At 39.0% G+C, this 72089-nt stretch overlaps 3 protein-coding genes and 1 pseudogene across 5 annotated transcripts; 2 read left to right on the forward strand and 2 right to left on the reverse strand.

Moving 5' to 3' along the window:
• Positions 1-17223: 17223 nt before the first annotated feature.
• On the reverse strand, positions 17224-18697 carry LOC103715457 (LOB domain-containing protein 16-like). The gene is made up of 2 exons (XM_008803074.6): positions 18283-18697; positions 17224-17669 (listed from the first exon to the last, which is right to left on the reverse strand). The coding sequence occupies exons 1-2, from the start codon at positions 18562-18564 to the stop codon at positions 17370-17372; spliced, it is 582 nt and encodes a 193-aa protein (XP_008801296.1). The 5' UTR covers positions 18565-18697; the 3' UTR covers positions 17224-17369.
• Positions 18698-22201: 3504 nt separating this feature from the next.
• LOC103715477 (poly [ADP-ribose] polymerase 1-like) lies at positions 22202-46680 on the reverse strand. 2 transcript variants are annotated; one of them, XM_039123609.3, is made up of 20 exons: positions 46296-46680; positions 43062-43111; positions 42713-42893; positions 39776-39962; positions 39348-39672; positions 38500-38695; positions 38263-38421; positions 37893-37953; positions 37706-37769; positions 37340-37597; positions 31651-31888; positions 31443-31555; positions 31285-31361; positions 30964-31127; positions 24219-24410; positions 24012-24120; positions 23623-23705; positions 23259-23396; positions 22715-22897; positions 22202-22533 (listed from the first exon to the last, which is right to left on the reverse strand). In XM_039123609.3, the coding sequence occupies exons 1-20, from the start codon at positions 46437-46439 to the stop codon at positions 22486-22488; spliced, it is 2970 nt and encodes a 989-aa protein (XP_038979537.3). In that variant the 5' UTR covers positions 46440-46680; the 3' UTR covers positions 22202-22485. The 2 variants fall into 2 exon arrangements, with proteins under 2 accessions (XP_038979537.3, XP_088574284.2); XM_088718158.2 differs by lacking the exons at positions 22202-22533; positions 22715-22897 and adding an exon at positions 22925-22948.
• Positions 46681-49449: 2769 nt separating this feature from the next.
• On the forward strand, positions 49450-52249 carry LOC103715478 (putative pentatricopeptide repeat-containing protein At3g08820 pseudogene; annotated as a pseudogene). The gene has a single exon (XR_015976281.2). The product of XR_015976281.2 is annotated as a putative pentatricopeptide repeat-containing protein At3g08820 pseudogene (transcript).
• A 9243-nt stretch (positions 52250-61492) lies between these two features.
• On the forward strand, positions 61493-63990 carry LOC103715458 (protein PSK SIMULATOR 1-like). Its single transcript, XM_008803075.6, has one exon. The coding sequence runs from the start codon at positions 62115-62117 to the stop codon at positions 63777-63779; it is 1665 nt and encodes a 554-aa protein (XP_008801297.4). The 5' UTR covers positions 61493-62114; the 3' UTR covers positions 63780-63990.
• The last annotated feature ends 8099 nt before the right edge of the window (positions 63991-72089 follow it).

Here is a 72089-nt window from a genome sequence, read left to right on the forward strand (position 1 = left end):
AATGGGTTCCTGTCTCATCCCAGACCAAACAATCTTCATTAGCAAAGACAAAACAGAGAAGAACAGAGAAGATCGGAGACAAAACGCATACCCTGTTGCGGCCTATTTTTTCACCTTTTTTTCCGTCTCAAAATCTTCCTCCAAAGCCATCTTCGGTAAACATCTTCCGTGGGATCACCAGGGGCATCCACGCTTAAGGGCTGCAAGTGGAATTTTAACTTGGGAGCATCTTCAGTAGACAAAAATAGAGTATCTTCCGGTTAGAAAACAGAACGCGGTACCTATTTTTTTCCCGCTTCCGGTACTATGGGGGTACTTACGAAACTTGGGGGCGCTTTGGGTACTATATTTTAAAGAAAACTGTAACTTAGGGACCGGAAATTAAAGATCCATGAAGCGGTGGACCGAAAGTTTTTTTTGGGTCAACCGGGACCTCCTGTTACAGTGGGGTCTTTAGAGGGATGGAAAAGTAATTTACCAAAAATTGGGGAACTTGCTTAGCGATCGAAAGTTAGACCCCTGTATAACGAATAGTCCCTGTTGACTGTGCTCTTAATAAGCGGTCCATTGACATATGAAATCTCATAAGGAGACCAAAATACCCCTGACCTTTTTCCTCTTCCGTCGTTCCTCGTATGCTATGTGTTCATTTGAACGAGCCCTATTCAAAGTTCACCAATTCCAGCCCTCGTTTGTCCCCAATCTTCGTATCCTAATCCTCTCTTACGACGGAAAGAATTCCATAAAAATCTTGTCCGATTCCGCTTGATTTTTACGCCCCGATTTCCAACCCTAGAACTTCAAACCACTTTCCAACGGTACTCGATCTTCCTCTTTACCCCTATTAAGCCGTTCCCCTTTTGGAAAAGTCGAACCCTTCCGACCCGATTTTGAGGAGCAAGGAGATATTTTCTGTCCCGCCTCGGAGTCGACCTACGAACCGACTTCGTCCTGTTCGTTTGTAGCGGAAGCTTAGGTGGACATTGGTCTCTCCAACCTTCCCTGAGTCATCTCTACATTCCTTCAGATTTGTCACCGCATACTTTCTCGAATAATGTATTGAACACGGACGTGATAGCTTCGCTACCATGACAACAAATGGCAATAAAAACAGAGCTAGCAGTGTCTTCCGAAGCCATGATAATGGAAAAAGAGGAGGCAATGAATAGATAATTCCAAATAGAAAACAGACTTTGGAATATAGTGGAGCATAGTCTCACTACACAGAGAAAGAGGGACTATCAGCGTTCTCTCAAACAGGGAACAGGTAAAGAGTATGAGGGAGCCTCAACGTTTTTAGGTCAAATAAATGCTCGGCATGCTCTCTTCCTATCCATCTAGCATCCATCCTAATAGGTGCCTGTCTCTTCGCAGACCAAACAATCTCCATTGGCAAAGACAAAACAGAGAAGAACGGAGACAAAACGCATACCCTGTTAAGGCCTATTTTTTCACCTTTTTTGCCGTCTCAAAATCTTCCTCCAAAGCCATCTTTGGTAAACATCTTCCGTGGGATCACCGGGGGCATCCACGCTTAAGGGCTGCAAGTGGGATTTTATCTTCGGAGCATCTTCGGTAGACAAAAACAGAGTGTCTTCCGGTTAGAAAACAGAACGCAGTACCTATTTTTTTCCCGCTTCCGGTAGCATGGGGGTACTTACGTAACTTGGGGGTGCTTTGGGTACTATATTTTAAAGGAAACAGTAACTTAGGGACCGGGAATTAAAGATCCATGATGCGGTGGACTGAAAGTTTTTTTTTGGGTCAACCGGGACCTCCTGTTACAGTGGGGTCTTTAGAGGAATGGAAAAGTAATTTACCGAAAATTGGAGAACTTGCTTAGCGATCCAAAGTTAGACCCCCGTATAACGAATAGTCCCTGTTGACTGTGCTCTTAATAAGCGGTCCATTGACATATGAAATCTCATAAGGAGACCAAAATACCCCTAACCTTTTTCCTCTTCCGTCGTTCCTCGTATGCTATGTGTTCATTTGAACGAGCCCTATTCAAAGTTCACCAATTCTAGCCCTCGTTCGTCCCCAATCTTCGTATCCTAATCCTCTCTTACGACGGAAAGAATTCCATAAAAATCTCGTCCGATTCCGCTTGATTTTTACGTCCCGGTTTCCAACCCTAGAACTTCAAACCACTTTCCAACGGTACTCGATCTTCCTCTTTTTTCCTGTTAAACCGTTCCCCTTTTGGAAAAGTCGAACCCTTCCGACCCGATTCTGAGGAGCGAGGAGATATTTTCTTTCCCGCCTCGGAGTCGACCTTCGAGCCGACTTCGTCCTGTTCGTTTGTAGCGGAAGCTTAGGTGGACATTGGTCTCTCCAACCTTCCTTGAGTCATCTCTACATTCCTTCAATAGGTTTTGTCACCGCATACTTTCTCGAATAATGTATTGAACACGGACGTGATAGCTTCGCTACCATAACAACAAATGGCCATAAAAATAGAGCTAGCAGTGTCTTCCGAAGCCATGACAATGAAAAAAAGAGGAGGCAATGAACAGATAATTCTGAATTGCAAACAGACTTAGGAATATAATAGAGCAGAGTCTCACTACACAGAGAAAGAGGGACTATCAGCGTTCTCTCAAACAGGAAACAGGTAAAGAGTAAGAGGGAGTCTCAACATTTTTAGGTCAACACAAAGGCTCGACATGCTCTCTCCCTATCCATCTAGCATCCATCCTAATGGGTTCCTGTCTCTTCCCAAACCAAACAATCTCCATTGGCAAAGACAAAACAGAGAAGAACAGAGAAGATCGGAGACAAAATGCATACCCTGTTGCGGCCTATTTTTTCACCTTTTTTTCCGTCTCAAAATCTTCCTCCAAAGCCATCTTCGGTAAGCATCTTCCGTGGGATCACCAGGGGCATCCACGCTTAAGGGCTGCAAGTGTTATTTTATCTTGTGAGCATCTTCAGTAGACAAAAACAGAGTGTCTTCCGGTTAGAAAACAGAACGCGGTACCTATTTTTTCCCCGCTTCCGGTAGCATGGGGGTACTTACGTAACTTGGGGGCGCTTTGGGTACTATATTTTAAAAGAAACAGTAACTTAGGGACCGGGAATTAAAGATCCATGAAGCGGTGGACCGAAAGTTTTTTTTGGGTCAACCAGGACCTCCTGTTACAGTGGGGTCTTTAGAGGGATGGAAAAGTAATTTATCGAAAATTGGGGAACTTGCTTAGCGATCCAAAGTTAGACCCCTGTATAACAAATAGTCCCTATTGACTGTGCTCTTAATAAGCGGTCCATTGACATATGAAATCTCATAAGGAGACCAAAATACCCCTGACCTTTTTTCTCTTCCGTCGATCCTCGTATGCTATGTGTTCATTTGAACGAGCCCTATTCAAAGTTCACCAATTCCAGCCCTCATTCGTCCCCAATCTTCGTATCCTAATCCTCTCTTAAGACGGAAAGAATTCCATAAAAATCTCGTCTGATTCTGCTTGATTTTTACGATCTGGTTTCCTACCCTAGAACTTCAAACCACTTTCCAACGGTACTCGATCTTCCTCTTTTCCCCTGTTAAGCCATTCCCCTTTTGGAAAAGTCGAACCCTTCCGACCCGATTCTAAGGAGCAAGGAGATATTTTCTGTCCCGCCTCGGAGTCGACCTTCGAACCGACTTCATCCTGTTCGTTTGTAGCGGAAGCTTAGGTGGACATTGGTCTCTCCAACCTTCACTGAGTCGTCTCTACATTCCTTCAACAGGTCTGTCACCGCATATTTTCTCGAATAATGTATTGAACACGGACGTGATAGCTTCGCTACCATAACAACAAATGGCAATAAAAACAGAGCTAGCAGTATCTTCCGAAGCCATGATAATGGAAAAAAGAGGAGGCAATGAATAGATAATTCCGAATTGCAAACAGACTTAGGAATATAGTGGAGCATAGTCTCACTACACAGAGAAAGAGGGACTATCGGCGTTCTCTCAAACAGGGAACAGGTAAAGAGTAAGAGGGAGTCTCAACGTCTTTAGGTCAACATAAATGCTAGACATGCTCTCTTCCTATCCATCTAGCATCCATCCTAATGGGTGCCTGTCTCTTCGCAGACCAAACAATCTCCTTTGGCAAAGACAAAACAGAGAAGAATAGAGAAGAACGGAGACAAAACGTATACCCTGTTGTGGCCTATTTTTTCACCTTTTTTTTCGTCTCAAAATCTTCCTCCAAAACCATCTTCGGTAAACATCTTCCGTGGGATCACCAGGGGCATCCACGCTTAAGGGCTGCAAGTGGGATTTTATCTTCGGAGCATCTTCGGTAGACAAAAACAAAGTGTCTTCCGGTTAGAAAACAGAACGCGGTACCTATTTTTTTCCGGCTTCCGGTAGCATGGGGGTACTTACGTAACTTGGGGGCGCTTTGGGTACTATATTTTAAAGGAAACAGTAACTTAGGGACCGGAAATTAAAGATCCATGAAGCGGTGGACCGAAAGTTTTTTTTTGGGTCAACCGGGACCTCCTGTTACAGGGGGGTCTTTAGAGGGATGGAAAAGTAATTTACCGAAAATTGAGGAACTTGCTTAGCGATCCAAAGTTAGACCCCGGTATAACGAATAGTCCCTGTTGACTGTGCTCTTAATAAGCGGTCCATTGACATATGAAATCTCATAAGGAGACCAAAATACCCCTGACCTTTTTCCTCTTCCGTCGTTCCTCGTATGCTATGTGTTCATTTGAACGAGCCCTATTCAAAGTTCACCAATTCTAGCCCTCGTTCTTCCCCAATCTTCGTATCCTAATCCTCTCTTACGACGGAAAGAATTCCATAAAAATCTCGTCCGATTCTGCTTGATTTTAACGCCCCAGTTTCCAACACTAGAACTTCAAACCACTTTCCAAAGGTACTCGATCTTCCTCTTTTCCCCTGTTAAGCCGTTCCCCTTTTGGAAAAGTCGAACCCTTCCGACCCGATTCTGAGGAGCAAGGAGATATTTTCTGTCCCGCCTCGAAGTCGACCTTCGAACCGACTTCGCCCTGTTCATTTGTAGCGGAAGCTTAGGTGGACATTGGTCTCTCCAACCTTCCCTGAGTCGTACCTACATTCCTTCAACAGGTTTGTCACCGCATACTTTCTCGAATAATGTATTGAACATGGACGTGATAGCTTCGCTACCATAACAACAAATGGCAATAAAAACAGAGCTAGCAGTGTCTTCCGAAGCCATGACAATGGAAAAAAGAGGAGGCAATGAATAGATAATTCTGAATTGCAAACAGACTTAGGAATATAGTAGAGCATAGTCTCACTACACAGAGAAAGAGGGACTATCGGCGTTCTCTCAAACACGAAATAGGTAAAGAGTAAGAGGGAGTCTCAACGTTTTTAGGCCAACATAAATCTCGACATGCTCTCTTCCTATCCATCTAGCATCCATCCTATTGGGTGCCTATCTCTTCGCTGACCAAACAATCTCCATTGGCAAAGACAAAACAGAGAAGAACAGAGAAGAACGGAGACAAAACGTATACCCTGTTGCGGCCTATTTTTTCACCTTTTTTCCCATCTCAAAATCTTCCTCCAAAGCCATCTTCGGTAAACATCTTCCATGGGATCACCAGGGGCGTCCAGGCTTAAGGGCTGCAAATGGAATTTTTACTTGGGAGCATCTTCGTTAGACAAAAATAGAGTGTCTTCCAGTTAGAAAACAGTACGTGGTACCTATTTTTTCCCCGCTTCCGGTAGCATGAGAGTACTTAAGTAACCTGGAGGCACTTTGGGTACTATATTTTAAAGAAAACAGTAACTTAAGGACCGAGAATTAAAGATCCATGAGGCGGTGGACCGGAAGTTTTTTTTTGGGTCAACCGGGACCTCTTGATACAGTGGGGTCTTTAGAAGGATGGAAAAGTAATTTACCAAAAATTGGGGAACTTGCTTAGCGGTCCAAAGTTAGACCCCTGCATAACGAATAGTCCCTGTTGACTGTGCTTTTAATAAGCGGTCCATTGACATATGAAATCTCATAAGGAGACCAAAATACCCCTGATCTTTTTCCTCTTCCGTCGTTCCTCGTATGCTATGTGTTCATTTGAACGAGCCCTATCCAAAGTTCACCAATTCCAGCCCTCGTTTGTCCCCAATCTTCGTATCCTAATCCTCTCTTACGACGGAAAGAATTTCATAAAAATCTCGTCCGATTCCGCTTGATTTTTACGCCCCGGTTTCCAACCCTAGAACTTCAAACCACTTTCCAACGGTACTCGATCTTCCTCTTTTCTCCTGTAATGTCGTTCCCCTTTTGGAAAAGTCGAACCCTTCCGACCCGATTCTGAGGAGCAAGGAGATATTTTCTGTCCCGCCTCGGAGTCGACCTTCGAACCGACTTCGTCCTGTTCGTTTGTAGCGGAAGCTTAGATGGACATTGGTCTCCCCAACCTTCCCTGAGTCGTCTCTATATTCCTTCAACAGGTTTGTAACCGCATACTTTTTCGAATAATATATTGAACACGGACGTGATAGCTTCGCTACCATAACAACAAATGGCCATAAAAGCAGAGCTAGCAGTGTCTTACGAAGCCATGACAATGGAAAAAAGAGGAGGAAATGAACAGATAATTTCGAATTGCGAACAGACTTAGTAATATAGTGGAGCAGAGTCTCACTACACAGAGAAAGAGGGACTATCAGCGTTCTCTCAAACAGAAAACAGGTAAAGAGTAAGAGGGAGTCTCAACATTTTTAGGTCAACACAAAGGCTCGACATGCTCTCTCCCTATCCATCTAGCATCCATCCTAATGGGTTCCTGTCTCTTCCTAGACCAAACAATCTCCATTGGCAAAGACAAAACAGAGAAGAATAAAGAAGAACGGAGACAAAACGCATACCCTCTTGCGGCCTATTTTTTCACCTTTTTTTCCGTCTCAAAATCTTCCTCCAAAGCCATCTTCGGTAAACATCTTCCGTGGGATCACCAGGGGCATCCACGCTTAAGGGCTGCAAGTGAAATTTTATCTTGGGAGCATCTTCAGTAGACAAAAACAGAGTGTCTTCCGGTTAGAAAACAGAACGCGGTACCTACCCGCTTCCGGTAGCATGGGGGTACTTACGTAACTTGGGGGCGCTTTGGGTACTATATTTTAAAGAAAACAGTAACTTAGGGACCGAAAATTAAAGATCCATGAAGCGGTGGACCGAAAGTTTTTTTTTGGGTCAACCGAGACCTCCTGTTACAGTGGGGTCTTTAGAGGGATGGAAAAGTAATTTACCGAAAATTGGGGAACTTGCTTAGCGATCCAAAGTTAGACCCCTGTATAACGAATAGTCCCTGTTGACTGTGCTCTTAATAAGCGGTCCATTGACATATAAAATCTCATAAGGAGACCAAAATACCCCTGACCTTTTTTCTCTTCCATCGTTCCTCGTATGCTATGTGTTCATTTGAACGTGCCCTATTCAAAGTTCACCAATTCCAGCCCTCGTTCGTCCCCAATCTTCGTATCCTAATCCTCTCTTACGACGGAAAGAATTCCATAAAAATCTCGTCTGATTCCGCTTGATTTTTATGCCCCGGTTTCCAACCCTAGAACTTCAAATCACTTTCTGACGATACTCGATCTTCCTCTTTTCCCCTGTTAAGCCGTTCCCCTTTTGGAAAAGTTAAACCCTTCCGACCCGATTCTGAGGAGCAGTGAGATATTTTCTGTCCCGCCTCGGAGTCGACCTTCGAACCGACTTCATCCTGTTCGTTTGTAGCGGAAGCTTAGGTGGGCATTGGTCTCTTCAACCTTTCCTGAGTCGTCTCTACATTCCTTCAACAGGTTTGCCACCGCATACTTTCTTGAATAATGTATTGAACACGGACGTGATAGCTTCGCTACCATAACAACAAATGGCAATAAAAATAGAGCTAGCAGTGTCTTCCGAAGCCATGACAATGGAAAAAAGAGGAGGCAATGAATAGATAATTCCGAATTGCAAACAGACTTAGGAATATAGTGGAGCATAGTCTCACTACACAGAGAAAGAGGGACTATCGGCGTTCTCTCAAACAGGGAACAGGTAAAGAGTAAGAGGAAGGCTCAACATTTTTAGGTCAACATAAATGCTTGACATGCTCTCTTCCTATCCATCTAGCATCCATCCTAATGGGTGCCTGTCTCTTCGCAGACCAAACAATCTCTATTGGCAAAGACAAAACAGTGAAGAACAGAGAAGAACAGAGACAAAACATATACCCCATTGCGGCCTATTTTTTCACCTTTTTTTCCGTCTCAAAATCTTCCTCCAAAGCCATCTTCGGTAAACATCTTCCGTGGGATAACCAAGGGCATCCACGCTTAAGGGCTGCAAGTGGGATTTTATCTTCGGAGCATCTTCGGTAGACAAAAACAGAGTGTCTTCCGGTTAGAAAACAGAACGCGGTACCTATTTTTTTCCCGCTTCCGGTAGCATGGGGGTACTTACGTAACTTGGAGGCGCTTTGGGTACTATATTTTAAAGGAAACAGTAACTTAGGGACCGGGAATTAAAGTTTCATGAAGCGGTGGACCGAAAGTTTTTTTTTGGGTCAACCGGGACCTCCTGTTACAGGGAGGGTCTTTAGAGGGATGGAAAAGTAATTTACCGAAAATTGGAGAACTTGCTTAGCGATCCAAAGTTAGACCCCTGTATAACGAATAGTCCCTGTTGACTGTGCTCTTAATAAGCGGTCCATTTACATATGAAATCTCATAAGGAGACCAAAATACCCCTGACCTTTTTCCTTTTCCGTCGTTCCTCGTATGCTATGTGTTCATTTGAACGAGCCCTATTCAAAGTTCACCACTTCCAGCCCTCGTTCGTCCCCAATCTTCGTATCCTAATCCTCTCTTACGATGGAAAGAATTCCGTAAAAATCTCGTCCGATTCCGCTTGATTTTTACGCCCCGATTTCCAACACTAGAACTTCAAACCACTTTCCAACGGTACTCGATCTTCCTCTTTTCCCCTGTTAAGTCGTTCCCCTTTTGGAAAAGTCGAACCCTTCCGTCCCGATTCTGAGGAGCAAGGAGATATTTTCTGTCCTGCCTCGGAGTCGACCTTCGAACCGACTTCGTCCTTTTCGTTTGTAGCGGAAGCTTAGGTGGACATTGGTCTCTCCAACCTTCCCTGAGTCGTCTCTACATTCCTTCAACAGGTTTGTCACCGCATACTCTCTCGAATAATGTATTGAACACGGACGTGATAGCTTCGCTACCATAACAACAAATGGCAATAAAAACAGAGCTTGTGTCTTTCGAAGCCATGACAATGGAAAAAAGAGGAGACAATGAATAGATAATTCTGAATTGCAAACAGACTTAGGAATATAGTAGAGCATAGTCTCACTACACAGAGAAAGAGGGACTATCGGCGTTCTCTCAAACAGAGAACAGGTAAAGAGTAAGAAGGAGTCTCAACATTTTTAGGTCAACATAAATGCTCGACATGCTCTCTTTCTATCCATCTAGCATCCATCCTAATGGGTGCCTGTCTCTTCGCAGACCAAACAATCTCCATTGGCAAAGACAAAACAGAGATGAACGGAGACAAAACGTATACCCTGTTGCGGCCTATTTTTTCACCTTTTTTCCCGTCTCAAAATCTTCCTCCAAAGCCATCTTCGGTAAACATCTTCCGTGGGATCACCAGGGGCATCCACGCTTAAGGGCTGCAAGTGGGATTTTTACTTGGGAGCATCTTCGTTAGAGAAAAATAGAGTGTCTTCCGGTTAGAAAACAGTACGCGGTACCAATTTTTTTCCCACTTCCGGTAGCATGGGAGTACTTAAGTAACCTGGGGGCACTTTGGGTACTATATTTTAAAGAAAACAGTAACTTAGGGACCGAGAATTAAAGATCCATGAAGCGGTGGACCGGAAGTTTTTTTTTGGGTCAACCGGGACCTCCTGATATAGTGGGGTCTTTAGAGGGATGGGAAAGTAATTTACCGAAAATTGGGGAACTTGCTTAGCGGTCCAAAGTTAGACCCCTGTATAACGAATAGTCCTTGTTGACTGTGCTTTTAATAAGCGGTCCATTGACATATGAAATCTCATAAGGAGACCAAAATACCCCTGATCTTTTTCCTCTTCCGTCGTTCCTCGTATGCTATGTGTTCATTTGAACGAGCCCAATTCAAAGTTCACCAATTCCAGCCCTCGTTCGTCCCCAATCTTCGTATCCTAATCCTCTCTTACGACGGAAAGAATTTCATAAAAATCTCGTCCGATTTCGCTTGATTTTTACGCCCCGGTTTCCAACCCTAGAACTTCAAACCACTTTCCAACAGTACTCGACCTTCCTCTTTTCCCCTTTTAAGTCGTTCCCCTTTTGGAAAAGTCGAACCCTTCCGACCCGATTCTGAGGAGCAAGGAGATATTTTCTGTCCCGCCTCGGAGTCGACCTTCGAACCGACTTCGTCCTGTTCGTTTGTAGCAGAAGCTTAGGTGGACATTGGTCTCTCCAACCTTCCCTGAGTCGTCTCTACATTTCTTCAATAGGTTTGTCACCGCATACTTTCTCGAATAATGTATTGAACACGGACGTGATAGCTTCGCTACCATAACAACAAATGGCCATAAAAACAGAGCTAGCAGTGTCTTCCGAAGTCATGACAATGGAAAAAAGAGGAGGCAATGAACAGATAATTCCGAATTGCAAACAGACTTAGGAATATAGTGGAGCAGAGTCTCACTACACAGAGAAAGAGGGACTATCAGCATTTTCTCAAACAGGAAACAGGTAAAGAGTAAGAGGGAGTCTCAACATTTTTAGGTCAACACAAAGGCTCGACATGCTCTCTCCCTATCCATCTAGCATCCATCCTAATGGGTTCCTGTCTCATCCCAGACCAAACAATCTCCATTAGCAAAGACAAAACAGAGAAGAACAGAGAAGATCGGAGACAAAACGCATACCCTGTTGCGGCCTATTTTTTCACCTTTTTTTCCGTCTCAAAATCTTCCTCCAAAGCCATCTTCGGTAAACATCTTCCGTGGGATCACCAGGGGCATCCACGCTTAAGGGCTGCAAGTGGAATTTTAACTTGGGAGCATCTTCAGTAGACAAAAATAGAGTATCTTCCGGTTAGAAAACAGAACGCGGTACCTATTTTTTTCCCGCTTCCGATAGCATGGGGGTACTTACGTAACTTGGGGGCGCTTTGGGTACTATATTTTAAAGGAAACAGTAACTTAGGGACCGGGAATTAAAGATCCATGAAGCGGTGGACCGAAAGTTTTTTTTTGGGTCAACCGGGACCTCCTGTTACAGTGGGGTCTTTAGAGGGATGGAAAAGTAATTTACTGAAAATTGGGGAACTTGCTTAGCGATCCAAAGTTAGACCCCTGTATAACGAATAGTCCCTGTTGACTGTGCTCTTAATAAGCGGTCCATTGACATATGAAATCTCATAAGGAGACCAAAATACCCTTGACTTTTTTCCTCTTCCGTCGTTCCTCGTATGCTATGTGTTCATTTGAACGAGCCCTATTCAAAGTTCACCAATTCCAGCCCTCGTTCGTCCCCAATCTTCGTATCCTAATCCTCTCTTACGACGGAAAGAATTCCATAAAAATCTCGTCCGATTCCGCTTGATTTTTACGCCCCGGTTTCCAACCCTAGAACTTCAAACCACTTTCCAACGGTACTCGATCTTCCTCTTTTCCCCTGTTAAGCCGTTCCCCTTTTGGAAAAGTCGAACCCTTCCGACCCGATTCTGAGGAGCAAGGAGATATTTTCTGTCCCGCCTCGGAGTCGACCTTCGAACCGACTTCGTCCTGTTCGTTTGTAGCGGAAGCCTAGGTGGACATTGGTCTCTCCAACCTTCCCTGAGTCGTCTCTACATTCCTTCAATAGGTTTGTCACCGCATACTTTCTCGAATAATGTATTGAACACGGACGTGATAGCATCGCTACCATAACAACAAATGACAATAAAAACAGAGCTAGCAGTGTCTTCCGAAGCCATGACAATGGAAAAAAGATGAGGCAATGAACGGATAGTTCCGAATTGCAAACAAACTTAGGAATATAGTGGAGCAGAGTCTCACTATACAGAGAAAGAGGGACTATCAGCGTTCTCTCAAACAGAGAACCGGTAAAGAGTAAGAGGGAGTCTCAATATTTTTAGGTCAACACAAAGGCTCGACATGCTCTCTCCCTATCCATCTAGCATCCATCCTAATGGGTTCCTGTCTCTTCCCAGACCAAACAATCTCCATTGGCAAAGACAAAACAGAGAAGAACAGAGAAGAACAGAGACAAAACGCATACCCTGTTGCGGCCTATTTTTTCACCTTTTTTTCCGTCTCAAAATCTTCCTCCAAAGCCATCTTCGGTAAACATCTTCCGTGGGATCACCAGGGGCATCCACGCTTAAGGGCTGCAAGTGGGATTTTATCTTCGGAGCATCTTCGGTAGACAAAAACAGAGTGTCTTCCGATTAGAAAACAGAACGCGGTACCTATTTTTTTCCCGCTTCCGGTAGCATGGGGGTACTTACGTAACTTGGGGGCGCTTTGGGTACTATATTTTAAAGGAAACAGTAACTTAGGGACCGAAAATTAAAGATCGATGAAGCGGTGGACCGAAAGTTTTTTTTTGGGTCAACCGGGACCTCCTGTTACAGGGGGGTCTTTAGAGGGATGGAAAAGTAATTTACCGAAAATTGGGGAACTTGCTTAGCGATCCAAAGTTAGACCCCTGTATAACGAATAGTCCCTGTTGACTGTGCTCTTAATAAGCGGTCCATTGACATATGAAATCTCATAAGGAGACCAAAATACCCCTGACCTTTTTCCTCTTCCGTCGTTCCTCGTATGCTATGTGTTCATTTGAACGAGCCCTATTCAAAGTTCACCAATTCTAGCCCTCGTTCGTCCCCAATCTTCGTATCCTAATCCTCTCTTACGACGGAAAGAATTTCATAAAAATCTCGTCCGATTCCGCTTGATTTTTACGCCCCGGTTTCTAACACTAGAACTTCAAACCACTTTCCAATGGTACTCGATCTTCCTCTTTTCCCCTGTTAAGCTGTTCCCCTTTTGGAAAAGTCGAACCCTTCCGATCCGATTCTGAGGAGCAAAGAGATATTTTCTGTCCCGCCTCGGAGTCGACCTTCGAACCGACTTCGTCCTGTTCGTTTGTAGCGGAAGCTTAGGTGGACATTGGTCTCTCCAACCTTTCCTGAGTCGTCTCTACATTCCTTCAACAGGTTTGTCACCGCATACTTTCTCGAATAATGTATTGAACACGGACGTGATAGCTTCGCTACCATAACAACAAATGGCAATGAAAATAGAGCTAGCAGTGTCTTCCGAAGCCATGACAATGGAAAAAAGAGGAGGCAATGAATAGATAATTCGGAATTGCAAACAGACTTAGGAATATAGTGGAGCATAGTCTCACTACACAGAGAAAGAGGGACTATCGGCGTTCTCTCAAACAGGGAACAGGTAAAGAGTAAGAGGGAGTCTCAACATTTTTAGGTCAACACAAAGGCTCGACATGCTCTCTCCCTATCCATCTAGCATCCATCCTAATGGATGCCTGTCTCTTCCCAGACCAAACAATCTCCATTGGCAAAGACAAAACAGAAAAGAACAGAGAAGAACAGAGACAAAACGCATACCCTATTGCGGACTATTTTTTCACCTTTTTTTCCGTCTCAAAATCTTCCTCCAAAGCCATCTTCGGTAAACACCTTCCGTGGGATCACCAGGGGCATCCACGCTTAAGGGTTGCAAGTGGGATTTTTACTTGGGAGCATCTTTGGTAGACAAAAACAGAGTGTCTTCCGGTTAGAAAACAGAACGCGGTACATATTTTTTTCCCGCTTCCGGTAGCATGGGGGTACTTAAGTAACCTGGGGGCACTTTGGGTACAATATTTTAAAGAAAACAATAACTTAGGGACCGGGAATTAAAGATCTATGAAGCGGTGGACCGGAAGTTTTTTTTTGGGTCAACCGGGACCTCCTGTTACAGTGGGGTCTTTAGAGGGATGGGAAAGTAATTTACCGAAAATTAGTAGCTCGACATGCATGCATGGCAAGGATTTCATGGTCATTTGATTCCATGTAGGTGTGTATACACAAAATGTCAGACCGATATAAATTGACATACTGTAAGACATCAACCAATATGATTTAAATATATTGTACAAAATATTTTTATTTTTACTTTTTTTTCTATTTTAAATAATTTTATGGGTTTTCATAGAATATCAAATTTGATATTTGAAAACAATAGTTGATCTTTGTTGTATAACCCGAGATTTCGGTATATTGGGACAAAATATATCATCTGTTATCAAAAAATTTTCACCTTCCATGGTAGCCGAAATATAACAAGATTTCGATTTGAAGGATTCATTATTAACTTATATTGGCCATCCGGTATATTAAGTGATATCTTATTATTTGAAAACCTTGCACAAATATAAAGAATTTTTTTGTGGAGGCTAGACAACAAATTTGTCCTTGTAGAGGGGGTAAAGCTAAATTTCTTGTGCTGCCATGATTAGAGTCATGAGTTCTTCCTAACATAAGGCAAATAACAGTCAGGATTGACCTTTATTCTTGTAGTTCCTCGTACCTCAAAAAAGGTACCAGTTTTAGTGGAAAATAATATTGTTACCAAAAAAAGCAGAAAAGCATGCAAATTTCTACCTATGCCTTAACTTTAAAATTAATGAATTTTTGAAATCAAGTAAACTAAACTTTCCAAAATATAATAAATTTCTATCAGTGACCTTACGAAAAAATAAAAACATTGGAAAAGGGTATCAATACCACATAGGACTAAGTCATGAAAGATTTTATGCTTGATGTCTCTAACCAAGCTTAAACATCAAATTATGCTTCGATAGAATAAGCCGAAATAAGAGCTACTTGAGCTTCGAAAAGTCGGTGCATATTTTCTACATTTATCGTTTGTATTTTTTTTTGTTTTTTTGAGAGAAACTTTCATAGCTTGTAAATATGACTAGAGAGCAAGATCTAATAAAATCATTGATTAGATAGGGTTGCAACCATGCCCAGTGCCAAATGAGCCAAGTTGATACAAACTCGAACAAAAAAATCTATGTCCGAACAAACGGAGTCAAAGAGCCTCCAACTAAGTCCAACTCTTCATATTTTGGATTCAAATTAAATGCCTTGATTTCTGCAGAGCTTGTCTTGTTGCACCCATTTGGAAGAATGAAATACTTAATTATACATGCTCACTTTAATGTCTCTTGTGAATTTCTTTTCTTTTCTTTCTCCCAATGCACATAGTAATACATTAACTGCGACCAATCACAGCTCTAGACTTAAGACCTAAGGTCTCAAACACGGACTTTATATACATGCCGTTCCTCTCAAGTTCAACACCTTTCCAACTCCAAAGCTTGGAATCACATGGAAGGTCAAAGATTGATGCAATAAAATAGTTTGAGTTCTCACTGAAGTCGGTGCATATAATGACATGGTTGGATTCCTCTTCCAAAGAAGCCATCCTCGAAAACATGATTGCTAGTAGTCATCACTTGTAAAACAAATCTTGCATTAGGCTTAATCTGGGACTAGGAGTAGTTTATTGTTATATCTACACCATAGCTCACATCGACATAGTGCCATAGCCTTTCTCAATTATCTATAATGTGAGGTAGATGTGTTGATTATTTTATACCATCTTTCTTCGCAAGCTTTGCCGATCATATAACACTGCCATTTGATAAGGAAAGATGTTATGATTCACCTAGGCCTATGTTCACACATACTCTATTGTTGTCACTCTTGACAAAGGGTAGCAACATTGACATTGTTCATTTATTTATGAATGAAATTTTTGAGCTCGATGAAAATACTTATAGTGTTCAGAGCTAGTCTATCATGCCCTTAATTATACATGCATGTAAGTGGGGCTTGAGGCTTCCTACTTTTGTATATAATAGTTTCTCTGCCTTGGGTAGCACAAAAGGGCCACATGCGTGGCTACCTTATTTTGGATCTTATCAAGGCTCTTGACCCACTAAAGTCTTTGCCATAGAAAGTCTCGATGGAGTTTGGCATGGTCTTGGATTAAAAGAAATAAGGTGTATTTGCAAACTACTCCTTTGATGTTACAATGTGTTCTCAATCAAGGGAACATTGTTGCCCACCCATGCGCACAACAAAGTTATTTTAGAGCAAAGTTTAGCATAATCTATATGTACATACTAGGCTTCGTACATAACAATGCTAATGTTATCTATAGAGGAGTGTTAGGTAAAGCTAAGTGAAAGCCTTTTATCCTTTAGATTGCATCAAGGAGGCCTTGAAATGGAGAACAAACTCAGGTGGAGGATTAGTTCTCATTATTATATCTAACAACCTCATCATGTTGAAGGTGTAAATGTTTGATTAGGAAGTTATATATATTTCAATGAAGCCATTGACCCACCATGAAGCGAACATCATGCTCAAGAATAAACTCAAAAAGTTGGAGCTTTACAAATGTAAGTTCCATCTGGAAACCACCTTTAATTGCCTATCTATATCCATCTATCAATCTATGTATGTATGCATGCATGCATGCATGTATATTAAAGCATATAATATTGAAGGTTGCAAATATTCTTTGATCATTGTACTTTGTAACACCGAATTTTAGCTAAAACTACATCCTACATAATTGAAGAATACCAAAAATTAATATTCTGTGCTCACTCCTCAAGCCAAATGGAAATGCTTCCACCAATCATTAGGTTTTAGAAGACCCACTTCTCTTAGGCCAACCCATGTAGACTTAATGATATAAAGAAAGATATCAACTAAGTAAACATATTTCTTCTACATGACCCACTATTTGTTTTTAGAATATATATATATATATATATATATATATATATATATATATATATATATATATATATATATATATATATATATATATATATATATATATATATCTCAAAGGCTTTAATTAAACCTCCTGCAGTAAATCGGTACCAAATTCAAACATAAACTCTTCTCCCTCTAAATTAATTAAACTTCAACTTACACAATGCATGAGGTATGTTCTTACATGAAAACTAATAATTGGCTGACAATTTGGAAATTTTATCTATAGGATTCTCTGATGTTCAGAAATAATTTTAGTACATGTTAGTTGTGAAGGGGAACCAAATATGACCAACTTCTCTTAAGCCAAACCAAAGAAGTTACCAATTACTAGGATAAACAAAATTAAATAGAAGTAACAGCTCTTGACATGTTATCATCATTGATTCTTTCTTTCCCTTTTTTTTCAAAGCAGACATCAAGATGGGCATGGTCAGAGGACCAAAGCTAGCTCTTTCAAAACTCTAGTATTTACACCGCAGGCTACATGACTTCCCAACAGCAGATCGATTAATTCTTCATCATCTTGGAAGCCAAGGCTTGGAGCTCCCCAACTTCATCGTGTGTTAGTCCCCTCTGTGTGGAGAGTTCATGCATAAGGAGCATCTCTTGCATCGGCAATAGTCCGTCAGAATTTTGATCAACGCAGTCAAGCGAACTCTGTGGAGACGAGGACTTGGCGTACGAACATGGTCGGATTAGAGGATTGGCAGCGTTCCCTAGGTGTTGATTCTCTAGAGTTTGTGAATTTATCAGGCTCTGAGCTAGCTGTGCCTTGGCTTGCATCAACCGCAGCTGCAAATTTGCTACCTGCAAATATTTTCAACATAAAACAATATATAAAGGAATCGGTACATCAACTTTTACCCCATACATCAAACGAAAAGATATCTGAATTGTTTTTTTTTTTCAGATTTATTCTATTCAGAAGTTTAACAAGCGTGGGTTAATTTCGTATATGAATAATAAACAAATGATGATCATCATTATAATCCATTCCCTCAAGGAAGCTAGTGAAACCTATCTCGGAAATTCTATATTAATGATAAAAACACATGATAAACTTTTTTCCAGTAAAATATTATGATTTGGAAGAATTAAAAAGAAAAAAGGAAAAAAAAATGTTGGCCACCTAGAAATCACCAAAATTTTGTCATGATCTAGAAGCGGCTAATTATGACTAATAATCCCTGATATTACAGGATTTGTTTTGTCATCATTTAATACTTCCTCTCTTTTTTTCTCCCTTCCAGAACGGAGGTGGAAAATTAATTTCTACAAAATTGATCCAACCTCCTGAATATCTATCGGTCATGTAATTAAATGGTACCACCAAAGAAGACATATTTATCAGCCTTGGGAAGCGGACCCATGCACGCATGCATGCGGTCCATGCAAGCAAGCAAGCAAGAACATCCAGTACCTGCTGCTGAAGCGCAAAGATGTGGCCGACGCAGCCGTAAACAGGATCCTTCAGCCTTGCCTGAGCCTCATAAGCGATGGTCACGACCGCCTCGCACCGGTCGGCGAGCGGAACGTGAAGCAGCAGCTTGGAGGCGTTGCTAGCTCCGAACACCTTGTGGATCGCCGCGAACCGCGCCGCGCCCTGCTCCGAGCACAAGTACGGAGCGAAGATGCAATCCGTGGTGCACTTGCGCCTCAGAAACTTGCACGCGCCGCATGGAGAGCCAGTCCCAGAGGCCATAGCTGGAGATCACTGCAATCCAATCCAGTGTAGTAGAACCAACCGCTAAAAGATAGATTATCAGACAAAGTTTTCTAAATGGAGGAGATATGTGAGAGCAGGAGGGAGGAGAGGGTCGGGGGTGGTTGTTATAGCCGGGGGAGGGTGGGGGTGGGAAGGGGAAAGGTTGCAGGGTTCTAAGGGGACAAGTATTAATGGCGTGGATGAGATGGGTGGCTTCTTGGGTATATTTGGAGGGGAGATGGTTGAAGGCTTTGAGGAGGAGTGGGGGCTGGGGTGGTGATCTTAAAGAGTAGGCAAAATATATATATATATATATGGTGTGATGACTGATCGAGTGGTTGGGTTTTGATAAACTATATAAATCCTTTGTCCGCCGACCGCCGCACTTTGTGACCGCCGACGTGCGTGCTGCTTTGGGTTCGCAAGGATCGGATTGCAGGCACCTGCCGGTGAACCCTTCGAGTGTGGGCCAAATGATGGTTTTGTCCCTTTCTTCTCTTGGTGTTTTTTTTTTTTTTTAATTAGGGTAGGTTGGAGAGCATGGTGTTGAGTTGGGCAATGGTGAGGGTTCGGTTCATCCATCTTTGAGTATACATCAAACTCGCGACAGATTATTACAGCTCAAGATCAAAAAAAAAAAAAAAACAGATAGATACCACAAAGGGGGCCATACAACTCCTGAATTTGAGGAAATGAGATGAACTTAGGCAATATTAAACTATCAACAATTTCTTTATTTCTGATCTCCGACGAGGAACTTAAGAACATGTAGTTGCGGACTAGTATAGGTTTTAGCAGCTTGTAAGTGAGGCCAATGCCGGTGTTGTTTTCCTAAGAGAAAAGATACTGGCTCTTTACTTCTGGTTGGCATCCTATATGACAAACTCCTTAATTCGGCTATTAGTTTGAGCATATAACAAGTGAATATGAATTTTACACTGGTCTAGTTAACTCTTTAACCAAGCTATAGAAGATGTTGGAGATGAGATGATGTAAAAATTGTAGCTTTTATTGGCTTACCTAAGAAATAAAACTGAAAGCACTATCTCATAAGTCAATAATTTTGTTTCATGGCAGAGCTTATAAGAGAGATCTTATCAACCAATGAAGTGTATAGGAAACAAGATATACATCCTGACTTGGCTGTAAAATAGCTGCAGGTGTACAAGGAATAAGGGCTAGATGTTACTAACCATTGCTAGATATGAATGCAGTAAAAAGGAAAAATGGTAGCATGACAAAATCTTTTGACAGACCATGCATGTAAAATTTGCACATATTCTTTTGTACTGTAATTTGTATGTGATATCCTCTAATTGTGAAGAATGATCTACAATTACATCTTCATTTGTAGCAAGGGAATGTTGCTGCCCTTTCTGTCAGTTAGCATAGTTGCCATTAGTTTTGCACTCTGAATAGCATGGCGACTCTGAGTCCATTGGAAATGATCAAGGTGATTAAATGATGGTGATCATGCAATCATTCACAATATGAAAGAAATTCAAATTTCAACAAAATTAATTTGGAGCCAACTCTATCTCCATCTACTGCACAAAATATACTAAAAAAATTTATCCCCTGTAGCCAAACAATCAACACTCACCTGGTGTCGTGATACGCATGTAATTATATGGTGTTTGCAAGTTGCAGCAAAGCATTTGACCTACTTTATCTATGCAACAAAATTTGGATATATATGGTAGGTTCTGTCCTATTGTAGACTAAACTACTTAAAATATTGATTTTATCTCATATATATCTGCCTTTTTATCAACATCATTCACAAAAGTCCACCTTTTTTTATACATAAAAAAAAAAAGTAGTTCACCTTACATCGTACATATCCTCCAACGGTAGTGATTCTCACCAGGTGCGATCATGTTATACCATCTTATACAGGCACACTTATGAGTAAAGCAGCATAGAATTACTTTGTGCTAGAACATAGGTCACTGTTGCTAGGTCCTGGGGAGTAGAAATTTCTTGTGGAAATTGATCTGCAATACCATTCGTCCTTGGTCACTCAACTGTTTGCGTATGACAAACCGTTTTGCAAGATGGGGGCAATTTTCCTTTTTGTAGGTTAAAAGACACTGCAAGTATCGGAGAGACCAAAGGCGAGGATGATTCAATAATTTTAGCCTAGCAATGATTTTGATGGAGTTAAGGATGCCTCCAATATCTAAAACCAGAAAGAGGTAAGAGTGCCAGTAGATCGATCATACCTTCTTGAGCTTCAAAGAATTTTACTACCGAGACACCGCCTCTTTGGAGGAGGAGCTAACCAGCCAGAGCTATGAATCTAAACTTAGAACTATAGGCTAAGGATAAACTAAGATAAAGTAAGGTAAATAAAGATAAAGAATGATAACCGATAAGTTCTTGATTGACTAAAGATCTCTCTCAAGGATTACATTCCAATATTTATATGCCCTCTTTTGAATGGTCAGAGGCAATCTTTTGTTTCTCTTAATGACACATCCACACCCGATATTCCCTTCCTTCCAACAATTCTAGTATTTAGGATCAATTGTCTTTATTCTCATGTGCTGGTAATTGTCCATGTTCTGTACCATGCCAGGATCTCTTCATCAAGTCAATGAGCAAATCTCAGTAGATCATCATACTTGATTGACCTCAAGCTTGAGACGGCAAATTCTTACTTGTTTAATCCTTTAATAGCTTTTTTTTTAATGAGATGGATAGCGCATATCAATATTGCATGAACATATTCAAAATGATTGGAAAGCAAAATATCAAGAAGCTAAAATAAAACACAAGCAAGATTCTCCCATACAGTGCCACCTGAATAACCAACCACTTGACCAGCCATACAAACTGCCAGGATACTATTCTTGGCCATCCTTCAAGAGGAGTCACCTTTTAAAAGAATACAGCTCACACGTAGAATACACTTCACATATATGACTCTCTCTCATGCCCCTCTCATTTATGCTCTTGAGACATAAGTATCCTGGCAGCCACCCATAGACATAAAACTGAAGTTTGATCCTCTGATAATGAATCTTGCACCCTCTTTTGCCTCCATTCACAACTCTATCATCAAAATTGATCTTAAAAAACCTAGAAGACGGAGGCTCCCAAATGATGAAAATCATCCAAGGAGATGCAGAATTCTCAGGAGTCTCCAACAATGGACAGGTAGATAGCCTCCACCACCTACATAAATGCTCTCACAAATGTAAATCTAGGCGGCTGCATTCTACCCCAAAAAATGCCAGCCATTTCTTGCAAGCCATATATGAATATGATTTAGGTGGCATGAATCCCCTGCAACTTGCTAAAATCTATGCTCCTACCCCCCTCCAGGTAAAGTATCTAAAGGGGGCGAAGACAATGTAACAGATGGGGAAACATCTGGGGAAACATCGAATAGCCTCCAAACGTGCATCACCCCTGAGCACTGAAATAGGACATGACCCACAAACCCATCCATACTGAGTATGGACAATGTAGGATTCTTTGGAATGAGGCAACTAATGTGATTCAACAAGGTCTCTCCTCAGCCATTGCGGATGTTTCAATTGGACTGAAGGAGCCAATGACAAAAAGGGTGCCTCGAGTAGAAAGAAAAGCAATCCGCAAGACAAAAACTATCCGCAAGACAACTAACTTTGAAGAAAAGTTATCCCTTCTTCTTTTCTGGTACAAAGAAGACAAGCTAGCCCATTAGATTGATAGAACATAAACTTTGAATTACACATTTACAGGAATAGTCTGCATTTACTGAAAAAAGAACTTTGGGGAATCCAAAAATAGTTAGTTATAGCAAAAACCTTGATGCTTGTAACTGCCTAAGAAGCACCAACTCAAAAAGCGCATTCACCTCTTCTACCCTGCTGATCACTGGAATCCTCCAAGCATCCTCAAAAATATCATCTGCAAAACAACAACCTTTCACCTCTTGTGATGAAACCTCACTTTCAACAAGAACTGCAACTTGACCTGTCCACACACACACAAATGCACAAACTGAAATAAGATGTACAGAGATGAGGGAAAACAATTCAATTTATCAGCAAGACAACCTGAATTTAGAACGTGGCTTCCTAAATGAATGTTTCTCTAGGATGTCAGGGCTAAAGGGTGTATGCACAGACGAGAGAGAAGAGCATTCACCACCAACCTGAGCTGTATCATAAACAATGTACTCATTGTACATTAGCTCTGATGCTCGAATAGATGATGGAACGGGCTTTCCACAAGGCACGACCACTTGGTCCCGCCACTTTACAAATTCTGACTCCAGAGGAACAGTCTTGCCAAGTCCTTTGGTTGAGTGCTTTCCTTTTGGGGCCTTCTCCATATACTTTGGTACAAAAAAATGTGCTCCATATAATCAGACTAACGCTTACAAATGCTGCAGTGAAGATTTTAAGTTTTTTTTCTAACAATTTTAAGCAGCAAATGACGGCATCTTGGAACACAAAGTTGAATGGCCAACTACTGGTATGAACGAACGCTTCCAAATAGTGAAAACTATGATTGATACTAAAAACATGAACAACAGCTACCAAATTATGCAAATAAGAGGCCTATTACTGATACAACAATCATGAAAAAAGTTGTTAACTGAATTAGGTTGACACTATTCTCATTGTCTACGAATCATAGATGACATACAAGTAATGAATGAATTCAAGCTACCTCAGCAAGGGTCAGACACTCACCGTGGCTTTCTTGAGCTCATAAATCTCTCCCAAAGCAACCTCACTGAGAAGCATCAGACCTACGGGATTCTTTTTGTCCACATAGCAATATTGTGCACTCTTACTAGCAAGATCAGCAAAGTAAACCCCTTTGCCAAACTATAAACCATAACATGAGAAACACAAAAGTAAATTCCTTTGCAATAAACTGTCCGCATACCCAAATCATATACAAACATGATGAATAGAACAAAATTTATGCACTCATGCATGCATGCACCAGTATTTGCACAAGCATGCATGCGCCCCGCTCACAGACATAAAATGCATGCATGCTTGTGCAAGCGCACAGAAAGAGAGACAGAGATAAGAGATAGAGAGAGACCATGTAACCCGTTGCTGGAGCTTCTGGAGGTGCTATTCGCAGTCCTTGGTTGAGGATACCCACAAAATTTGTCAACCGTGAACCTGCCATCAAATAAATATTTAAGCTTGTTGTCTAGCACATAAATGCCCTTGGATAATTCTCGTTGAAACCAACAAAACTAGAATAACTTTCCCCAATCCTTGACATTTGGCTGCCCCAAATCACATTGTCTTCAAAATGCCATGCATAACATATCAAAATTGGAGAAAAAAAAGTAGTATAGGTGCTATTCTACACCTTTTCCACAAAATCAAACTATAATACAAGAACTTGCCTAATAAAAATACCCACCTTCACCATTTACAAGACTTAGAGCATAAATTTGAAGTTTAACCATCATAACATACCATGCCACAGAAGCATCTTATTCTGGAGTTTATCTGTGTATGGTGTATATTTATCATATTCTCCTTCCCTCTCAAGTGCAAATACTTCTTCTAGTTCAAGTGACCACTCCTAGGAATCAGATGAAAATACAAATTACACAAGCGAAAGGTATAAAGATGGCAAAGCAACAATTTTTCAAAACTATAAGAAGGCAACATGCATCACACCTTGTGTGTGGGAGCATGAGTATTAAGGAGATATTTTTCAACCAACTTGTAATTTTCACTATCATGAGGCAATGGAGTAATATCACACCGGAGCTTCTTGTACTTCACATCAAGAGATTCATCATTTCCACTGTCAAAACCAACTAGTCTAGAAGCAATTTCTATGTCTTGAAGAGCTTCAAGCATCTTCACCTGAAATTGGACAAGCATAAAGCTTCACTTTATATGATAACAAGAATCTACTTAGTTTACTTAGTGATGCATTACATAGAAATAAAGAAACTACTTAATTTCATATGAAGGACAACTATTTCAGAAACATTGATGAACTGGACAACACTGATGAGCAACTCTCATCATTATCATCTCAACAACCTCATTATAGGATCCCCATTTCAGTTGATGGTTAACATAATTAACAAAATAAGTTGAGAACAGTGACCAGTAGAAAAAGAATTGCATGTGTCAATATTAATCACGACATACAATATAAATCAAGTTTAAAGACCATATTTTACACAAGAAGATGCACGCAAAACCAGGATATACCAGTATTGCCAGGCACCCGTGTAACCAAAGGTTCATCATCTTTATATGTGAACTGTTCATGGTTTTCTATGATGGCAATTATCCAGTCAATTGAAAGAGACATGCTATGTTTGAGATTTAAAGCCCCCTAAATAGCTTAGATCATCAGCCAGCATCATCTTTTCACTCAATTAATTGTGTAATTTCTATTGATATAGCTTAACAGAAGTCTGCCCCTAAAAACAAATAGAAATTTCCTGAGGTAGCCATATTATAAAATATGGATTTTGACACAGTGCCATCACATTCTTTCTATGGGAGAGGGCATATTAATTTGTGTAGGTATGGACTTCAATAAACTCGAGTCTATTGTTCACTATATCCAATCAAGATATCTCATGAGTGTTAAGAAGAAGACTGATACACACATCACGAATTATTATATGTAATGTCATTGGAGGATTAATTTCATGCCGTACAATTAAAAGGGCATATCCCGTTTTACATTATCAAAGAAAATCGGCATTGATGTACATCAAAGATGAGCTACAGAAAGATGGTTGTATAATTCTATATTGCCCAGTTTACTGACAAGAGGGCCAATTTGAACTTGAAGAAAATAAGACATGAGAAGTTCAAAGAATTTATTAAACATGTGTTTTCCTCAACTAATATCCTAAGACTAAACTAACAAGTTTAACCAATTTGGGTTTCATTAGTCAAAAACCCAATATATTGTGTATGGAACTCAGACTTCACAAATTTCAAGCATTCAACTCTCAAGGTTAAAATAAAGATTCAGTCTCATTGGAGTTTCATTAATGGAAGCTTGTTATAGACTGTCATGAATAGAGACTCATTATAAAAAGTTTGCCATATTAGAAACTCAGATGTCAAACATTTTATATGTCTTTGTTTTGAGGGGGAAAAAATAAATATAGGGACAAGGCCACCACCAAACATTTCATATGCCGACATTCCAACTGAAAATAGAGTTTCAGCCTGAGTTTCACCAGTTTCAACCTGAGTTTCACAAATGGAAAGTCAAAACTCATTATATTCAGTTTCAGCTAATCTGAAAAACATATATAAAGTTTTATGGGTTGACTCTGATTTTCAAGATTTTATGTGCTGATACTCTGACTGATTGGCATGTGGGGCTTCATAAACTTGAAATTCTTAATATAAAGATTTTTATGATATTATTTTTTTTTTTTAATAAAAAGGGGAGTTTTGTAAGGGTTGAAGCTTCAAATTGAAAGTTTCAGACGTCAAAACCTTAATTAGAGTTACATGTGCAAAAACTTTGGAACTTAAATAGCACTTTAGTTTCATATTTTGGAACTCAAGATAGAGGGGTCTCACAAGGGCTGAAACTTCTAATCTGAAATTCACATAATGAAAGCTCAGTTGCCAGAAGCGGGAGCAGGTTGGGGGCGTAGATGTGGGAGCAGGTTTTGCTAAGCAGATATCTCAGAACACCTTTAGTAAGAAAGAGGTTAGAAAGTAGGTGCAGATTCGAGATTTCAAGAAGATTCTGAAGTGGGTGCATTACACTAGATAGAAGATTCTGGCTACAAAGATTGCAACTCAGATTTTGGGAACTTCATGTTAAATATTGAAATTATAACTATGTTTAGGTATAAGAATTATTTTTAATAGTAGACTTCTGTTTAGTTGAGTCTCATAAACTGAAGCTCACCAAGTAGAGATTCACTAACTCTAAAATTCAAGACTTACAAGATCTATGAGTTGAACTCTTTGAACGAGTAATTCATTGCAGATAATTCGCTATAGATTAAACAAATCTTCAGAAAGCAAAGTTCCGTGAACTGAAACTCTTCTTCCTTGTGAGTTTTCTACATAATGAAAACAATCCAATGCAAGAAATTTTGGTTTCCAAATGAGAAAAAAATTTTAATACATGAATTTTATTTTATGAAGATTGAAATAAACATTCTAAATTTGAGCTCTTTCAAATCAGAATTTTAAAATGTGGAATTCTTCAATTTTGGAGTTCTATTTGACCAAAACAATGTAAATAACAACTTTCTTGATCGAATTTCTGTTTCGTGAGATTTTCACGACATGAAACTTCAAAGTTCCATTCCAATTAGGTCCATTGTTTATAGGATTTCCAGCATTGAAGTGTTTTGAAAAATCAAATTTTTTAGAGTTTCAGGATGTGAAAATTCCTCACTTTTAGGAATCCAGGAAACTAACCCTCATTTTTTCGCCCTTCACAGAAGGATCATTCACAATTTGATTGGTCAGATAACTGGGGATAAAGACTATGATCATTCCAATCAATTTCATTCAGGAAACATCATTTGCTGCCCTGACAATGTACCAAGGCCATGTTGAAGAGGTTAAGTTGTTGAATCAATTTTAAATATGCATCTGTCTTCCAACTGTAATTTGTCATGATTTCAAGTGATTTTGAATGACCATAAAATGAAGTCAAAGCACCATTCACCACCATTAAATTTCTGGGAATTTAACATATCTATAATACTTCAGGAAAAATCCATATTAATCTGCAATGTAGTTTATAGTGTATACCAACCATATACACGCTTCATTTGTCCTTCAGTTTTAGATTATATTCCAGACAGAATTCGGTGCTTACAGAATGTAAATCAGAATGGGATCACAGGAAACAGTTCCCTTGATAGGATCAAAACCAGGGCTAGCAGCCCTCTTTGCTGAAATCAAAGATTTTCTCTTTATAGGAGTCAATGTTTTTTTCTGCATCAGAAGTTTTACACACACTGAAGTACTAATTTAGATGCAAAGCAGAAGATCTTTCCATGATTTCAGCAAGATCAATGATCTCATCCAACATAAAGTCGAAAGATCTTTTGTTCCATAATCTCCATTTAGCGGTGGGGTTTTGGAATAATGGCAAGGCTAGAGGCCTTATCTGCTGCTATTAAGATTTAACCTCATTTATGTAGGAACCAAAAGCTCTTTCAATACCAAACACCCACTAACGGTGGGACTTTGAATTTCAAGGCATGGTAGTAACCTACCTCCATAATATTGAGATAAGTGATCTCTTTTATATAAAGCCAAAGGCTCTTTAACATCAAAATGCCTACTGTAGGGATTTTGAAGTGAAGGCAATGGCAAATGTTTTTCAATACACAGATCTATGATCTCACAAATATTGAGCCAAAGAGTCCTTGTCAGCAAAATCTCCGCTAAGATGGAGTTTTTGATTTAAAGGCAGGGCCTTAGGCCATTCCTCGCATTGTTGAGACCAGTAACCTCATCCAGTATGGAGTCACAAAGACTCTTACATGAAGGCCTTTACCATCAGTATGAGTCCTTATCTGAAGGCAGGGCCAGTGACATCATATCAGTGAAATCAATCCAGGACACTTTCCACTAGCAGTGAAATTCCCATTTGACAGGAAGACCTTCCATTGCATGAAATAAGACCAACTGTTTTAGATAAACAGAGACCAAGGCTCCTAGAATTCTCTGCTAGAGAATAGGTTCATATTAAAAGCAGCGCCAAAGACCCTCCTTGACAGATTGAGACTGGTGCTTCTATCTAAATAAAGCTTAAGGCTCCTTTGAGAAGAAATTCTCAATGGATTCCATTCATTAATATAGACCATACTCCTTTGAGAAGGAATTCTCAATGGATTCCATTCATTGATATAGACCATCAATTCTAACATCTATTCTTGAAGAATTATGAGGGGGAGAGAATTCTAAGGTTTCCTTGAATCCGTTCTTTGAACATATTATGATGTGCATATTTTTACAAGCAGTGCTTAGTAGCATTTTGGGAATTGCTTGGTACCCATATGGTTCTTTATGAACCTTTTTGACCAAAAATAGGGTGGGAGGCCTGCTGGATATTTTGGGAAGGTAGAAACAACCTTCCTCGCCTGATTTGGAGAGGGGTAGTTGCCCCTATTATCTGTGGGCCGTCAAATATCACCTAACTGACATGTATGACAATTTATACCCTGATGGGAGTTATTGTGAAAATAAGCTATCAACTTCTGAGGTCAGACCAGCAGAGTTTATCATAATTCATAGTCATCAGGTCTAGTACAATTGAGCACACCATTGTTCGATCCAAAAAGCAAAGTAAGAGTTGAACATTCATAATGGTGAAGCCAGGTTGAGTCTGGCCAATCCAATTGATGATGACAACCATAGGACCATTAGATGAGTTGGAGCTCAACAACCAACCCATACCTTATCCAAACTATCCACTTGGTTGGGGCCTGCTGGCCATCCAGATCAGTGTTAGTCCCATCAATTGAAAAAGGCATACACATATCTGGCTCATCCATTGATGGAGATGGCCAATTTAATGACTGTATTAGGGGATTGTATATCAATCTAAAAGGCAAGTCAATTGGTCTGAACTCTACCATTAGGTATTCACCCATTAGAGGTCCGGCAAAATATGGCTCATCGATTCAAGTATAGTATGTTGTACCGTACCGTACCGGACGATACCGGACATACCATACCGTACCGGTTTGGTACCGATACTAGTATGGGTGGCATATCGACCCTCGGTATGCCACAATATCGTACTGTTCCGTACTGACACTATGCTAGTGTGGCAACGGTACGGAGTCCGGTACCGGTACGGTGAACCTTGGATTCAAGCAAATGCATTGTCCATCAGTTAAAGAAAGCAGACCACATAGCATGTAAATTTGATCAAGAGAACCTGTTGGCTAATAAAATGGAAAGTTTGCCCATCAAAATTAAGAGGATAGGCTTCATGTACCATTTTTTGCTTAGACAACTTTAAAGCATTTAAATGGCAAAGATCAGTTTTATTACTTTTTTCCCCCAGTTTAGAATCCCATATACACAGGCCATGCAAAGTATCTAGTATCCAAATTTCCAAATAAGTGTTGGAAGCTTGCTTTTGCTTCCGGTTTCAGCCAGGCCAAATGGTTTTAGTTTGAGTAGTTTCAGCTCCAGTTTCAACATTCTTGATGAAAATAACTATACAATCAAGTCAATATTGGAAAAAGAATTTAAAAAAAATCAACAAAAATAATTATCAATTTGAAGTAATAAAGCAATGTTTGAGTTCATTTAATGTATCAAATTTGGTTGTACTTGCTAAACAAGCAAAAGATCAATTTCTTACGAATTCACTTTCTTTTAGGGCTGGAATATATTATTTAACTCTTTAATGACAACTTAACACATGAAAATATAAATGTTATTGATATATAGACTGATAGCCATCCTTATGTTTACAAAAAAAAAAAAAATCTTCTTCTCCAATTTTAGTTAATACAAAATATCATAACACTTCCACATCTTCTTAAAATTTGTCAAAACCAAACATGATATTGAGAAAATTCTTTCAAAAAATTGAAAAAACAAAACATGTGCCAATCAGTGTCATGAGACCAGCAATTTAAATGTGCACAAATCCATAATATGTATATCACCCTATGCAGGTCCATATGATCCTTGCTAGTGTGTGAGGAGTATGAATCAGCATGGACTGATGCAAACTGCCACACTCTGATTTATTATATAAGCTCTAACGTGTTGCTTGAGCATGTAGCTTGTACCAAAGGGTATTGTCTTGCATGGTGCTATGCGACTACCATGAGTACATCATGCAACACTTTATCAAAGGTTAGCACCAGCCAAATTCCCAAAACCGACTCCAATTTTGGATTGTTCTAGTTACACAGGAAGAACATAGCTTTGGAAGCTTCAGTAGAGTTTCCTACTTCAAATACAAAGCCTTTGTAAGTATTTATTAATTTCTGTTCTTCAGAATGACATGAAATATAATGATAAGCTTCCTTTCTTCTAATCGTGGTGCATTCTGCAAATAAAACATACTTACATGTACATGTTGTATATATGAAAGAGCACTATTTTGCCATTAAAGCTCATCCTTTAGATTAAGAAAATTTGACCCAACATATTTATGTTAAGAGCTTTTTAACAAAGACACTATGCTAAACAAAGATGAGATGGATAGCAGAGAACAGCACACAGAACCAGTGATAAAGAGAGAAATTCAGGAGAAACAGCAATTGCACCATGTGAACTGCTGTCATGCCACAAAGTCATAGCTAGATATATGACAGAATAGAAAGTTGATTTCAATTGGCTGAGGTACATGATCTAAAAATTGCACGTGTTAAAAGAATGAAAACAAAAGAAAAAAAATCAATGCATATGGCAGCACATAAGTACTTGCCTTTGCCTTAAAATCATCTTCATCTCTTATCACATGAGGATGGATTGAAGGAATAAGGGTAAAAAAGCGATTGCTGGCATCAACAATCAAGCTCTCTTTAACAACTGGATCATGTCTAGCATTATTATTTAATAAATTTTGTATCTCTGTTAATGCTTCAAAACCTGCAAGACAATAACAAAAACTTTTATAATAAATAGCTAAATACACAGTGAAGCATTTACCAATCTGCATTATAACATCATGCTGGAATGGATATGAGATTGCCACAACAATGTAGTATCGCATCTTGGACAAGAACACATAGGATTCAATTTATACCCTTCTGGATATTCATTTTACTTAGCTTTCCGAGTGGCATTTCGGACATGTTAATCTCAAATTCCAACATAGCAGCCCTGAAAAGGCATATGTAACCCTTTAGGCATCTTTCAACAAAGGGAAAAAATCCAAAATGCGAAGGAGCAGTAAGTGATAACCTGTAAGTTTCAACATCAAAAAGCATCATCATCAATTCTATTAATTGAGGAGCAAGAAGGCTCTTTGTATTGGCAGAATCTTTCTTCTTTGGTACTTGCTTGACACCATAATCCTACAAAACCACAAATTCATAGACGACTCTTAAAAATCAGAAATCTATGAAAGCTTGTGTGCAAATTGAAACAATTGTGTGAAATCCACACATACAATATCTAGTGGAAAAAATCTGCCTGGTTGCTTCTCAAAGTTCTTCTTCTGTTCCCATGCTTCCCAAGGATTTCCTGTCTTCTCAAGAAATAAACGCTTGAATTCCTGAATTGCATCAGAACTTGACATCTCTTCCAATTTGGTCCCCCCAATTTTATCATTGCCAACACGGCCCCACTTCCGGAATACATAACAAGCTGATCCTTTATCCTCTTGGATGATCTGAAGGATATAATAACTTCAAGTATAGAAAAGATAGTCAGGTTCATCGAAAAGAATATAGAAGGGTTAGTATGACAGTTGTAAGAAAGCATTACTTGTATGGATTGATATGAACCAAAGACATATAGTCTCACACCAAAATTTATGAATTAATTCATCTAGATGAGCATTCTGCCACAACCAAACTTAAAACAGATGTGAACATCTTGGAAGACTTGGATCATATGACAACACCACTGCGATAAGCGCATTCATGCAAATTACTATGAATAAAGATACAACTCTATACGAGTGTTGGAAGATAGTAGATTCAAAGCCAAATCAATACTCATAAAAAGCTTGGATAGTTTGGGGCATGGTCTGTTGTGCCAGTATCAGGCCCCAAACTGGTTACCCGGCGACACAGGACGGTACAGGCCCTCGCCGTGCGGGCCTGTACCGACACAGTAGAGGAGGCGGGGGAGAGGGTGAACGGGAGAGAGGAAAAGAGAGAGAGAGGAGGAGAGAAGGAGGGAGACCGGCAACCCAGGCAGGAGGCGGAGGAAGGCTTCACTGGGCCCGGCCCTTTTTTTTTATTTCGCAATTTTTAAGTGAATTCGGCAAATTGCTTGCCGGCTGCGGAGCCCGAAAGAGCTTCCTCTCCCGCTCGCTCTCTCTTTTCCTACCTTTCCTTCTCCTTCTCCCTCTCCCGTTGCCGAAACCGTTCCCAGTCCGCCGCTGGGACGGCTCGGTACGACCGGAACCGTCCGGTTTGGGACAGTTCTGCTAACCTTGGTTTGGGGTTCTTAACAAGCACGATACAAAATATTCTTCTTTAGCACTCGCTCGTTCTCTTCTTTGTGATGAAAATATAACCGGAAGGCACAAAGATTATGCATCTCTGACTGGATATGGCCTATTTGACAAGTTTAGGGAATAGGCAATCAATTATTTCCATAGGTATCTTAGAAATTAGTAGCCCATAATAGAATCTTCTAGATTCACCTTGTAAATTGAAAATGGCTCAAGGGAAAGATAGTTAAGGGTGACTAATGTGCCAAAGTGCTGGGGAAAACCTCAACTCCAACAGAAACAATAAATCCACAAAATACAGGAGTGCAGCCAAAAACCAAATTAAGCCAAAAAAAAAAGGTAGTCCAATATTAGGGGTGGCAATTGGGTTAGGTCGGATCAGATATCGATCAGATCAGATATAGAATAACACAAAAATCTATCAACTGAACCCAACCTATTTATTAAACGAGTCAAAAATCCAGACCCAAACCTGACCATTTTATTAAACAAGTAACCCAACCCGACCTAGAACAAATTGGAACAAGTTAAACAGGTTAAATAGCCTAAGCATTGTCACCCCCATCCAATGTGAATGAAGTGACATACACAGTTTTAAACAAAACTGAAAAAATGGGAATGGTTGACTAGGTGCACCAAGAACAACCAATAGTACAATTTTCAAAATTCCAACTTTTAGAACTTGGTTATCATCCAAATAGCACATATATATTTTAAAGAAAGCATGCAATACTAGAGACATCTTCCAAGTATGAACAAGAAGGATCTGATACTACAACAATGAGATTTGAATTGTGCTGAAAATAATGAAGATGGAATTCATACCCAAGAACACCAAAAATGGAAAAAGAAATCAAATCAAGCACTTAAATGGAAGCACCAAAATCAAGAGAAAAAGAATTATGATATTTTTCTTCTGCTATGAAATGGATGGTAAAATTGTTTAATCCAATAATATTCAGGTGCAACCAGTTCAATCAGTCAAATATGCATGGTAGGTGAGGGTGGAACTGTTTATCCAAACCAACCCAGACCTAACCACCCATTTAACCCAAACAACTAGGTACACAGTTTGGTTACGTGTCAAGTAAACCTGATTTGTTAGTGGGTCAAGTTGGGTTTGATCAAAAGGTTCTAATTCAATAAGTCAAAACCCTTTGACATATTCTATACAATACTTTGATACAAGATTTGCTATATCGATCAATACCGTACCGAAAGTACCGTACTGTAATGGTACAAATCGTATGGAGAGTACCGAACCGATACGCAATCTCATACCGTACTGATACTCTGTACACCTCGCCATCTCGTACCGTCCCACATACCGACATTGTAATCGGATGGTACTGGAACGGAGTCCGATACTGAAACCATGAACCTTGCTCTAATATGTATATGTGTGTGTGTGTTATATTTTAGTGGAAACCTAAAACAAAACTATAATCCCACTTATATTTCCTGTCTTAACTTCCCAACCAACATCAACCAGTACTATCCTACTGCCTGGTCATTCTCTCCTCGTCTTGGTTCCATCTCCTCTCCATTATCTTCTCCCTTATCCCATCTCCTCCCCCACCTCCACCGCCCTTTCAATTCCCCAGTCCACATCCTCTTTTCTCAAGGATGGATGATAGCTCTGGTGGATACTGATGCTGCCCCCCCCCCCCCACCTCTTCTCTCAAAGGCGAACTTTAATGGATCTAGCGGATGTTGATACTAGGGCAGGGACCAGTAAAAAGGCAAGGGATAATGTTGTCAAGGCACTGCTGACCATCGAGATCTAGCAAGCGGAGTTCTTTGATAGTAAGAGTGTGAGGGCTGAGCTTATGCTTTGGGTTCCATCATCAAATTAAAGGCCTTTCCTCTTCTTTTTCCCTTCCATGTGTCATCTAACGTGCAATTTAGAATCTCAAAAATGCCCAAAATGAATAGCCTAAAGCCCTAAACCTTTGATTGCCTATATAGTATAAAATTTTAAAAAAAACAAAGTTAGACTTACCCTTAAATTGGTCAGCAAATGAGGTATAGGATGTTTAGATAGATCCATGTCATGTTAGACATTCCTAACTTGCTGGCAAATTAGGTCGGGTTCAGATTGCATCAGACCCGTACAGACTTGATATGGGGCATTGACTTGACCCAAACCCAACCCAGCAAAACCAATTGCCAACCCCACTAACGGCAAGCCAATTGGAGAAATAAATAACCCATTCTGGGAAAGCACTCGCAAATGGCAATTTTGTACAAGTATAATATGATCAAAATGAGATTGAGTAGGAATCTTAGCAGTTAAACTTAATAGTTAATTTTCTTAAAGATGATGATGTACCAAAAAAATAGAACCTGTGCATTATTCACTAGCAAGGTGCACGACTAAAAAAAAATAGCAACCAAGAAATGATTTCACACAACAAATCACATAGGAGGCTTCACAAGTGGTGCCAATAATTAAATCATAAGGATTTTAATATTCCTAACAACATGATATCATTTTGTCTAGCGATTGTTAGGGTCTTCATTTCAATAGTACCCACTATTCAAGCTTGGCGGGTATACAATATTGTAAAGCAAATCCTATGCTTAGGGCATTGCATAAGCTTTAGTGCCGAACCTATTCAAATCGGGTGGTTCGGCTCGTACTGAACCGAACCGATGCCGACCTAGAATGGTTTAGCCAGTTGGATCAGTTTGGCCATTATAACCTCTCGCTTGCCCCCCCCCCCCCCATCCCAACCTTTATTGAACACTCTCAAAGACGAAATCTTAGCTCCACCACTCTTTCTCTTTCCACACCGGCCACCGCAGAGAAGGTAGGTCCTCTCTCTCAACCGCATCTAGATGGTGGTCAAAGCCTCAAAGGGCTCCAAGTGGAGATGCTCCCGCTCCCCCCTCCTCGGCATCCCCCCCTCTCTCCCGACCACATCACAGTTGGTGGTCGAAGCCTCAAAGAGCTCCAGGGGGAGGTTCTCCCTCTCCTCCCACTCTAGCAGCGCCCCTTTCTCTCCTCCCTCTCCCTCCCTCCCCCTCCTTCTCCCTCTCCTCGTGTCCCCTTCTCTCTCTCCCTATTTCAGTATTATGCCCCGAAATGGCACAATATGAACCCATACCGTACCAAACTGGTCGCCAACCAATACAACCTTTGGTACAGTTTGGCGAGCCTTGCTTTAGACTTTCATTCTAGTTGCAACACCTATTTCTGACATTCCCAATGCATGTTAGTTTACAAACACATATATCATGTACCTAGTAATTTTTAACAATGAAGTTCATTTATAGTGGAAAGAAGGGCACAAAATGGGAAGTTGTATCTAATAATAAACTGACTCTATCTTATACACCTTTTCAACACATTCTTGGTTCCTTTTTTCTCAAGCACATCTCTCCTCACTCCAACACATTAATAAGTTCCTAAATGCTCCGAAAGTAGGCTAGTGCTCATCCCCTTATAAGTTTTATAGTCTTCATTAGGACATTTATAACTTAAATGCTCCTCTCTAACTAGCTTATGAAATCTGGCAAAAGTAATTCAAGCAACAAGGTTTCTTGAGCACCAAGTATAGTTATGATATTTTCATCCATTCCACCACCTAGGATGTTGCCTTCATTGCTTATGCAGACAACATTATGACTATGGGAGGTATAACCCTCTTCAGAAAGCACTTCAAAAAATCTGAAATGATATAGCAACTCTCTTCATCATTTTCTTGCTCCTCTGGAGGCTATATGTTCAAAGGAATCTGCTTTTCATTGTAATATGGATAATTGATTTCATTTCCATTGCTTATTTAATGTTTGGAATTCTCACCATGCCTATATAGCTTCATTTGACACTTAAGGTAATAGTGACTAGCTATGCTTTTCACATGTTCATGCCAATGAATTGACAAGCAAGTATATCTACAGTCTACACAAGCTAAACTATTTTGTTATCCCACGAAACACTCTGCAGCATGATGCATTCTCTCGAATTTTCATGGAACTAGCACCATGTTAATATTTTTCCACATTCTCACTTTCACTAATAAGACACTAGTCTTCTCTTGATCGTCATCTTTTTCAGAGGGACTATCTTATCGCTTGGAAGCTTAAGAAGCATGCACATTTATCTAGTAATGCATAGCAATTCACCTTGGCCTATGCTCCTAAGATAATTTGGCACTGGGACATGCCAACTGGTAACAATAATTGTTGCCACATTTGACACCCTGCAATGTGACAACCAGAATACTGTTAGATAAGCAAAACTCCAGCCATCATAGGCATGCGACCATCATTTTCTCACTAGACTGCTTTGTGTAAACAATTTTAATCCACTTTGTTGGTCAACCTTCTCATGATGTCCTGCATGAATAACCATCTTTCCTTTCTCCACGAAAACTTTTTTGTTGCACACAAATATTGATAATTATGTTGTGGTATGTTCATCAGTATGAAGATCATATGATTACTATATTGTGTTATACATATTGTGCATATATCGAGCAATTGCTCCACTAGAGAATGGAAGCAACAAACAGTCATTCCATTATGAACAAACAAAATCAATGCTAGCTCATTAACATCAAGGCATGCTAATGATGCATATTCTCCTTTCCCTTAGAATTAGTAAATTTCATGTGACTTGCATGTTAACAATAGAAATCCAGGTGATCTCCTAATATGGAAATTTTACCTGTTAATGCCAGTTGAAAGGTCCGACATATTTAAGGTCGTATTATAGATGCTGTTTCCATCCTCAAGAATGTGGCCAGAGTCCTGCAAACCAGAGGCCTCATGTACAGCACTGCACCCCTTCACTTTTACAGTGACCATACCACTTCTAGAAGTTTCAGAGGCCGCCTCAACTTTATATAAATCGAAAGGAATCTTCTTCTGCTTTCTAATACACTCGTGCAAGTAATCCTCCCTCACAATGGGTATTTTCATTCTCCTGCCAAATTGGTCTATATACCTTAGGCAAAACTTCAAAGTTGTAGTATGGTTCACAGAACAAATGAAGAACCAACAAATATCAGATGCACCCAGAGGTGCAACTAACCTGGCTTTTCTGATTTCAGAATCATTGTCATCCATCTCTCCAATCAAAACCAAACAATTAGTATCTGTACGCAGCAAAAACATCCAGTGAGATGATATCAATTGTACAACATGATTTGCATGAATATGAACAACAAAAAGCAAGAAAGAGACTATACTGCAACCCAATTTGGAATGCGGAGATATACCCTTCTTAATCTTGGCATGAATTTTCCCCCCTGCCTCCTCAAATTTGTGCTTCCAATCCTCCTAGTTTAATCACTAAAAATGTAAGTAAACTTCCAATATGTAAATCTCCTTGCAACTCTAAATGGAAAAAATATAGTAGTACAACAAAAAAGAATTACAGAAATTCTAAACATAGAAAACATGGTAGAACCAGATATCGCAACCTTCGCATCATCTAGCTTTCTGTCATTACATGGCCAAGTCCAGAAGAGGCACGATCTTAAATAATAGAGAAGAAAGAAATAATATAAAACATTCTCACTTTTTCAAAGACAACCATCACATTGAGCACAAATGTGTAAAACAAGAAATTTTAGGGAGACAACCTACGATGGCTTTTCGAGGTGCTCGAGCTATAGCAACTTTCAAACTCTCCAATTTGTCATCATTTGATGGATGCGACTGCATACCAGTACTACAAGAAGATTTATTGGAAGATGGAGGAGGAAGAACTCGGTTAGGTTTGTTCGCCTTTTGAGACTCGAACCACTGCAGCATATCATGGATTGAATTAGCAACTGATAGAACCCTTTGCATAGGCTTTGATAAACATTACATTTCATGTACCTTTAGAAGATACTGATTACTTGTTTCTTCTGGGATTTTCCATTTTTCCTTTAGGCGTACAGGATCAGTTGTGGAGTAAGAACACCTACTCCATGCTGAAACATAGCCATGGCAACGATACTGGCCTCCAGAGTAATGCAGGGAACCAGAACAGATAGGGCACTTACCCAAAGCTCCAAAGAGCATCCCATCAGCACTAAACAAGAAAATGGAAATATTGCTGTTTGTCAGCACTCAGCAGTAAATACTCTTAAGGTAAGAATTTAAACAGAAAGTCCAGTTTCTAACAGTAATGCATCAGATCACAAAATTGCAGTCAGATAAACAAACAAGATGGCAACATACCAGAAACCAGAATATGATGTGTGCATTAATCAGCAGAAAACCTCATAGAGCTTTATGGTTAGGCCAAGCTTCGTAATGTAGAGTATATTATATATCAATTTGGAGGTAAATGCCACTATGGTAACTGATCTTTGAACTAACCAGCAACAATTCCTTCTCCATGGTGAATTCACAAGCATGTACCAGGACTACATTAAATGCCCAGTACTAGTCACGACAAGTAATATTATTAGAGAGATTACTATGATTCTCCTAACTCTTGAAGCTATCATGTGCCTTGGACATGCTAGTACTAGTCAACTAAACATGAATATTAAGATCACAACTCCAAATCACTTTCATTGCAGTACTCCGAGCTGCTCCATCTTTTGTGTCTAAATGAAATAAGATTAATCAGGTTTTTTAGTCACAGAAATAATAATCAATATCATGGTAATTATCATGTCCAATTAATGGCATCATGAAGATACTAAACACCATAACAAAATTTTTAAAAAAATTACCAATGATCTCGTAGATCATATTCTGATCCTGCTGAATCCTGTCCATTAGCTTCCAGCATCTCCCGTAGCTCTCCAGTTGTCACATGCTTCTTAAGCTTGTCTTTTATATCCCACAATGCTTTACTTTGCTCTTCCAGCTTTTTTTCGGACTCAATGGAGCTAGAATAAGTATTACCAGATTCAGCAGGATTTTGCTTACTCAATGCCCCACCTGCTGAATCATTTTCATCAGATTTGGGAACTTTAAAGTGTTGATCTTCACTCCCAACTTTTTTGCGCTTAGTGCCTTTTGAAGCTTGTTGTTCTTGTTCTATAGCATTTGAAACTAAAAGAGGAATAAAAAGTCAGAAAGACATGACGATGGTTACAATAAATGATACCATCCAAAATCTGAAAGAACCTCATCAAAATTGAATTCACATTAATACCTGTATTGTTGTTAGATTTATCCTTTTTAACAAGTGCAGTAACTGTCACCTTGTCTTCGGGTGAAAGGCTATCCCACCCAGAAATTTTCTCTATAATGGTGGATGGAGACATCTCTATAAAACAATTAACATGGTGCCAGGCAAGGCCCCTAGCACCTTGTCCCTCGGGCTTGGTGGAGCAACGAACCTAACATAAAAAGTAGCAAAGTCAGATCAAAGCATTCTAGGATCCATGAACTGCAGTAAAAAGTGAAATTAAAAGTGACTTGATAATTGAGGATGAGGCTTGAGGCTTATGGCTACCGATACGGTTATGGCACTAGGAGTGGCTTCAAATGTCTCAATTTATATCTGTTTAAAGAACAAAAGAGCAAGATACAGTAACATATGAAATAAATGAAGATAAGCATCTTAAAGATATATAATACTATTTGGAAACATCATAAATGATAGGTAGAGAGAACACCAAAAACTTATCCACTGGCTATTCTGTGTTGCCAGTCAAAAGACATTTAAAACTAAAATGAATCACCAAAAAATGTTAAACTTTTTTTAAAAAAAAATTGTGGCTCTGTAAATTTTTTTATTACAGAGAATCACTTACAAAAAATTGATGTGAAACCCAGTATTGAACTTTGAGGAGACATAATGCATGCAATTAATGACTGATCTCTTCCTTTTTTTATTGAAGACCTGAGCTTGTTTTATTCTACCTTCGTGTGGACAAGCTTTTTCCTATTTTTGGCGTAATATGATCTAGGGACAAAAGCATATTGATTCAAACCAAATTATTCAAGTTACAAATGATTGGAAAGGGGAAGAAAGGCACAAGTCAAATATGACTGAGTAAACCTATCTCTTACAATATCTTCTTGACCACTTACATTTTCTTTGCCTTTCCTTCTCGCATTGTATGACTGCATTAAATATGAATGTCCGTCTCCTATCTCTTAAGTTTTTTCCCCTTTGATTTACCTCCTGCTGGTTGACCCTCAAACTTGGGTTGATAACAGGTTAATATTGTCAACTTATTTTTTGCCAGAAGTTGGAGATCAACCTACCTCACAATGTGAAAGAACTGCTAATGACCAAATGATTGTAAATCGTACATCTCATACAAAAGTGAAATTAATTTAAGAATTTAAACTAATTAAAGGTGTCTTCAGCATCAGAATATATGCGGAGATTGTTATAGACAAAGGGCTTCAGGTAATGCAAGTGATAGATGTGAAGCATAAGATAGTCCTACCAAAAAGCTCAAGGCTGAACAGCAGAAAACCACATTCCTGATCAAGTATATTCTGATTTATAAGTTTTGAAGTAAGTGTTTTGGAACCATTGCTTGATTTTGGTTCTGCATTGATTTCGTCAAGTCAAAAGTCATCTCTAGACCTTCCTGAGAATTAAACTCATGTGCTCTTTAGGAAGAGATTATGCCACTCATATCCTAATGTTTAGATGGTTGGTAAAGATTAAGTCCCTAGCAGCATTGTTCCTATTTTAGGTGCCTCTTAATGGGTACAGGAATTATGCAAATTGCCAATGCCTATATATAAAAACCAGAAATATGGATGTTTTACCTCACGAAAAAGAGGAAGCTACAATACCAAACAGAATTTATGTAATGAGTACTATGATATGGATGAAGAATGAAACCTACAGAACCCTCAAATGATAATCTGTCTTTAATATATCAACTGCCACAATATATCTAAAATCGTCTCACTAGCTCATAGAAGCAAGTCTGAGAATAGTTTGCGCACAGGATATTAATATTAGCCTATTATATAGAAACATTTTTAGCAAGATGTTTGCATGCTCATCTAGACTGGTGATGAATAATAACATGTAATGAAGAGTTCAGCAATTTTATAAGCCATAACAGCATAAACTGATTAAACAAGAAGCAAGATGCATGAAAAACAACCAAATTTCGAAACAACATGTCAGCCAACTGCTCGAGCAATATATGTAGAGCTTGTATTCTAGTTGATGTTAGTATTATATTACACTAGTGGCTGGGTCAACGTCAAATATCCATATTGCTTCTAGCTCAACTCTGGAAAAGATATTCTGCAATCTGTGGTGCAATGTCAACTTGGAAGGTAAAGGCCAACATGAAGTTCAACAGAAACTGCTTATATATTCTTTTTTTTTTTTAAATGTGGCTCTTTATCATTTTTCAATTAGCAAGGCAAAAAATTTGAAATAAAGACTTAAAAACAGAAAGCTGTTTGTACTATTTCTCAGAAATTCGTATATTTTCTAGCGTGCATCAGAGTTCGAACAATCTCACCCTTATCCTCTAAAAGATTTAAAGTTTATTAACACACTGATGGGATGAACTGATGAGTGATCACCCTTTATCAATAAAATTACTACCATCAGAAATATTATTCAACTGCTCAGATCATTATTAACACCCCAACTATCTCTCATATATGCTTGTCTTCTTATCAATTCCAGCACTCCAGCCCAAATAATAATTTAAAAAGGGGTATGCAAATAAAAGCAAATATATGAGGATATCATCCCATGCTGGATATCAATATCAATAAGCAATATATGACTTTCACAACATTAAAGGCACCCAAATAAGATAATATCAGGAATGTTTGCATTTTTACCTATAAAAACAACTCCAGCACTGTAGGTTCATATTGTAGGAGCAATACTTTAAAAGCTCGGTTCACATTTTAAAGTTTTCGAGAAGAATTTTGTTAATTATTTTGCCAAACATCATTTTTTTCCCTGACGGCATCCCATAGCTACTAAAATTACGTTTCTTTGCAGAACACTACACAGCTACATGCAAAAACCTTCAAGAGTGACTGACAAATGGGGTTAATTTAGCCCTAGAAACAGTTGCTTCCCATAAGCAACATGCAATCTGTGACATCCTAAAGTAGAATGAAAAGCTCATATAAAATTACCAACCATTCCTTTCATAATTTTCTGGTTGCAACGCCTACAAGCAGCACGAGAAGTTTGAGAAACTTCAACGGCACACTCATCATTACTAACAGCAGTTGTACTCACGGATCCACCCTCTATGTACTTCCTTATCTTCTGTTGATCCTCCCAACGAAGCAAGTCTAGGCCTTCAATGTCATCAACACTGGTATCAATGTTAGACACCAGGGTCAATTCTCAGGTAATAAGTAGACTATAACAAGACTTCTGCAATTAATCTAACAAATGAAATGTAGTGAGGAAATCTCGAAAGCAATTCAACTACTGGACAAGATCTCAATATTATTACTATGACTGATTATTTCACACATACAATTTAATCTGGTTTCCTTTCTTGAAGATGCACCCAGCATGATTCCACATCTGAATCCCCGAAAAAAACAAGGAGAAAAAAGAAATATTAGATCTTCAGATGGTAGTAAAATAACAAGAAATTAGACACACATATCAATACACATATACAACAGAAGATAGTGTGACTTGAATTCAGAATTCTTAACCAACAATGGTAGCAGGGGAAGAAGTAAAAGGTGAAAAGGTGATGCAAAGTGGAGATACTTGCAGGTGCAGGTAGAGTTAAACGACATCTGGAGAAAACAGAACATAGAGAACAAAAATTAAGGCAACAGATTGTTTATAACTCTATGCTGGCTCACCTGTCATAAATGAAAATTGCATGAATGAAGAATTTCATAATTTGCAATGATAACATTAAAGAACCTTGCAAGAAATTTGATGACTATGTGCACCACTAAAATATGAAAAGATAGGGTAGAATAAGCTCAAATAACAATTACGAAATGGGAAATAAGCCACAGTATGGGAACAAGGAATGGGAACAAGAACTTCGTGTATCTAGACTTGAGAATAACATGCATGCATGGACACCCCATAAAAACTAAAAAAGAAAAGACAGCAGTTCTAAATAATTCTAAATAATTAGATAACAATCCAAACTGTTATATTCTACCATTTAAGTGCGTGTATTTTTTTAACGAAATATAAATGATTGTCAAAATGTGATAACAAAAACAGCATTAGAATATTTAATTTAGCAAATTACTTTGACATATGAGTTTATATTTATTTTAAAGATTAACAACTCACAAAATGAATATAAAAGATTAGTTCAATTATGCATATGACTTTAAAGGATCTATGGCATCAATTACAAATATCGAGACATTCACTCCCACAGCGCCACACGACAAATTGATAGCCAGAAACTAAGTTAAAGGTGCACCTAAAACTTTGGTACAGGCACCATATGCCTCAAATTACACTTCTTGCATGAGGGAAAGATAGGAGGGAAAGAATAACATCTATCCTTAAATATTAATTCAATTTACTACTTAATTGCTGGCAGCAGAACTTTTCTACTAATTCTTGCATGCCTTAACTACCATGCAAATTGAATGAGGTTTATTAAGAATTCCTTGCTGAGATGTCAAAGCATTTGTTCGTCAAAGGCTTCATCAACAAATTGAACATTACGAAATGACAAGCTAAATGGAATCAAGGTGAAATCCCTATTTGAAATATAAATATATAAATATATAATTTGATTGAATTAATATTTGGATTCAAGAAATTCTTGCACTTTGTATGGGCAATATTGGGTTCTCTTGCATCAATTTGGTATTAGATTCACATAGTCAACATGCCCAGGATTTTGCTAATACAAAAATGGCTTCAGATTAAATAAAGGAAATATATGAAGTGGTAATGCCAAGGTTGGATCATAGATCAACAACAATAGTTTCTCAGATTGTCAGACCTTTTCATCTACTTCACCTACCATGTAAGACCTACCAAATGAAGTGCTCCAGTGTATCATAATAATCAATGATTTGATAATGGAAAAGAAGGAAACATTACTTAAATTAGCCTAAAGTTTTACTTACTTTAGAAGAACAGGGCAGCAAAGCAAAAGTGGCAGAACATAAAACCGGGCCATTTATCACTAATTGGAAGGAGAAAGGATATTTCAATTTTGGTTGTAAATGATGTTAATCATTTCTAGGGTATGCTATATGCACATATATGTGAGATGATGGCAGCCTGGGCCCTCTGATAAAATATCAAGCAAGCTGCATTCAATCAACTTGGAGACCTTTGTGTGGAATTACCTTAACCAAACCCATCTCCCTAGGTTTCATAGGAGTGTACTAGCTTCATTCCTTGGACAGACTCTCCACGGTTGTGGCCTTGAACCCTATTTTACCAGCTCAGCTTCCATCCTTTTATTGTGCATACCAAATAAAGCCGTGGAAAGGGGAAGAAAACAAAGGGAAGAACTAACAACAAAAATGAGAGACTGGTCCCTAGAGTGCATATCTCCACAGAACTTCATGATATTCATTGATGTAGTTATTATTCCTAGATAAAAATCCACTTGAATAGTATTAAGAAAACAACCATGCTGGACTTTCTAATGCAATAGCTGATATATTTTTCAAGGTCAGTTGCTAGGACCCAGAAAAAGAAAAAATAATTGCAGTTTTCCATAACGAAGCCTCTTATTTTCCAAATGTTTTTTAAAAATATGAATGCTAAGAAGAATTTAGGCATATTATACAATTTGGTCAGAGTTTGGTTCCAAATTTCTAGCATGAAATCTGGATGAGTTTTATTATTTAAAAAAAAACTTGATTTTTTTGAATTGAAGTGGGACTCTTATAGTTGTCATAGGATTAACTGCTATAGTTTGCAAAAGCCAAGTAAGCCCTTTCAAAAGAACTGATGTTCTTATTTTTATTAAAAAAATCATGTCATGGTATTGTTACACAAGTGTGATCGTGGCAGTGGAGCTCGCAAAGTCAACTATATTTTAAAAGCTACGACAAAGTTCTGAAAGTTTATGAAATCACATGCATTTTTGATATTCCGTCACCAGACTTGCAATCCTCGAGTACTCGTTAAGTCCACAAAGATAACCCCTGGATACAACCATAGGAAGGGCCTGTTATCACACTAAGCAACCAAGACCTTCTGATATACTTCGCAAAGACTAATTGAACCCTAAACAACTACCAAGACATGAGATATTCCACTTGCAGCTCCAACTAAAGCCCTAATTATCAAAATAAGGAAAACGCCTAAACTAGTTCCAGAACCAATAGATTGACCACAGCAAACTAGATGTTTTTTTTTCAATCTGCAACAAAGATGACATCAAGGCGACCATACAAAAAAGATTTTGTCTGAAGAATTCCAACAAAACCCAAACAATTGATCAAAACCAGCATAAAAAGATCACAAATTTCAAGAACAGACAAAATGGCAAGAATCAAGAACCCAAGTCCCTCGTTCTGTAAAACAATGCCTGCAAGCACGGCGACCAAAGAAAAGACACAACTTTCAAAAAAGGAAAACAAATAAGCCAAGAAAAAATCCAAAATTTGCTCCAAAATCGTACAATGAAGAACTCGATGGCTAAGGATATGAATCATCTCATCAAGAAATAGCCTACATAGTAGAGAAAACCCTACGAAGAACCCCAATGTAGGAAGATAAGAAAAGACGATTTTTTTTGGGGGGGTCTTACGGGCATGAAGCCGTCGAACTGGGTGGCGGTAACCATCTTGCCGAGACGGAGCTGGTCCTTGCCGATGGAGTTCTTACAGGACTTGCACGAAGACCTCCCCGACTTGGCGTACTCCGCCTTCCATGGCTTCGGCGGGGTCGCCATTGCCGATGAATTTGAGGACCGACCGAGGTCTAGGAGTATCTCCGCGAGCGAGCAAGCGAACGAGAGAGCGAAGCGGCGAGGCTTTCCGAAGGGAGAAATGTAGCTAGATTCATGCTAAAGCCGGACAGTATACGGTGCTTTTTTGCCGGAGATACGGGCTGGCCGGCACCACTCATCGGATATGTGCCAAAGCCATGTTGGTACTGCCGGAGATCAGATGGGCCATTGAAAATGGTCGATCGATCAATATTCTAGAAGATAATTAGGTAACTGAGCAGCCAATCAGTTGCATGCCGATCTTGGTGAACTCGACGAGGTTGGCTGGATATAGAGTCAGCGATTTGTTGGACCCCACTGGGTCAGTGGAGGGATGGGCTGATTCAGAAGATTTTTGGGGAGCAGTTGACATAGTTGGTCCTAGCTCTACCCAGGGCCGGCCCAATCCTTAGGCAACTGAGGTGGTCGCCTAAGGCCCTAGCCTAAAGAAGGCCCACCGCAGGAAATGCCTCAAAGACAAAATGAAAAGAAAAAAGGGCCTCCTGTGAGTTCGCCTTAGGTCGGCCCACTGCAGGGAAGGCCTCAAAGACAAAATGGCCTTAGGCCTCCAAATATATTGGGCCGCTCTTGGCTCTACCGGTTCCTGATCGAAAGGAGTCTGACAGGTTAGTGTGGATGTCATCATGCCGGACGCGGGTACAAGCTAGGGATTTTATCACTCTGATCAGTAGGAAGTCAGCTCGACAAATTGAAGGATGATGGATTTGGAGGATACAGGTTCACCCGCGTGTAGCGCTCTTCATCTAAAAGGTGGCATGGGATTGCTTACCGACCAGGAGTTTGCTCGCTCGATGAGGAGTGTGGGTCACCCAGTGCTGTGAGGAGTATATAGAGATCGATGAGACCATTGATCATGTTCTTGTGCAGCGCCCTAGGGCGAGGGAGATATGGAGGAGATCATTGGTTCCCTTGCCCCAATCGATGGAGTCGATTCAGGACCTGATCCATCTATTAAGAGTTTTTATATGGAGTCCCGGATTACGGGAGGAGGGGATCGTCAAAGCATACTTAGCTTATCATATTTGGTTGGATAGGAATGCTGGCTTATTTGAGGGTAGGAGGGAGTCTCTGAGGATGGTAGTGGATAGAGCTACATTGCAGGTGGGGGAGGTTACCACAGCTACCCCGTTGTTTTCTACTGAGATGGTTAGGAACATCTGAGGCACTCTCTCCACTGTCACAGCGCCCAGGTTCGCCCTTGTTTCTTGGATAGTTGGGTGCCCCCACCCCTTAGTCATCTCAAAATAAACTTCGATGGTAGTATGTCGGTGGACGGTGTATATGAGGGTGTTGGATTTGTGATCAGAGATTCTCTTGGCAGGCTGGTAGCAGTCGGAGATCGGCGTACGCCTGGTCTCACTGTTGTGGGGGCACAGCTTCGGGCTGCATAGGAGGGGCTATCATATGCGAGGAGGTTTCTCGATGCCAAGTAGGTGCATCTCGAGGGAGATTCTTCTATGGTAATTGGCTGGATTCGAGGCTTGGATAGGTATGGTGATGGTAATCCTCTCATCAGAAAGTCTCGCAGATTAGTTCGGAAGATTGGCGGTCTCCAAATAGCACATGTTTTTCGGGAGACAGAACCGAGCAGTAGACTAGGTTGCCTCTCTTGTCGCTCGGCATTTTGGAGAGTTCCTTTGGATATCTACAGAAGATACTCCCTATCCCTTGTACTCTTTACTTTTTGTTGATTTGGCAGGATGTATTCAACTTAGAGCTATATAAATTGCCGATTTTAGCAGCAAAAGAAAAAAAAGGGGAGAGAGAAATGTATCTGGTATACGCGTCTAGAGTTTTCGAGTACGCCGGTGCATTTTAGCAGTGGAGGGGACGTGGCACGTGTGCAAAGCTTGGAACTGCACGTGCGTTTCACTGGTTGGAATTCGTTCTTTTATTGTTTCTAGTCCCGCTTGGTAGTGCAGAAATTGGCGTAGTGCTGCGAAATATTTTTCTTTTTTCCTACATTGAAAATTCTTTCTTTGGAAAAGAGTTTTTTTATGTTTTTTTAATATTTTTGATTCACCGGATGAGCCATAACCACCTATGAATATATACAACAAAATTTAAAAAACCAAATATCTGAGAACCGTCGAGAGACATTAGCATAACTCTCCCACAGCATAAAAAACGTTTTAAATTCTATATAACTACTCGAGATGGTCACTATCTACTCGAGGTGGAAATAAATTTGCCGATATTTTTATTTTATAAAAATATTATAAAAAAATAAACTACTAAAATAAAATTAAAAAATTAAAAAGAATTTGTCTTAATCGAGGCATATGATATACACTGCTCTAAAAATATGATTCGCCTCCTACATACAGGTATGTGGTATTCTCGTCCCCAGTGTACAACAATTTGACTAAGCCCAATCCTCCTGTAACGAGCATGATCGTTGTGGAGGCTTAATCCGACCGACTTCTTCAGATACCTGAAAAATAATGAAAAAGACAAAAAAAGAAAGTTGAAGAGTGGAAGAATTTTCGGAGTACCATTGAGAGAGAGATCGGATTGAATTGGATTGTTTTTTAATTAATCTGCGAAGTGTTTATTTATATACTCTATCCGGAAGACCGAAGAGATGCGGTGGTTCCAAAGATACATATTCTTTCGGAAACACCGTATCTTTCCGAAAACCAACGTTCTCTTTCAAAGAGTAGCAACTTTTTTGAAAGAGGTGCCTCACAAAAGTAACAAAACAATATTTTAAAGCATTTAAAACAACTCAAGATTAGAAAATAAGAAAATTTATTTATTTTTTAATTAAAACTCCAACACAAGCCATGGAGACCAAGCACATAGCTCACTTCAGATTTGAGTTAGAGATGAAGCTAGTTACTTTAACAAGACATGAGTGTCCCATTGAGTATTTTGCTAAGCAAGATATAGACAGATACATTTATGGTAAAAAAGCAAACACTTCAAACGGCTACCGTAATGGAGGGCCATTGATCCTTCCCACGCTTTTCCGGATAAGTGGTTGTGATAACCCTCAACCTGAGGTTATAACAAAAAGACATGCATTCCCTCCCCATCTGTGTACCCACCCAAATTCCAAAGCTAGCGCCAATGGATCAAATGATAGCAGCAAACCAACCCCCCCTCTCTCCACTCCTCTCCTTCCAAACCAAACCAATCCCAAAACCCACCGTCCGCCACCTTGCAAACTCTCCTCCAAAACAAACCACCGCCGCCTCCACCACCTTGGAACAAACCAAGCAGCTGCATGCCCGCCTCATTAGAAGCCAATTTGATTACTCCAATCCCCTCCCTGGCCTCCCACTTGCACCCCATTCCAGCCCTCCGGCGCAACTCAATTTCCTCGTCACCTCTTACATAAAGAACAGCGGGCCGGCTGCGGCGCTGAGGCTCTATGCTTACATGCGAAAAACCGGCACCGGGCTCGATAATTTCACCGTGCCGTCGGTCCTCAAGGCTTGCGCGCAGCTCTCGAGAATCCGGCAGGGGATGGAGATCCATGGCTTTGCGCTGAAGGCTGGGTTGGATTGGGATGTCTTTGTGCATAATTCTTTGATGCAGATGTACTCAGAATGCGAACGTGTAGACTCTGCAATCAGAGTATTCAATGAAATGCCTGAGAGAGATGTAGTCTCTTGGAGTACTATGATTAAAACCTTCACGCGGAGTAAATCTTTCGATGAAGCCATTGATCTTGTTGGAGAAATGTTCCTGCTGAACATAAAGCCCAGTGACATAACAATGATAAGCATGCTCAGTCTATTTGCCGATATTGCAGATTTAAAGAAGGGAAGACCGTTGCATACTTACCTGATAAAAAATGGCGAGGCTGGATCGACAAATGTGAATGCTATCACTGCATTGATCGACATGTACGTCAAGTGCGGAAGCGTAAGTGTGGCAAGAAGGGTCTTCGACCGGATGACTACAAAGAGCATTGCATCATGGAGTGCCATGATCGCTGGATGCATTCGCTGCAGAGAGTTGGAGGCAGCAGTGGAACTCTTTGGCAAGATGCGGCAGGAGAATGTAAGTCCCAATGAGATCACAATGCTGAGCCTGGTTACAGAATGCGGGCAGACAGGGGCCTTGGAACTGGGCAAATGGCTCCACGCCTGCATGCTTCGAAATGGATTCAGGATGTCAGTAGTTTTGGCCACGACATTGGTTGATATGTACTGCAAGTGTGGCGATATGAGGAGTGCAAAAGCATTGTTCGATAGCACGAATGAAAAGGATGTAATGACATGGACTGCCATGATTTCAGGGTATGCATGGGTCAATGATATCGAAGAGGCTTTTGATCTCTTTGGACAGATGAAGGATGTAGACATAAGGCCGAATGAAGTGACAATGGTTAACCTTCTGTCTTTATGTGCCAAGGCCGGAGCTCTTGGCCGTGGAAGATGGGTTCATGCCTTCATAGACAAGCAAGGAATAGAATCAGATGTTGTGCTTGCCACTGCCTTAGTAGATATGTATGCAAAATGTGGGGACATAGATGCAGCTTATATGGTGTTTTCTAGAGCTACTGATAAAGATGTGTGCATGTGGAATGCAATGCTGAATGGGCTAGCAGTGAATGGTCATGGAGATAAAGCAATCAAACTATTTTCCCAAATGGAAAGGGAGGGGATCAAACCCAATGATGTCACTTTCATTGGAATATTGCGTGCATGCAGCCATGCAGGACTAGTGGTTGAGGGTAGACAATTCTTTAACCGAATGGATCATGACTATGGACTGGGTCCAAAGATTGAGCATTATGGATGCATGGTGGACCTCCTTGGCCGAGCTGGAAAACTTGATGAGGCACATGAATTGATAAATGGAATGCCCTTCAAGCCAAATGTGGTGATATGGGGGGCACTTCTTGCTGCATGTAAGGTTCATAAAAAACCCAGTTTAGGGGAAGTGGCAGCCAATAATCTTCTCAAGCTAGAGCCTTATAACAGCGGGTACAGAATTCTTCTTTCAAATATTTATGCAATGAATCATAGATGGGATGAGGTTGCAGAGGTGAGGAAAGCTATGAAGGACACAGGACTTAAGAAGACACCTGGGATCAGCTCGATTGAGGTGAATGGGTCAGTTCATGAGTTTGTGATGGGGGATGAGTCACACCCAGAAAATGAGAAGATTCAGCTGATGGTGGCCGAGATGCAAGGGGAGTTGAAACGGGCAGGTTATGTTGCTGACACCTCAGGCATCTTTCTTAACATAGATGAGGAGGAGAAGGAAACTGTTCTTGCCTATCACAGTGAGAAACTTGCTATGGCTTTTGGTCTCATTAGGTCAGCTCCATGTACGCCTATTCGGATTGTGAAGAACCTTCGGGTTTGTGATGACTGCCATGCTGCTACGAAGCTTCTCTCCAAGATATACCGCAGAGTGATAATTGTACGGGATCGGAACCGCTTTCACCGCTTCAGTGAAGGCTCCTGTTCGTGCAACGATTATTGGTAAAAAGAATATATATGTATATATTCTTCTTCTTTCAGTAGGAAAAGACCATTCTTCTGAATGAAACATAGAAAGTTTGCAAATATATCAAAAGGAATTGCAATACATATAAAAATGAGGATATTGGATGTTGGTCTCATATAAACTGCAAGAACCAACAAAACTAGTTGGCCAATCCTTTGCCCGTTGTGATGTTCACCTCCACCTTCAAACACATGCAATTTGACCATTTTATTGGATGCGTATCTTTTCCTGAAGCCATGAGAACATTGATCTCAAGTTTTCAAGTGAATAGCTTTCTTTATTTCTGATCTGAATGTCCAAATGCATGGAGAAATGAGAGAGTTCACTGCATCTATTCATATAAGAGGAAAATATTCTATCCCTCAATTTTAGCTACATTACTTTGTTTTGAACTTTATGCTCTTGAATCTTTCAAATATTTCAAGTTTATAACCATCCATTCTCCATTGACCAACTGATATTATGTCATTCGGTTCGAGTCTCCTTTTCGCATGCGGTTTCAACTCTCGATACATTTAAATATCATGTTTTCCCTATACTCCAGCACAGTTATGCTTGTGCACACTGCTTTTCCTAAACATTCTGTGAGCATTCAGGATCGCAATTATCTTATCTTGCACTATCTTTTTGGTGAAATGAGTTTGGCTTGAAATAATTCCTTAAGGAGTAGCGAGTATTTGCCTTGCTTGTCCAAAGGCATGCAATGATGCAAGTGCTACATTCTGAACCTTCCATTTTCTCTAACTCTTGAGCTTCTTATCATGCCAAAGCCTTTATCAATAAGGTATCAATTGCAAATATATACATTGAAAAAATAAAACACTTATTATTGCTGTCAAATATTACTAAAATGTAGTTTCAATATTTACCAACAACTGGAGACACTTCTTTAAGTAGTTTGTTACCAATTAGGACATGTCAAATGTCTGATGCTGTAGTAGGATGTTTTGGCCTAATTTCAGATATCAATAACCAAATTACAGACAAGTAGTCAGATCAAACTTCCATTGTAATATGGTTACGCAACTGCAGTATTGTGAAATAGTTGGAAGCACCTTTACTTTTTCATCATTCAAGGTCACATCATCCCAATTTATCCTTTCTTTTTTCTTCAATAAATCACAATATGAATTCTTCAATTTTCTGTATCATGGTATTTATTTCTAGTCTTAGAATCCAGTTTCTAATTAATCCTGAAAAAAAACACATAGCAAAACTATTGAAAGAGATGCTTTTAACCCATGGATCAATCAAGAGATCGAGTTGAGAAAAACAGAAAGAGTATGCAAAATCACAAAACTTCAAAGCAGCGTCCCTCTCTCTCTCCTTTTTTTTTCTTTTTGTGGGTAATTATTAAATAAAGGGTCAGAAGGTTTTGTTGTAGAATCTTACGATGTAGATTCGGTCTGTACAACTATATAAAATGCCATTCAGTCAACTATACTATTAGCTTCTCCGTAAATATGAGAAATCTTAATAGAATACAACCTACGCACCTCTCTCTCTCTGTTTTCATTCTCTATTGGACTCCTTGGGCTGTTGCCGGGTCTTTAGCTTATCATGGACTTGTGGGTTGGAGCCTGCGCCAGGGTAACAGTAGCGTCTGTGGCTTGGTCCAACCTACCCTAATTGCATTCTTATTCTCTTGATCATCTTTATCTCTCTCTCACTACTATTAGTCGAATTGATTTTGAGTGAGGAAAAATCATAAATTATGTTATTAATCTTTATGATTTTATAAAATTAAAGAAAAAAATAATTGAGAGATGTGGAGCATAATTTTGTAACAATTAATGTTCTGGTGTTACAAAATGGTAAAAATAAAAAATAAAAAAAATTGCGGTCACTTGCGTTTCTTCCGCTAAAATAGTAGTTGTAGTGGTGGTGGTGGTGATGGTAGATAGGTATGTGCAAGAGCAAATCGTAAGCTCTTCTCACACAGCTTCTAATGGTCGATTACTTACTCTAGATACATCATATAGCACCCTTTGTTGCAACCTACTTGATTTTTGTACAATATGATGGCTTCAAGCCTGGTGTGTCATGTTGAAACAAAGAGTATCAGCCCAAACAATTTGGTTAGGGGACGTATTGTGATTCAGTATTCTCAGTGGCGGCGTATGTTGTAAATACTACTCTAAAAATACTCAAATTTACAGAACTTGGATGATATTTTTATAATCAAAGAAAGTTCTTGTTTTCTTATGTTGCTTGGCAACTTTTTTTTTTTTTTTGTCATATTAGAAGCAATTTATTATCATTGGTTAAGAACAACTACATCCTGATACATCCTTAGGGTATGTATAGGAAAATTATTCAACAATAAAGGGAACATGCAAAATAGCCTATTCCCCCATCAAGGTAGAGTGCATGTTGTTAAGAATCATGGGAAAAGCTCGCAGACTGCACCACAAACAACACCCCATCATGATGATAAACAAATGCAAATCCTGCTTCATGAAATAGTTGAAGAGAGTTGTCAGGAAAGAGTTATTAAAACTATTTGCAAAACTTTATATGACTATCAGAGACTGAAACTGTGATGCTAAGAAAACCCACTATTTTAACTAAATTTTCTGCCGTCTTTATTCTAAAATCCTTATAAACAATTAACATTTTGATGTTAATCCCTTCTGCATGGATCTGTCCAACTATAGGTTCCACAACAGTATAAGCACGTGATTATTGCTTTTGATTGGGATTTAGCTTTTGTACTCACGATAAACACTGCACTGTTAAACAAACTTTATGAGCAGGAAACATCGTTACTTTTTCTTGTGAGCAATTACAACATCACCGCTTTAAAATGGATTAGTTCTTTTCTTCACCAGAACCAACCTAGATACAAGTTTCTACTCCAAGAATTTATTAAGAATTTCGAATTTGTGGTATGACCTAACTTCAAAAAGGTGGTGGTGTGACTTCAAATATGTAATAAAAATTAATTAGGGTTATCTTGCATGAATATTCTTCTAAAAATTCAAATTTATATGAATATCCTTTTAAAATTTATATTTATTTTTGTACCCTTATAAAACACTGTTTTTGCACAAATGCCCATAATATAATGGTTTTTCTAACACCGTTAATAAAAACCATATTTATTTTAATTAAAAATAAAATAAAATTTTAAAATGATTTTTTTGTCCCCCATCGCGATGTTTTATAAATCTTTCTTTTTGCATATCTACCCATTAAGAATATTTTAGTCATTTTAATTTGAAACAGTTAATTTTTTAATGGCATTAAACGGTGTGGATACATATTAAAAAATAAGTATTAAAAAAAGATAAAATAACAAAACAAGTATTTTACGAAGGTATACATACAAATATCAATTTTGAAAGGATATATATGTAAAATTTGATATTTAGAAGGATATTCATACAAAAAATCTAATTAATTATAATATGTCATGAGCATATTTTCGTCAACTCATAATTGTGAATGCCTAGATGGAGAAAGCAATCCATAATTATCTTAAGTAAAGGGATAGTAATTTGCAATTTTTAGCACACAATCTAAAAAGGAAGAGAATAAGAATGGTTACGACACGATTGTGATCTTCAATTAATTAAAGATATTATTTTTCAAATTGACAAAATAAATCCCTTGCTTTCGACTTATAAGAACTAAATTAAGTTTTATTACCAGGTAAGAATTGGAGTAGTTATAAAGGTGTGAAGATTGGAGAGGGATGCAATAGATAATTAACTACCATAGAGAGCAGATTAAGTCTATCCATGTTAGTTCTTGCCACATACCTAATGCCAAGTGGTTTAGAGTATCTACTTGACACCAGGAACATGCCAAACACTTGGAAGCTAAATCAGAGCGCATAACTCTGGTGACATCATTGCTTATCCCTTACATTGAAAAATGGTGCACCATTTGTGTGCGTGGCACTATCTAATAGCAACTGCTGTAGTAGCGTCATTGTCTCTCTTGACATATAGATCAGATCGAATTAGAATAGTTTAGATTAGGTTAGACAAATTAGTTCGGCGATCAGATAGGCATTGTTTAGAAAAATTATTAGTTGAACCAAGTCCATCATGAATCTAGAAAGAAATTATTTTTGATAAATTTATTTCATCTTATGATGAAATTTTTGGATGAATTTATTCCATCCAAGGTAATAGAAGTCAGAACGAGCTGAGCCAAATGGAAAGCGGCATCTGCTCCACGACGGCAAGAAGAAGTAGCCATGGAAATGGGCGATGGAAAGCAAAATAAAGGGACAAAAAAGTATCACACGTACGCCAGAAGGCTCCAAACGCTCGGTAGGGGCAAAAGAGGCTTGTTGGAGTAGGTTTCGTCCTGATTGTTCTCCACTAAGGAAGGCTCCAAAGGAATAGGAGTTAATGGGACGGTAGGACAAGGGCAACCTAAACCATCTCTACCTCTTGACTTCATGGCTTATATGGCCTCTCTCTCTCTCTCTCTCTCTCTCTCTCTCTCTCTCTCTCTCTCATAAGTAAATGGGGTTGGGACCATTAGGGGCACTATGGTTTTAAAAGACGTGCCACACCATGTGTGCCCACTTTTCATGGAGCTTGCCATGTTAATTGGGCTTAGCAGAGGACTTTTTCAGATGATGTTTGCTGTTGATTTATGAGTTGGACAACATAATGGGATTATTAATGTAACAGGATGCCATATATTTGGCGGCAACCATCCATTGTTTCGAGATATCTAGACAATGATGAAAAATGGAGAAGCCTTTTAGGCCAAGCATGTATTCGTAAAGTCAATGAAGCTACGGATTGAATGGCCGCTCATATGGCTAGCCATATAAGTGGTATTCTATGGGCTGGAAATAGAGAGTTGTCTCGAGTACTCTGAGATATTATGAAAATATTGATTTTTTGAGTTATTTATCCTAGCAAAAAATAAAATAAAATAAAATAAAGGAAGAAAAAAAAAGGTTCACGATTTAAAATTTTGTGACTTGGCCAGGAATCTTGAATGCGTGTTTCTAAAGAAAAAGTAATCTTGATGGGAAATCTGAGAAGTGGAATAGCCGCAGGTAGATTGAAGATTGCTGGATATCTAGGACAGACATGCTTGCAAATGTATTTGGATGCTTCAAAGATTATATATATATATGTTATTAAATTGCATGCAGAGGAATTGGAGTTCTTTTGGTTGGCTACACTAATTGCTAAGTTTAATAGTTCTCGGACCCAACCAAATATAAAAGACTATTTAGCAATTTGCAGTGTTAAAATTATTTGAAGATAGAATTATCATCTTAACATGAATCTAGTGGTTTTTTTTTTAAGTGAATCAAGAATCTAGCTAAAGCTCATAAATATTAAAATAACATGCTAGATAAAGATGACAACAACTTGATAGATATCATATGGAATATGGGACTTGAATGGGTTTAGTAGATTTTAGAAAATGCGAACTCCTCTTACATGACCATATTCATATTTATTTTCTAGATATCCAAGTTGCTAAACAATTGTAAATTCTCTATGTTTGAGCATTGGGTTCCGACTCAGGCATATACTCCATATTGGCTATATGATTATTTTTATTTTGCATGTTAATTGTGTCAAACAAGTCTACTCCTAGCAACTGAACGAGTTAAGATGAAGATGTTAAATTGGGTGGCGTTCTAGCCCTTTTAGTTTGTAAAATTCTCTACAATGAATCAAAACAATTAATCCATACAATTGATTGGAAAAAAATATCATATGCGAAGGAAATTTATGGAGGGTAAGACATCAAAACTCAGAAGAAGAACCAAACCGGAGTGCAACCAATTGAATCATAATAGAGGTAAGATTGAAAATGATAAATGGATCAAAATTGATGAGAAGAAGATATTTTATTGAGATCATTATTGCTATTTAGGTTTACCATATATATTAGAGCATAGAAGGAGATATGTCTTGTAGAATGAAGTTGGAGGATTCCTATTCAATATTGCATAATCATGATATAACTTTGCAACTTGAAAGAAGATTTCAAAGTCTTAGTTAGAAATAAGGATCCCAAATCCAAAAGATAAGCAAAATATAGATTAGAATATGCAGAAATATGTATGGTGTAACAAAAAAAAAAATAAAGTAAGAAATTTGAACATTAAACTAAGAGTAAAAATTGATAAAGATATCCTTGGAAATATGCAATGGTGACCTGAAGCCTTTTTGTAAGGCTAGAGTTCCAAGTTTATCTCAAAGGCTTAAGAAAGAAGATGGAAAAAGAGATATAGCATAGCTGCAATTATAATGAAAGGTTTTGAAAAGCAATAGTATTTAGGATTTGGATGACCCCATACCTATAAAATCTCAGCACGAAGTCCATGATATTGCATACCTAACCTTTTGTTCATATGTGCACTGAACTAGCTAGATGCTATTATAACCATTTATATCAATCCACTGCGAGAATTGTTAGGCTTTAGACCTTCGTAGCAAGTTATATTACGCTTCTGAGAGATTCTTGATACCAATCTCCTCTATAAGGTCATCATCAAAATTCAATTTAATAATAATTAAATAGCATTTATATTATATCAATATAATTTAATAATAGTTAATTAACTTGTATATTATATATATATATATATATTCATCCATCCATTGCATATGCATGATGCAACATCTAGACCCCAATATGATAGAATAGAAAACAACCCAAATCTTATGTCTAACTTTATATTTATTATAAATTATAGAAATAACGTGGCAAAAGAACTAAACCAAACACATAGGGTTCGGTCTCTGGACTTCCATTTAATATTAATTTGCCATTGCAGTTGTGCCATCCACCATCCTTTGGGCTTTTGGTAAGACAGGGCACACGGATACATTGGTCTAGCTTCTCATCTTTTTATCACGGGGTTTATTGTTTAAATCTCATGGTGTTACTTTGAGAACCCATATAGGTATATATTTAGTCCAGCGACGACTATTCGCTACGTAGATTTTAAGTACTTATATATGATAAAGGAACCCAAATAATATCTTCCGACTATCTATTTTAGGTAAGGCTCTGTATTGTTACAAATAGTATACGAGCGGACCCAGCTCATAATCTATGTGGATTTGGAGACACTGCAACACGAATCTATTGAGGCTGACCAGGAGTTAATCGTGGTACTTATAATTAGATTTGAATGGATTTAAACTCTTAGCCTGACGAGGATGCCATGATGGGCCCGTGCAGGACTCGAGTCAAGGGTCATAGTGAATTTCCAATAATAGATTTTTTTTTTTTAAAAAAAGAGAGTCAGAAAAGACTTCTTCGAAAAGGGTAACCACATATGAAATAAAATATCAAAGCCGAATGTTTATGATACAATTCAAAACATTTAAGGGAAAAAAGTCCATGCGGTAGACATCAAATATTAAGAGAAAATAATGGAACAAATGGAGATAAATTTTTGGATGGAGTCCAAATTCCAGAATTCACTTTATAATAGTTGAGATGATAAGATAAAATTTTCAAGCCCTATATTAAGGGCTTGTATACATCTCTAAAGATCTCACATTGGTATGCCTCATTTTAAATAGGACCAGCCTTTCAAAGAAGCACATACAATTGGAGGTGTCGGCGAGTAAAGCCTGAGCCAACTCATTTGGTTTTGAGCCTAATTGGAGCGACTCATAAAGATCTCACCTAAAAGACCTAGTAAGAGCTTGAGATCTTTGGAAGTTTTTACGCATATATTTTTAAAGTAATCTTCTACTAAATATTGGTTGAAACATATATTTGCAATATTTTAATAACTAAATCATAAAAGTATTTTTTTGTATATATACTAACTGAATATTGTATAATATATAAGGTAGACTGCATTCAGGTTAATCAGATTTGATCAAGCAAAATCCGAAGACAAGATTAAAAAGTCAAGATCCAACATATTAAATATCATCAATTATTTTTAAATTATCTACAAATTAAATGATGCTGAAGCTCGGTATTGCTGGTCGTGGTTTTATGGTGAAAAGTCTGCTCCCACGAGCCTTGTCAAAGGACACTCTTGATTGCTAGAATTGTCGAGTAGAGCATCCTTTATCACCAGATCCCATGGTCGTCAAACTCAGAAGATGTTGCAAAAGAATAAAGACAATAACAATAATATATGCAATAATTCAAAATTTTATCCGAAAAAACTAGTTGGAAGGTATTATTTTGATTTTCCGATCTTGTATAAATATATTAGATCTACTTGGTACATAATCAAACTAAACATACACCGATATGAATCCTCATATACTCTCTCTATTTAAAGAAAGCTCGTCAGACTGAAGTCTACATGGACTATGAGGCAGTTAGCTCTGATATCATTTATAACAACTGAGGATTTTATTTAAAAAAACTAGCTAGAATATACCATTTGGATTTCTCGGTCTTGTATAGATATTCAAAGAATTTATCTAGTACATAATCGATGTAGGACTAAATACATATATGCATCGATCCTCATAATTAAAATAAAAACTATTTAACAAAATCACTATTTGATATAATAATATTATATATCGCTTTTGTGGCGTGTTTAATACTTTATCTACAAGCACCAAATAGTCCACTGCTAACGGCCATTAACTTGCGCCATGGCTCTGCTTGCCCCTAAAAACGTGCCCATTGTCCTGCTTTGGTCTGCTCTTGTCAAGGCGATTGTGTTTGGAGGGACGCCGCAAGGCCATAACCGTTGGAATACTAATTCGCATATGAGTAACGGTCTTCAAGACCCGGCACCAGTATCAAGGGGAATACTGACTTGGTGGGATTGAACTAGCGAGTATTCAAAAAAAGAATCGAAAAAAGAACAAACTATTATCATGTTAACTTATAATAACTCATATGATTTTTTTTTTGACAAATGAGATTTCAGATTTTCTCAGATGATTATAAGGGTATTTATATATATCTTATTTGATGAATCCAGTTGCTTGCTTTTATCTCGATTTAATGAGGCTTTTCAACTGCAGCTAGTCCAAAAGAACAAGAAAATTTTGAAGTTGTGTCTGGTCTTCACATTCCTTTGGAGTTGTCTCAGCTCAGGCAAATGCTGTCAGGTGCCCGGAGGTAGGGCCATTACTAAAGCAGGGTGTCTCTGTCCCTGAAGTTAATAGATATATCTCTTGTGCTAATGTGGACATTTTTGGTATGTGTAAGTGTGTTTGTGTGGGTCAAGTTGTCGTAAGTTCAGACACAAAATTGTCTCTTTTCTGAAAATACTTATGATTGAAATAGCATATACCAGCATTCTGCTGAAAGATAAAAAATAAAGGGGGAGAAGACCAACTCCAGATACTTGAGAATGCACCATTAAGACTCAACTGAAAATTTTTAAGGAGAAAACATATGGAGATCTATGATTGTCGAGTCATCACTCAATTCACAATGACTGTAGTTTAGGTCCATTGCAAAGTATTTTTTTTCTTTAATTGTAATGTAGAAACTTGGTTGGTGTATGGTCTTCTAATAAGTTGGATTATATCTGAATTTTCATTCCATTTAATCCGACCTGATTGCCACCTTAAATTCATGTCTTCTAATAATGATAATTCAGAGGATTAGGATAAAAAAGTCAAACAATCTGATAGAAGTGGGTGTTTATGACTTCCTGGGAGTCAAAACGAAGCGTCTTTTGGACCGCCATACAGCCCACAGAGACTGGTTATATGTTTTTGGTTTTGGATGAACTGAGAGAATGGTTATAGCGCTCCTCCGCCTTCTCTCAATCCCCTTTCATTTATTACTCGAAGACGGCGTAGATTCGTCCATCAATCGACGAGCCCGAAGCCGGAATTTCTCCTTTCTCAGAGCTTGCATCTGACCTCCGGCAGCATTGAGGAGGTTCGAATCAGTGGAATCGAAAATAGGGAGGAGAAAAGTTTGGATTTTTCTCTATTTTTTGAGGTAGAAATCGCCTGTTTGAGAGTTTCCAGCGGTTGGAATCCTCAACAGGTGTTTCTTTTCTTGGAATTCTCGGTAAAAATTGGATCTTTCTCTTTTTTCGATTGGAAAGGCGTCTGATTTTTTTCTAAAAGAGACAAAAACTCTAATTTGAATTCGAAAAAGGGGCCACCAAGATCTCGAGATCCCTCTGGGAGACCCTAGGAGATAGGAAGGGGGAGGAAAAACATCGACTTGGTTCCGATCTGCTTCGAGATTTCGGCCATGGTGGCGGAGCCTTGGATCCACAAGATGCGGACCGCCTTATCCCTCGAAAACTCCTCCTCCACTTCCGCCGCCGCCTCCAGGGAGAAGAGAGAGGGCTCGAAGCCACTGCAGGACGGCGGTGACACCGTTCGGATCCTCTCCTTCGAGGTCGCCAACGCCATGTCCCGGGCCGTCAACCTCTACCGCTCCCTCTCCGACTCCGAGATTGCGCGACTCTGCTCCCAGACCCTCGCCTCCCCAGCTGTCCGCCTCCTTGTCTCCACCAACGATTCGTACATCCTCGCGCTGGCCCTCGCTGAGAAGCTCGACGACCTCAACCGCGTCGCCGCCGTCGCCTCCCGCCTCGGCCGTCGCTGCTCCCACCACGCCCTCCTCGGCTTCGAGCACGTCTACTCCGACCTCCTCGCCGGCCGGATCGACCCCGCCGGCCTCGGCTTCCTCTCCAAGGACATGGACGGCACTGTCCGCAAGATGGAGCGCTTCGTCTCCTCCACCGCCACCCTCTACATCGAGCTCGAGGTCCTCACCCAGCTGGAGCAGTCGGCCAAGAAGTTCCCCCCAACGCCGGTCCACGACGAGACCCGCCGGGCCGTCGAGCAGAAGATCCAGGGGCAGCGGCACGACGTGCGGCACCTCCGGGACGCCTCCCTCTGGAACCAGACCTACGACAAGGTCGTCCTCCTCCTCGCCCGGGCGGTCTGCACCATCTATTCCCGTATCCGCCATGCGTTCGGTGAGTCTGTTCTCGGCTTGGATTGCCTGGTTTCCGATCAAAGTCGGCAACTTTCCGGCCAGATCATCCCCTCCGGTCACCGCACAATACATTCGGGGCTGCTTCGGTCAGACGCAAGCGATGGCAAGTCCGGGCAGATTCCAAGTCAGATTGGAGCTGAAGCCGATTCCGGCATAAATTTTCGCAGGGAGGGTCTCCGGTTCCGCTGCGGCGCCAGCGCCGGCAGGCTCTTCACGGAGTGCCTCAACTTGGGCGGCTCCGCTTCATGGAAGGACAGCGACGAGCATTTCGACAACGAGAGTTGCCTGAGCCGCGCTGCGACGGGCGCTTCCGTTCCCTTCAGTGGGGAACAGGGGCCGAACAAGAGCGGCAAGATCGGGCGGTCGCGGTTTGGGCCGAAGAGTAGATTGACAGCGCTCGCTCCGCCCTCCACAGTCGGCGGTTCGGCTCTTGCACTGCACTATGCGAATATTATAATCATCATCGAGAAGTTCCTTTGTTATCCACATCTAGTTGGGGAGGAAGCCAGGGATGATCTCTACCAGATGCTGCCCTCAAGCTTGAGGCTGGCTTTGAGAAGGAATCTCAAGTCTTGCGTCAAGAATCTAGCTATATATGATGCGCCTCTTGCGCATGATTGGAAGGAAGCACTCGAGAAAATATTGAGCTGGCTCGCGCCGATGGCTCATAACATGATCCGGTGGCAGACTGAGCGCAACTTCGAGCAGCAGCAGATTGTTTTGAGGACAAACGTTCTGCTGCTGGAAACATTGTATTTTGCCGATAGGGAGAAGACAGAAGCAGCTATATGTGAGCTTCTGGTTGGGTTGAACTATATTTGCCGGTATGAGCAGCAGCAGAATGCCTTGTTGGATTGTAGGAGTAGTTTGGACCCTGATGACTGTATGGAGTGGCATATGCAATACTAAGAAGCTGAGCTTCGCTGATTCTTCTGAAACCTTGAAAAGATTGAAAAAAAAATATGTTGAAATTACTTCCTCATGGATGAGGTATAGAGTTTGGAATTGTTGTTTTTTTTTAGAAAAAAGGTATGGGTTTTTCTTGACTTATAATGTACATAATTCCTTCTGTTCAAAAATCCATGATAATTAGCAATGCAGAAATTTCAGGGTTTCCTTCCATCTGATTTTTTATGACAAGATTACCTGTTTCTGTATGTTATTATGAACGCTTATATCAAAATTTCTATTACATCCTCGAGAGGTATGCAAATAACTTCTGTATAGCCATTTGGGGATCATTCGTGTACGTTCTAAATAAAAAGCACTCCTCAACTATTCATCAAATATTCTTGTTAAAAAGATTTCTTATTGGATTCTACTATATCTTTGCATTGGAATTTGTATATCTTTTTACTCTTCATATTGTTGATTTGGCCATTGCCAAACCTCAAGGAGAGCGCTTGCACATTATAGTTCATCCATGCTACGAAGTGTGCATGAAGCACATTTTACTGTAACCTGATACTTATTTGCTTTGTGCCTGTAGTTCACAATTTGCTCTCTCTGTTAATCTCTCTTTAGTCTGCTACGAGAATAACTTTTTGTTCGGTTGAGTTTTTGCTTGCAGCCACCATGATCTTGGTAGTTGCATTGCTTTGTTTCAAGTAGTCATCTCGTCCTAATTACTTAAGCGATATAAGGGGTGGTATAGATTTCAGAGTCAGTTGACTGTCTTTCAGTGCGGCTTCCCAAATGTCGAATATAATGGCATTGAAGGACTGTGAGAGGTTCAAGCAAAATCTGGCCCTTTTTTAACTTCTTTCAGCTGCACTGCTGCTAGTCCGCTGCTCTCTTTATGCCTATTGAATTGCTAAAATGCCTGCATCAAGGTGGGATGGGAAGAAAATGGTTGGAAGCCACAGTCCCAGAGACTGGCGGTAGCATCATCTTCACGTTTCAAGTACTTCATCACTGAACTCTAGTTCTGATGGTCCCTCCTCTATACTTACAAGTATTTGTAAATTGTTGTTTATGCGTTAGCTCTGATGTTCAGCATGACATAGCTCTCCAGTATAATGGCATTTTCTGAACTTTGACATTTGTCTTTTTCTTGCTGCACTATTTTGTAATTTTGTGTACCATAATCCTTGTTTTATATCTGACTTGAAGCTTTCTTTGTGGCATTCAGAAATCTTTTATTTCCCAGTGGCGGCATTAGTTCTCCTGAACTACAATCAATTACTAACATCCTTAGAGCTCGTTGTGAAAGAAATCTGAAGAAATACAATAAGCAAGGCAAATTGATTCCGGGTTGTTAGTTTGATTGTGACTTTACCTTTTATCCTCGGCCATGCTTCATTTCATGGTTGGTCATGGCAATGGGGCTCATATACACTCTTCTGGACATGAGAGCAATTTTTGTTTGTTTTTTTTAAGAAAGGCCATCAAAGGCAGTCAGGTATTGGAATCAATTATCCCAAATGAATTGTCATATGTCTTGGTGAAAAAACAAAACCACCTTTCTACCAAAATTTTAAAAAAAAAGGGAAAACAAAAGCAAAAGCATCTTTACTTCTTTAATTGAAACTACTGTATCATTACTTGCTTCCTTGTACTGTATTGACACTATGCCGTCCTTTCTTGCTAATTAGGGGCTGCCTCCATCAATCTTGTTCCAAGGCTTCCATGACATAAGTCTTTTCATCCTTTTTTACTGATTGTTGTCTTCTTTCTTGCTGGACCGCATTACATTTTTTTTAAGCTCTATGCTCTTGTATTCGGAATTTATTCTTTTCCGGATATTCAGATTCAAAAATGCTGGTCGATTGTTTCCCATAATTTTATTTTTCCTTTTGTATCGCTGTCATAGCAAGGGTAGGTTGTCATAAAAACTCATCCGCGTGGATAGATCTTCACGTAATCCTCCATTGCATATGTGTGATCCATCTAAATCCAGGGTACTCAAGTCCATCATTGTTTGGGTATACAGTTTATCTGTGGCCTCCTTCTATACCCACTAGATTTTTGTGCCGTATATTTTGTTTTCATTCAACTGATATGTAGATCTTTATCTCTGAGAGCTTTCCCTGAGCTTTATTTAGCATTTAACCATTGCCCTCTTTTGGACTGGGACTGTAATATCTGTGAAAAAAACATTGGTGTCTAAATATTATAATTAATTTACTATAGAGCCTGTTTAAAGAAGATAGCACATACACTTATTTACTGTACTGCCAGAGATTACACCACCTGGTACTTACCTTACATACCTGTCAGAACTCGTGCGTTATTCTTTGCATGGCTGATAGGCTTGGAATTGAATCTTCAACCAAGAAAGTTCACGACTTATTATTATTATTATTAATGTAAAAAGAGGCACAAAAGGCCGCCTAATTTTTATTAAAGATTAATCATATTTACAACAGAGATGAAGAGTAGAAATGAATTATATTATCAAGGAAGAGTAGAAATAGATAAAAAAAATGAAGCTAAATGGCTCCAAACTAAGATCTGATAATTAGAACAGGAAATCTTGATGCTCATAAGAAGAAGCAGTGGAGAAAAAGAATCTCATCTAGACTAACAAAAAAGAACATTCATTACTTAAAAGTTTCAAACAATTTCTCAAAGATTTTCAAGCCAACACTTTTCTGCTATAATAACCTCTTTTGAACATAAAGAGCTCTGTTTTACTGATTTCATAAGACTAAGCTGGTGTACCCCTTCTCATATTCGAATAAGACTTTCAAGCAATGTCGCATGCGAAGATTAGACTTCAATCCAAGCATTCCAGCTACGAGTTTGGATCCTATGTGGTGCTCTGTTTTGCACTAGAGTAGGCTGTATGTGAGCATTGAGGTGCCAAACACAGTAGGTTGCAGGGATAAGCACCAGCGGTTCATCTCCTAAGATGGGTGATATGGCAGCTATAGAGGCACATACAGCCCAGGCTGCAGTGAAAAATAGGCACCATTGAGGATTCTGGCTCTCCAGCCGCATATTTTTGCTGTCTTAGATCAACGAAGTCTGAGTATTTACTTGCTCGTTTGACTTACTGGTCGATTGAATGGTAACAGTCTGAGCATTTACTTGTTGGACTTACGGAGTTAGACGTACTGATTGCGACCTCTCAGAAAGGGACCAAGCATTCATACGTAACCATCCTTTTTTTTTTTTTTGAACTCTCTCACGAGACATCGGACATACATTTTACTGAGGTTTTATGTCAGGAATCCAACTTTCGCTGTGTGTGGAAGCTGGAAATTGTGGTTGAAACCTTTAAGAGGTGAATCAATGTGGGATATAGATGGTTTTTATGAGGAGGTAGGTGAGGGGGTAAGGTGGCTTTCTCATGTGATAGCTTTTGATGCCGGAGTAAATGGCACATTGAAATCTCTTCTGTCCCACCGTGTCCAGTTTCTGCCGTGCACGGTTGCAGGATGCTGCTGCGTTCTTCGGCCGATGTCCAAACTTATACATTCTGGAACCTCATCGTCTATATTTTGCCAACCGGGCGTGTATGCTGCATCACAAATTAAAGAAACTGCACCTTGTTAGGATATTAATGAGCCTTTTTGTCTCAGAGATTAGCCTATTAACCGCTAAAGTACTCTACTGTTTAGATGCTGAAGAAGTGTAAGGACCAATGCAGATGTATGTTTAGTTTCACATTAGTTATTTACTAGATAAATCTTGAATATTTATATAGAATCAAAAAACTCAAAATAATATTTTCTAACTAGCTATTTTGGGTTATTATAAATGGTATCAAAGCGGATTGATGACTAAGTTTAGAATATTTGGCAGTATGCAGTACGGGAATATGTAAATGCTTAATTTTTCCATATATTTGGGATAACATTAACAGATAAGCTAAGGTTCGTATGAATGCGGAGAAGGAAGCACTAAGGTCCACATCTCTGAGACCATTGCATGTTTGGTTGAAGAGTGTGTTGTAGAGGCACTCTTTGCATGGTGCTTGAGAACTGGTGACTTTTGTGTCCCCCCTCTTTTTGGCTCACACATGCCTTTGTCATCGAATATGTCGGTCAAGCTTTTGTAGCAATGATTGGTGTTTAGAAATTATTACGAGGTTTCCCTTTGGAAGGATTTCATGATCCCACCCCACCCCACCCTCGCTGTTTCACATTCGCAAAAGAGTTGCTTGGAGTCGCTGGTCAGCGGCGGCAGCTTTTGCACGAGTATTCGGATCAAAACGATCACTTTGCACGAGTCGCTGAAAGGCAGGCAACTTTTGGCGTATCGGGGCTTTGGACCGTACTCCACTCAACTCCGGAGTTTGGTCCAAGTTGCTCGTGGCGTGGGAGAGTCTCTCTCTCTCTCTGCGTTGTGTCTTCGAGTGCCTGCCCAAAACCTTTATTTAATATACCAAAACAGAAATAGTTGCCTTTATTTTTTGCCATCCATGTCTGAACGAATAGTTTGAAGACAAAACACAATGTGTGTTATAACATATACATTACTGGCTGATAGCCCACTTCAATGGAGACTAACAAGAGGTTTGTTTTTCTCTAAAATAGTTGTTGCAATCTCCTGAGGACTGCACTCTAATGGAAAGTACAATTTCAGTCATGATTACTGCCTTGGCAATGTGCAAATTTGGAAACGAGTCTGCATCTTGATTGGCTTCCCTATACTGCATGTAACCCTGTATGTCCTGTACAAATGGTCTAATGATTTATGGGATGCTTCTATCTCATTGCAAAATATGAATACTTTCCTATTTCTTATTATACATAGATTGTATTATGTTCTTATAACTTTATAATAATATATTATAAAACTATATCGATAGATGTACAGGTTCTACTAAATTTTGTATAATAATAGTTGTTAGACTAAGTTTTTATAAGATTAATTTTGATGATAACAAACATTATACGAATATTTATTAAGAAGATTTTCAAAGTGTTGTTAATATGTTACATATTACCTTGTTTTATATGCATACATGAATTCCTTGGCATTGCACTCCATAAAAGGTTGGTTATAAATATATATTGGATTAACAATTAATGATGATATTTTAGTAGTTATTTATAATTTTTTAAATATTACTTTTCGTATAAATGAAAGTGGTATATATTCAAGTGAATGAATCATTCTTAGTAACATAATTGTTACATACACTCCTTGGACATTATCTTAGTATTTTTGGCATATCTTGAGATGTACTAACAAATTGTTATGAAATTTGATTATGTCATACTAGACTCATATATCTAAAAGTTTATGTTTTGCAAACTTTTTAGATCTAACTTCTAGTAGGTGAAATAAGAGCTGTAAATGCAGTAATTGCAGCAGACAAATTTTTAGAACTAGCTTTGGTATTTTGACTATATCTTCCAAACCACATGGAGAAAAAATTTTAAAAAAATATAATAAGTAGACAACTCATAGATCTACTTTTTATTTTCTGTGGCATGGGCAGAAAAAATTGTTTGAAGGGAAAAAGAGAGGCTCCAAACTGTCATATCAAATCAGAAGTTGAAACTCAGAATTATCAAATTTGAAATTTAAATTTTGGAGCCCAATTCAAGGATATTTGGCTCTTTTCTCAACACCAATGACTATGAAGCTGGTTCTTGCCATTTCAAATTTTCAAATTTAAAATACCAAAGCTAGTTCTGAAATTTCTTGGCAAGCATTGGAGGAGCTTTCTCACTATTTCTATATTTGAATAAGTCTTATCAAGAGCTTTCAGATTATTAGTAATGTTAGTAAAATGAGTAAACATCTAAGAGATAGATTCATTTTCATTCATTTTAAACAACTCGTAACTATGAATAAGCATGCTAATTTTTGATTCTTTCACTTGATTGGTTCCTTCATACATAACATCTAATTTATCCCCTATTTTTTTTAACCGTTTCACATGCCGAGACCTTATTATACTCATCACCATCAATAGCATAAATCAAGGAATACATGGCCTTAGCACTATTTTGATAAGCCTTAAGCTCGGTTTTACTAAGTTTTTCTAACGGTTTAATAACTCCTTCTTTAGGTGGCTTATAACCTACTATGATACTTTTCCATGCTTCTACATCATGAGCACATAAAAAGATTCACATACGGGCTTCCAATATATGTAGTTTGAGCAATTAAAAAATGGAGGTTTGTTTGTAGAATGCTCTTCAATAATACTAGTGTTCAAAACGTTTGCCATAGATTTTTTCCTCAAAAGACGGTGAAGTCTAAAACGATTTTTGAGCCTTGCTTTCATACCAATTGTTGGCCAGGAGTGGCAAACCAGGAGGAGGGGGGGGGGGGGGTGAATTAGATTTTAAAAAATTTTGCAAAAATAAAATCAAATTCTCTCAAGTTTTTAAATCTAATGAAATAAACTAGATGCAACAAGTATAGCAAGTAATAATTACAAATATACAACTAAGTATGAAAAAATAAAGAGTAAAGAGAAGAAAAGTAATACATGACAATTTATAGTAGTTCGGTCTCCTTGTGAGCATACATGCACTTCTCGAAACTCCTTCTCGAGATTTAATCCATTATGCTTATCCAAAGCTTTATAAAATGCTTATCTTCCGGGTGCAAGCAACCTTTATACTTGGTGATATTTGACCTAACTCTTGGTTGATCTACTCCCTCAAATACTTTCTTATTTATCTAGAGTACAATCTTTCCAAACTCAAGCTAACAAGAGCTCAACAACTCTCTTACAATAATTAATCAAAATAACAAGAATGAAAATATTACAACTTATCTCTCAAGAATAAGCAAATATGAGCACTACACTCAATTTCTCGACAAGGAAGACTTTTTACTTGTAAGTACAATACTTTCTTGATTTTTTTTCAATTCTTCTCTTAAATGTTGATGAAGATACTCCTATTTTTAGGATTCAAGAGTTCATAGCCGTTGGTGTTGAAAAAAACCAAAATACTCTTGAATTGGGCTCCAAAATTTGAATTTCAAATTTGACAATTCTGAGTTTCAACTTTCTGATTTGATATGACAGAGTGGATCCTCTATTTCTCCTTCAAATGATTTTTTCTGCATAGGCCATAGAAGGATAAAAAGTAGATCTATGAGTTATCTATTTGCTGTATTTTTCTCAAATCTTCTCCTCCATGTGGTTTGGGAGATGTAGTCAAAATACCAAAGCTGGTTTTGAAAAGTTGTCTGCTGCAATTACTCCATTTGCAGCTCTTATTTTACTTACTAGAAGTTAGATCTAAAAAGTTTACAAAACACAAACTTGTATACATATGAGTCTAGTATAACATAATCAAATTTCGTAGCAATTTAGTTAGTACATCCCGAGATATGCCAAAAATACTAAGACAATGTCTAAGGAGTGTATGTAACAATCATGTTACTAAGAATGATTTATTCATTTGAATGTATACTGCTTTCATTTATACAAAAAGTAATATTTTAAAAAGTATAAATAACTACTAAATATCATCATTAATTATTAATTCAATTCATATTTATAACCAATCTTTTATGAAGTGCAATGCTAAGGAATTCATGTATGCGTATAAAACAAGATAATATGCAACATACTAACAATACTTTGAAAATTTTCTTAATAAATATTCGCATAATATTTGTTGTCATCAAAATCAATCTTATAAAAACTTAGTCTAACAGATATCTATCTTAACAAACCGACAACATGCTCAGTGGGTGGAATGTTTGCAGACCTATTTATTCACCATTAAGCATAAGTCCGGACTTCAGAATAAGGTGGCCGGCATACTAAGTCGAAGATATTTCTTGCTTTCTACTATGTAAGTGAATGTCTTATGCTTTGAAGTTCTCAAGGAGCTATATCAAGATGATCCGTATTTCGATACTATTCTAACTGAATGCATGAAAGGGCCATTTAATCATTTTGTCTTGCAAAATAGATTTTTTTTTTAAAGGAATCGCTTATGCATTCCTCAATGCTCAATGCGGGAGGCAATTATTCTAAAAGCTCATGAAGTGGCATAGATGGACATTTTGGGCGAGACAAAACTCTTTCGTTGGTGGCGTCTCATTTCTACTGGCCTAGAATACGGTGAGACATTATGAGGCATTTAGAGTGATGCAAGACTTGTCATATGGCCAAGAGTCATGGGCAAAACACCGGCTTGTATACCCCATTACCAGTTCCAAATTCACCATGAGAGGAAGTTAGCATTGACTTTGTGATGGGGTTGCCGCAGACAAAGGAATAAGGATTCTATCATGGTCATTGTTGATTGTTTTTCGAAGATGGCGCATTTTGTTCCATTTAGCAAGACC

The sequence above is a fragment of the Phoenix dactylifera genome, chromosome 3 (assembly GCF_051530095.1).
Source record: "Phoenix dactylifera cultivar Ajwa chromosome 3, Ajwa_hap1_PhDact_Kaust_v1.1, whole genome shotgun sequence".
In the NCBI taxonomy this organism is placed as follows: Eukaryota; Viridiplantae; Streptophyta; class Magnoliopsida; order Arecales; family Arecaceae; genus Phoenix; species Phoenix dactylifera.

Bases quoted from the DNA above. Each gene is read 5' to 3' on its own strand.
- LOC103715477 (XM_039123609.3), bottom strand. From the start codon at position 46,439: ATGGCGACCCCGCCGAAGCCATGGAAGGCGGAGTACGCCAAGTCGGGG. The intron at 43,112-46,295 runs GTAAGACCCCCC...TCGGGGATTCAG, and splicing joins AGTTCGACGGCTTCATGCCC to ATGTGGAATCATGCTGGGTG. The intron at 22,534-22,714 runs GTTGGTGGTGAA...GTGTGTGGACAG, and splicing joins TTGTTTATGATACAGCTCAG to GTCAAGTTGCAGTTCTTGTT.
- LOC103715458 (XM_008803075.6), top strand. From the start codon at position 62,115: ATGGTGGCGGAGCCTTGGATCCACAAGATGCGGACCGCCTTATCCCTC.
- LOC103715457 (XM_008803074.6), bottom strand. From the start codon at position 18,564: ATGGCCTCTGGGACTGGCTCTCCATGCGGCGCGTGCAAGTTTCTGAGG. The intron at 17,670-18,282 runs GTACTGGATGTT...AAATATTTGCAG, and splicing joins TCTTTGCGCTTCAGCAGCAG to GTAGCAAATTTGCAGCTGCG.